The 72,089-nt window shown below is 36.5% G+C and overlaps 2 protein-coding genes and 1 long non-coding RNA gene across 3 annotated transcripts; all 3 read left to right on the top strand.

Annotated features, from left to right (window-relative positions):
* Window positions 1-3,633: 3,633 nt before the first annotated feature.
* On the top strand, window positions 3,634-12,360 carry btbd17a (BTB (POZ) domain containing 17a). The gene is made up of 3 exons (XM_048170454.1): window positions 3,634-4,150; window positions 6,245-6,527; window positions 9,904-12,360. Exons 1-3 carry the CDS (start codon window positions 4,057-4,059, stop codon window positions 10,988-10,990), a joined length of 1,464 nt encoding a protein of 487 aa, XP_048026411.1. The 5' UTR covers window positions 3,634-4,056; the 3' UTR covers window positions 10,991-12,360.
* Window positions 12,361-13,476: 1,116 nt separating this feature from the next.
* Window positions 13,477-45,727, top strand: map2k6 (mitogen-activated protein kinase kinase 6). The gene is made up of 12 exons (XM_048170447.1): window positions 13,477-13,872; window positions 34,748-34,814; window positions 35,023-35,071; window positions 36,106-36,219; window positions 38,254-38,373; window positions 38,643-38,759; window positions 40,808-40,859; window positions 40,947-41,074; window positions 42,212-42,289; window positions 43,148-43,287; window positions 44,895-44,940; window positions 45,591-45,727. Exons 1-12 carry the CDS (start codon window positions 13,785-13,787, stop codon window positions 45,666-45,668), a joined length of 1,077 nt encoding a protein of 358 aa, XP_048026404.1. The 5' UTR covers window positions 13,477-13,784; the 3' UTR covers window positions 45,669-45,727.
* A 2,259-nt stretch (window positions 45,728-47,986) lies between these two features.
* LOC125254937 lies at window positions 47,987-58,670 on the top strand. The gene is made up of 3 exons (XR_007181797.1): window positions 47,987-50,010; window positions 50,733-50,788; window positions 57,890-58,670. It is a non-coding gene; the product is annotated as an uncharacterized LOC125254937 (long non-coding RNA).
* Window positions 58,671-72,089: the final 13,419 nt, after the last annotated feature.

Here is a 72,089-nt window from a genome sequence, read left to right on the forward strand (position 1 = left end):
AGTCGTCATTATAGAAAAATATTTTACTGCAGGATGCCACGATTAGCCAATCAGATTAGAGATATGTAATGTTCTAAATTTATAGTTAAGAAATTAAGTTTTATTCAGCAAAGGTGCATTAAATTGTATAAATAATTTAATATAGAATAAGTCTAGAAAATATGAAATACATTTTATATTAAGAGCTGAAGAGGTATTTGAAATGAAGCACATGGATATAAATGCTCTCTGTATTAACATTGAATTGCAGCCTTTTTTTATCAGGTCTGTTAAACTTTGACAGTACATTGTCCTAGTTAAAATCAAATCAATTTTTTTTATTCACCCAACCGAATGCTGTATGATGTAGCCTTAAGAGGAATCCATTCATCACTATCAGTTTAGATCAGGGTCACAATCGGCCTGATAGTAGCTTTAGGGTTTCTCCTAAGTAAATGATTTACTCAAATTTTCCTCGGAAGTTCATCTCACACACGCACAGCACACATCCGTACACTTACACAAACACACACATATCTGTTCCCTCTGTTGCCTTGTCACACAGCCAAGGTTCAGACGCTCTCAGCACATTTCTCCCGCTCCTTTGACTGGCAGTAAACAAGTGACATAACCTCTAACTAGAGGACTAAGGGGTGGATGTCCTTACATACAGAGAGAGAAATAGACTCCAATCCTTCTTTTGATCCTAAGTGTGGACAGCATGTAATAGGACCAACATGTTCAGTCTGGCTGAGTGACTGGCTGAATGCTTAACAGAAAAATACAGTGTACAAGGGTGTCACATACTTCTGGGTGCCATGTTTAGACAGTCCTGTTACCTCTTCTCATACAAATCCTTAACCCTAAGAATTAAATTTACACATGTAACTTCTTTTTTATGCTACGGGCATGAATGATTTCTCAAATTGAGCAGTTTGTTGTGCTATTCAAGTTATGCAATTTTAAAGCAAAAACTCACCAAAAATGTTAAAAATCTGTCATTTACTCACTCTCAAACCTGTCTCTAACCTGTTTGAGTTCCTTTCATCTGCAGAATACAACATTCATTTTAATGAATATTTCAACAGTTTTCATCCATACAATATGGAAGCTTGTTTCAGCTGCAGAATAAAAAATAAAAAACGCAAACTGCGACTTTTTATATCAATTTTGTTTTATGCAAGTGTGAGTTATGAATCACAGTTTGGACTTTATAACTTGCTATTCTCAATTTATATCTCACAATTTAGAGAAAAAAAGTCAGAATTGCGTGTTTATATTCCGAGTATGTAACACAATTTACTCAATTGCAAGCTTATATCTCGCAATTCTGACTTCTTGCGATTCTGAGTGTATAACTCGCAATTCTGACCTTTTTTTGTAGAATTGCGGAAAAAACAAAAAAAATAAATTGCAAGATCAGTAGTGGCCTTTGCTATGTTTCACTTAAAATGGGCCTTGCATCAGAAGGGTTTGTAAGTTTGTACTTGAAAAAAACAGCCCTGCCATCACATAGCACACAGGGTCAGAAATTAATGGGGGCTTGGGGCAAAAATGCCACCAAAATTAATAAAAAAAAAAAACAAGATATGATGCAAAATTAAGTCTCTATATAAGTTCTTGTTTTTAATATTTATAAGCAATATCACATAAGCCAAAGTGCTGTTTTCCCGAATATCAGCACATTTGCAAATGTGATATTGATTTTATATAACAATTCAATAAACAATACGTTTATAGTATATTAGGTGACTTACATTTTAGACATAATATTGTCAATATTTTCCTCTTTTTTGCCAACAAAAATAGTTCCAAACAGTAGAGCCAATGTAGTTTCCGAGCATCACAGTTTCAGTTTTGTTACTGAATTAATCTGCGTTTTTGAACGAATGGCTCACTTAAGCCCTATTCGGACGGGACTAGTTTCACAGGGGGACGTTAGAGAAATTTCTGTTTCACAGACGTACTTTGAGATTTTAATCCTGTCCGAATCTGCCATGTCTGTCTTTTTCTCACACGACCTCTGTAAAAATTCCAGAGCAAATTACCTACTGTTTTTCGTCAAACTCGGCGGTCCTCAGAGAAATCTAATCCCGTCCGAATGTGAATGTCTGTGATTTCCGAAAATGTTTTTTCCAAAACGCTTTTTCTTGTGTGTTTTGGTCAACGTGATCTACCGTACAATCTCTTGCTATCGCGCCGGTATTCAAGTTTCTGCTTTTTGCGCACGATAATGGATGTAGATGTGTTTGGTACACTGCGAAGAAATAAAAAAAATAAATCAACAAGAAGAGCCAAATCACGTAAACTGTTAAGGCTACTGTAATATCAGTTTCAGGTAAGAGTACTTTCATTTCTGCACTTAATTACATAACGTGTAAATTATATAAGTTAAAACTTTTTATTCCAGTGGGTTTATTATAAGAACCCAGTTCTATTAAATCATGATGATAAATGTATGTTTAGTTCATATGACCATACGCAATCCATGCATTCTGAACACGTGATCTTCTGAAATGCCCACATGTAAAACACAGACACTCCTACCTCGGTAATAAACACGGAGATGTTAGTCCCGTCCGAATCCGTACATAAAATCACAGACGTAGGTTGATAAGAATTGTTACTCAAACGTCGTTTGGAAAACTAGTCCCGTCCGAATAGGGCTTTAGTCACTTCTGCTGTGTCCCTGAATGAATCAGGCATTTTGAATGAATCTTGTGACTGAATGATTCAATGACTAACTCGTTGAGACATTGATTTGCCACCACCTACTGGTGGTTTTCTGACTGTTTCTTTGAAATGGGTATCCGAATTGCAAAGGCCGCCTCTAACTTTCAGTTACAAGAAATAAAGTCAGAATTTTGAGATATAAACTAACTTTTTTCTCAGAATTGTGAGGTATAAACTTACAATTGTGAGAAAATGTCGCAATTAGCTTTTATATTTCTTATTCCGTGACAGAAACAAGCTTCCATAATACAACAAAAGTCTTTCATTGTAAGGACAAAAACAACAACAACAACAAAAATATATTTTTCAAAATATGGTCTTTTGTGTTTCACAGAAGAAAGAAATACATACAAAAATGATATGGGGATGGGTAAATGATGACAGAATTCTCATTTTGGGGCAAACTATCCCTTTAACTTATATTTTTATGTTCTATATTAGAATATATGGTTCCATGAAGAACCTTTAATAGCCATTTAAACTTTTCAATGAACAAAAGGTTCTTTATTCTTTTTTTCCCTCAGCTGGGATCGCGTAGAGCCCTTTGAAGCTGCATTGAAACTGTTATTTGGACCTTCAACCCGTTGTACCCTGGTGAAGTCCACTATATGGAGAAAAATCCTAGAATGTTTTCCTCGAAATTTCTTTTCGACTGAAGAAAGAAAGACATAAACATCTTGGATGACATAAGGGTGAGTAAATTATCAGGAAATTTTAATTCTGAAGTGTTTTTTTGTTTTTTTTTTGCAAAAAGAAATGCCACAACCTGTTTTCTATAGCCATGTAGCAAACAAATTTGTGTTTATACTGCATAGAAAGCCACGTTTTATTAAAATATATAAAGAGCCCATGCATTCATTTATGCATGCAGATTTGCATAAACAGACTTGAAACTATCAGTTACAATTACAGTTCAAGATTAGAATTCCACGCTTGCTGTGCCCGAACAGCTGAGGCCTCCTCTGGATGTATGTCATACAACATTGAAAAAGGGAAAAGTCAAAATCAAAGCCGTTGTCATGGCAACTGGCGTTCCTGCCCACCAAAACGAACTCCCCACCCCCCACAGGTTCCACTGATCGATAGGATACTGTGAGGGTGGAACTAACCCAAAACAACCAGTAACCTACATACTAGTTATGCACCATAGTCTATATGCCACATAAAGGGGGCCGACAGACTATCCATCATCTACTGAAGAGGAGGAGGAGGAGGAGGAAACAGAAGAAAGACAATTAAATCAAGGAAGAGTAGAGGGTTGAAAAGAGAAAGAAAACTGACGAAAATATAGAATAGAGACAGAAAAGAGAGTAGGAGATCAAATCCACAATCGGACAAGAAAAGATGGCTTATTTGTTGGGAAAAGGGTTGCTTGCCCATGTTTACCTGCTCTTCTTGCTGTTGGCCATCGGGTCGCATGTGCAACCTGTCCGTGGAGGTAAGGTGACTTGGACTTTCTCCCAGATGATAGATGCAATGTTTGGACATAATGTCAGAAATATTGGATTTGTGGATGGAGATATCCAGAACTCCGGGTTTCATCTGCTGGATGAAAAAAAAAAAATCTGCACTTTGCAAAGTTGCATGTTAAGAGACATTTTAACATATCAGTTGTGAAAAAGGTGATCTTCAATTTATCAAGATCATGCTTTTTTTTAATATGAAAGCATGTTCTAGCATGAAAAATAATGTCCAATTATTATCTATCAAATACAATGATGTACCTAATCACGTCTGGCTAGTAAAAGACCATTACAATGTTTTAATTTGATGAAAAACAATTAACCCATCATCAGCAATTAAGACTTTCCTTTGATTTCTGTTGTATTTCATTACGAACCTGTTGTATGATTCATAACGGCTTGTACTTTATGTGGAAACAAGTAATAGGAAACCAGGGCGCTATAAGTGGTTTGTTCACGCACACACAACACCAACACAAACAAATGCATGATGGTATTTCTGAGAACTCTGCAATGACACCCGGACCAGCATTCAAGGAAATGCACAACGGAAGTTGGATGATCATTTTGAGGGTGCAGAGCCATGAAAACACATTCTGTTTAAAAACACTTGTTCCCTTATGGAAAAACAAGACGGTTAAGACAGTTCTACTGTATGTGTAATATGAACAATGGAAAAGAGGAAACACTGCAAATTAACATCGAAACATGCAAGTTCAAATTCTTTGGTGAGAAATAATCTAATTTAAACCTGGAAGAAAGTTCTGAAAATCTAAAACATAAAAATTATGACATAAAATGAAGAAGAAATGTTTAAGATAATCATATCTATATTTATAAGATTATAATTCATAATAAAATATATAATAAATTATATTTAGTATGTGATTTTATCTTGTAAATGCTGTTCTTTTGTGTTCTCTATTCATAAAATATTTAAAAAAATTGTCATGTTTCCAAAAAAAAAAATATTATTATTATTATTATTATTATTATTAATATAACTATTATAAGTATTATTTAAGTATTATTATTATAATATCAATGCTGAAAACAGTTGTGAAGCTTAATATATATATATATATATATATATATATATATATATATATATATATATATATATATATATATATATATATATATATATATATATATATATATATATATATATAATTAAGCTTCACAACTGTTTTCAACATTGATATTATAATAATAAAATGCCTGTCTAGCAGCAAATCATCATATTAGAATGATTTCTGAAGGATCATGTGACACTAAAGACTGGAATAATGATGCTGAAAATTCAGCTTTGTCATCAAAGGAATTACATTTTATTTAATGGAGTTATTTTAAATTGTAATAATATTTAACAATATTATAATTTTACTGTATTTTTGATCAAATATATGCAGCCTTGGTGAGCATAAAAAACTTGCTGATCATTATCTTTTGTATATATATATGAATGGATTGAACTACAGTACAATCAATACAACAACTGCAAAACATAATGGATTGAATTACTTACTCGTTGCACTTTCTATTCAACAAATCAAACTAAACCTAGATTATTAGTCAGTTTGTAGCTACAGTTTGGGGTTTGGTCCTCATTGTAACGGTTATGTTTAGGGTAGGTTTACACGACAACGATGTGCTAAAAACGGAAAAACGCATTTCTTTTTTTTTGCGTACAGACGACAACGTTCCCCGTTCACACAGATCCGCGTAAACTATTAAAAACGCTGTATTATGCTGCCAGGCCAGTAGTTGATGATGTCACTTTGTAAAGAAAAACTACGCACCTATAGAATGAACACATTATGCACATGCACATTGTTAACTGAGTTACACCTGTTCCCTGTTCTGTTAATGATCTCCCTTCTGTATTTAAGCCCTTAGTTTGCCTGTGTTCTTTGTCTTGTGATGACGTTATGTTGTAAGTGTGTAATGCTTCTGTGTTTTTATTCGAGATCTCTTTCCCTTGGATTATCTACAAACGCACATACTGTGACACCCATCACCAGTCACTGGACATGAATAATTACACCTCTTTCCCTGTCGCTCTGCAGGTTTGAGGGCAGAGAGACTGGAAGAAGGCACCACAGAAGTCATCAGTCACTCGCAGGGGCTGGTGGCACGGCTGGAGGGCCTTCTAATGCTGGGGAATAACAGTGACATTTCCCTACGTGTGGAAACAGTGAATGCGGATGAGGTCAAGGTGATCCAAGCCCACACGCTGGTGCTTTCGCTGCAGAGCCGAGTGTTTGAAGAGATGCTGAGAAACCGCAATAGTAGCACGCTAGTGCTGCGAGAAATAGCAGAATGCACTGCTGTGTTTGATAAATTTATCAGGTGAGAAGCATTGAGTTGGGAAATGTTGACATCTATCTATCTATCTATCTATCTATCTGTGTCTGTCTGTCTGTCTATACATATATAAATAAATAAATATATATATATATGCCAAGCTTGAAAATGGATAAAAAATATTACACTTCACTGCGGTTGTCACTATTAATCAATCTTATATGGAAAAGAGCATTAAAATGGCTCTTTTTGTGTTAAAATAAAATAACAAAAGAAAACAAACTAAAAGAAAAAATAAAGCAACGAGCACATTTTATTATTATTATTATTATTATTATTATTTAGGTCAAACCAAGACAAGAACTGTAAAGCATCATAAGTATTTTCTTTAAAAGAAAAGCATGTGAGTTGGGTAGGACTGATGCACTTTATAAAACTGAGTTTATAGAACTGCAAAATTTACATTTAAGGAAAAAGTCTGCAGTGTTGTACCATCCCAAAACATGTCATGACAAGTAATGGGAACATTCCCATCCCACACATATCCAAGACTCTCTCTAATGGCCAATGGTGGAACTGCAACCTTCCTGCTGTCAGCTGCTTAGACCCAACAGGAGATAATATCAATGAAACACAACAGCAATATTTAAAAATGAACTCTCTGCACTTTTGTAAAGCACCTTTACAATGAGAACGGCCAAACAGGGCAAAGTTACAATGGTGAAGTGAAGCTAGCGTGAGAAGATGTTTTGGTTACAAGAGCACATGCCGCCTACTCATTTATTTTGAATGAGCTGAAGTTTTTTGTTTGGGGTATTATTTCCTTTATAGTGATCCAAAGGATAAGACAACAAAGATACAATCAGCAGCAAAAGAGGAAAACAAGGCAAATTTATGTTGGAGACGGAGTGACAGCATTAAACTACAATGGTAGAGAACAAAAAGTTCACTCAGCCAAGAGAAATGGATTATTATTAAACAGATTTATATTTTTATTGTAGAAAATGATATTATTTTATCAGTTAACAATCCAGTTTGGCTCACAGAACCAATAGACGCCTCAAATGACAAAATGTTGGCTCCCTTTCAGTTCATGACATTAAATATGAATTGAATTGGACACACCCCAAAGGAAGCTGTATTGGAATTCAAATAGGAATGACAGGAAGAGGAATTGCAAGTTCAGAGACAAAACATAAATACTTACATCATTAATTTTGAATAATCATGTAGTAGACTTTTTTTTTTTTTTTTTTAACAACCAATTAGAAACATTTCTCAAAACTACTTCCAAAACCATTAATACAACCACAGTGTTGTCAGCTAGCTTTATAAAAATAAATCTTTAATAAAGGTAATTTATTTATTAAATATGAATGTATTAAATATTCTGCTATGCATATCTCCTTTTGTTTTCTATGAAGGAAATAAAAGCTTTGTAAATTATGACATATATTCCTTAAACCTACAGCCTAAACAACTAATACAGCCAGAATGTTCACTACAATGTAAATAAATCGTTAATAAAGTTGATTTATTAAACAATAATTTACTAAATATTCTGCTATGTATATCTCCTCCTGTGTTCTGTGAATAAAAGGAAATACAAGTTTTGTAAATAATGACAAATATTTTTAATGCTACAGCCAAAACAACTAATACAGCCAAAATGTTCACCACAGCTAAGTTTATAAAATAAATTAGTTATTAAATATGAAATAAAATTAAGGTTTAAAAAGTAAGTAATATATATACAAATAGCAAATGCTACTACTACTACTAATAATAATTATAATTATAATCAGTGTTGGGAAAAGTTACTTTTAAAAGTAATGTGTTGCAATATTGTTATTTCCTAAAAAAGTAACTAAATGCATTACTTTAAAAAAAAAAGTAACGTGTTGTTACTTTTGCGTTACGTTTTCTCACACATAGGCTAAGCTTGCTTGCTTGTTTTTTAATAACAAAAAATGTTTTATTTTTGGCAAAAATAATACAAAAAGTGAATAATCCTGAGGCTAAAAGAAATGCAAAATCACGCCTGCACAGCAGAGGGCGCAGCTCAAATAAACCTTTCAGCTGTGCTGCCATTCTGGATCGCAGGAGAAGAAAGTTCAACGCTCCTCAGCAATACAAAAAAAAAAAAATGAAACACAAATGTGATGTTTAACTAAAGTCATTTTTGCTTATTGGTATGCTTACATTTGATCATCGAAGGTCAGCAGCAAAGACACTGTTAATATTGTATTATTTAACATATATAATTATTGCAGGAGAGGCATCAGTCAATAAATGGGAAAACAAAGTAACCTGCATTACTTATATGAAAAAGTAACAAGATATTTTGTAGTAAATTTAAAAGTAATGTGTTAATTTACTTGTTGCTTTAAAAAAGTAATCTGATTACATAACTCATGTAACTTGTAATGCGTTACCCCAAACACTGATTATAATATAATAAAATGATAAATTACAGTTCTGTTTCTTGTTCAATTCAAGCTCAGACACTGAACTGAAATTTAAAATTCCTAGAGCTGGTACAATTCATCGAATCTCGATTCGCAATATGAAGAATCTGGAGCGATTCTGATATTTTCAGATGTATCACGATTCTCTCTCGAATCGTTTCTAGTTTTTAAGGCAGGAACACACCAAGCTGATGGTCGGCCGTCGGGCAGTTTTTGTCCGTCGGCCGACTAAGTTTCCACACCGTTCCACACCGTTGGCTGAAGTTGGTCCTCGTCCGCTTTCTTTTGGGAGCTCGTCGGTCCCTCGGGCCATCTGATCATTCTGATTGGCTGTTCAGATACCGCCACCTACTGGTACGAAAAGGCATTTCATCTTGCGCAGGCGCAGAACGGACGTGCTACTTGGCCGTCGGCTGTCAAGCGTCGGTTTGGTGTGTCAGGCCAACTTTGGACCCAGACGCTGCCGACGTGAGCCAACCCTGCAGCCTGCTTTCATCGCCACTTGTTAGTTGGCGTGTTCCTGCCTTTAAACAGCAGATGGCACTACTAAACGTGCTTTAGAAACACTCTGTGTCACGCTGTCTGCTTCCAATTCTTTTACACACACCACTTAAACCTAAAATAATCATTCATAAAGTTTGAAAAGGTTGAAGCGAATTACAAATCTCGCATCATAAAAGCATTCTGAGCCGAGGTGCAAGTATATTTAACCACTTATATGACTCGACGAGCGCTGTCCAGCAGTCTTCTTCGTGAGCGTTTGAGAGTGTGCGGTTGAAAACTAGCCTAGAGCGCCATCTGCTGTTAAAACTAAGCTCGCAATCGATTACAGAGAGAAAGTATCAGGATTGATCCAGATTCATTGTATCGACCGAGAATCGATGTATCGTACCAGCCCTAAAAATTCCTATAAGATACACTATTTGATGAACGAATTTTCTTCTGTTTTGCAGATATCTGTATTGTGGTGAACTCTCATTGCAGTTGGACCAGGCCACACCACTGCACAGACTGGCAACCAAGTACGGCATCTCCAGCCTCCAGCAAGGACTAACCCAGTACATGAGCCAGAACCTGGCCAGCGATTCTCTTGGCGGTCATGTGGTGAGTTGGTACCAGTACGCCGTGACGGTTGGCGACACGGCACTGAGAGACAGCTGCCTTCAGTTTTTATCGTGGAATCTGACATCGGTGCTTCAGAGTGCAGAATGGCCGTCGGTTAGTGCTGAATTGCTAATGACCCTCCTGCAGCGCTCTGATTTAGTATTGAAGAGCGAGCTGGAACTGTTTGAGGCGCTTGAAATCTGGATCACCCAGAATGACCCGGACAGCCTGACAGCAGAGAATGCCCTTCAACTGGTGCGCTACACCATGATCCCTCCACGTGAACTGTTTCGCTTGCAGCGACAGTCGCCGATCATGACGCGCTACCACGAGTCGGTGCGCAATCTTCTCTACCTGTCGTATCAGTTCCATTCAGCTTCACCCCTTCAGCTGGCCAAGTTCTTCGACGTGAACTGCAGCCTCTTCGTGCCCCGCAACTATCTCTCATCCATGTGGGGGTCTCAGTGGATCATAAGCAACCCGGCACGGGATGACCGTAGCACCAGTTTCCAGACCCAGTTGGGTCCGAGCGGATTTGACTCCAGTAAGCGGGTGACGTGGAACGCCCTGTTCTCACCCCGCTGGCTCCCTCTCAGCATGCGGCCCATGTACACCGAGCAGGGCGCCATGCAGCCACCGCGGCCCGATGGAGGAAGTGGAATTGCCCGGCCTCGTATCATCATCACACCTGCTACTTCCAGTGCAGATTTTGCAGGTGTAAGCTTCCAAAAGACTCTGCTCATCTTGACAAAGCAGAAGGGCAAGCTTGTGGTGCGGCATATCTTCGGTTTCCACCAAAGCACAGAGGAGGTGGGGGACTTCCTGGCTGACGTGGACCTGCAGTATCGCACATCCGAGTACCTGGTGGATGGATCGCTGTACTTGCACATCATTGTGAAGCCTATTTACCAGACTCTCATAGCAACCAAAAAATAATGTAACAGGCACATTGAAGTAGGATACACATGCATGATTTAGAAGGTCTATACTTTTTTTGATACAGGGAAGAAAACTTTTAGTGCGTCTAGTGTGATTAAGACTAATGAAGTGCATCTCCACTGTCCTTATAATGTATTGTAAGTTAGAGGTTTACTCTGGGGAAAAAAGTGTCAAAAAAATGAAACGTCTTACTGTGCGTTCACACTGCCACCGGCGAGAGTGTCAAAATTCGCCTTGGCTGCCCTGCCAACAATGCTGTACTGTGCGTTCAAAACGCCGCCGGCAGGAGGGTCAAAGTAAATGACAAGTTGTGGCAACCAATCGGAATCCTCTCAAGCGAGGACCTCTACATTCCGATTGGTTGCTGCTAAACCGCGTCATAGCTCATTACCATAAAGTTGACCTGACTTCAACTCTCCTCGACGTTCTCACCATCCAAGACGCGCCTCGTCGCCGGCTCATATTGAAAATGAATGACTTCCTGTCACTTTGACGCTCTCGCTGGCGGCGGTGTGAACGCATGGTTAGTCCACATGTATGAAATTAAAGGGTTAGTTCCCACAAAAAAGAAAATTCTGTCATTATTTACTCACCCTCTTGTCATTCCAAATTTGTATGACTCTTTCTCCCATGGAATACAAAAGGAAATGTTTTGAAGAATGTTAACACTGCTCTCTTACAATGAAAGTGGAATGGGACCAGGAGCTGTCAAGCTCTAAAAAGGACAAAAACACCATAAAAAGTTGAAAATTGTTAGCTGTGGTCTCCATCCACTGGCATTGTAGAGAGAAGAGCAGCTTGTACATTCTTATAAATATCTTCTTTTGCGTTCCACGTAAGAAAGGAAAGTTTAGTCAATTATGACAGTATTTTGATTTTTGACCAAATTTTTACTTTAATATTGGGTGTGACATACACTTTGTGTGCCAAATATTACTCATATCACAGGTATTTTTCAACTCAATTAGGCAGAAGCCCTAAATCATGCATGTATAATCATGCATGTATAATCAACACAACATCATGTCCAAACTGGAGAAAGAGAAAAGACTGTTTTATTCAGCATAACATACTGTAAATCATATTATTATGACTGCTTTAAAACAAAAAATAGAATTTTGCCATAATAACAACATAGTTCTTAACATTTAAAGTTCCATGGTGCTACTGTAAATATAATGAAAATATCACATCTCTTTCAAACCTGTAATGTCTTGAAATGTCACAGTTGTGCAAGTTATTTAATATATAAAATTCTTAGTTAGTTTTTTTCTTATCTTTATGCCCACACTAATATTTTTTTTTTTTAGTCAAGTTTCCTTGCATGTCGAGATCACGAGTAGCCTATATTTATTCACTCTCCTTTGAAGACCACACAATAAAATGATGCTTACACAAAGTTTGAGTCCATCATTGATTATGAGTGTAAAAGAAAGAAGACAAAGACTTAAGACACTTCAGTTCTTAAGAGGTCACACTTTATATTGAAGTGCCCTTAGCAGAGATGTAGGGAAACTGTCAAGTACCAGCGACCAGTGTTGTTCTATTCAGAATGAAACGGTTCTTTTTACTGAATCAACAATTAAAGCGATAGTTCACCCAAAATTGAAAATTTTGTCATCATTTGTTCACCCTCAAGTTGTTTCAAACCTGTATAAATGTCTTTGTTCTACTGTACATGAAGGAAGATATTTGGGAGAATGTTTGTAACCAAGCAGATCTCGCCCCTCATTGACTACCATAGTATTTTTTTTCCCTACTATGGTAGTCAATGGTGGGCGAGATCTGCTTGACAAAGAAAACAAAGAAATGTATACAGGGTTCGAATTACTTGAGGGTGAGTAAATGATGACAAAAATGTCATTTTTGGGTGATCTATCCCTTTAATGTAGTTCGATTAACAAAAGAATGACTCTTAATGAGTCGGTTCATTTAAGTGAATCAAAAACACTTATAAATCAAGAAGGGTTATAAATTAATCTGTCAAAAGAACGTCATGTCCAACTGGAAATTAACCAATATTTTTCGTTAAATCGCACGAATCTTATATAGCCAACTTAAATAGTTCTAATATTGACTGGTTGTTCATAGTTTTTGTTTAGTTGTAGCTAATCAGTGATATTTTAATTTATATAAATATGGGATGAATTAATAATTAAAATGTGTAACCTCAATTAATGACAAAAGAAATTGATTTCTAATTGTAACATCCAAGTTTCCCCCCAAAAAAGTGTTTCTTGTAGCGATTCTTCTAGTACATAAAGTACTAAAATAGTTCAAAACAATGAGAATTGGAACAATAACTATAAATAATAAGATTCTGAACTAGAACAAATTAGCATAACAAAGTAATTCATCATTCATCAAGTACTTCACACCCTGTTTATCTGTCTGAAATACCGTATCTGCCTGTTAGCCTGAAAAGAATCACATTAGCATTAGGCCTACTCCTCCTTTTTCCCCGGCGCACAGCAATTACGTGTAAACTACCAGTCCCATGATCCCCGGCGTCGTCAGGCAGGAAGAACGTGTGTTAGCAGGGGCTCACACTGATCCAAGTTAGGAGCTTTCAGCTGCTGGCCTTGGCCCATCATGTAAGTGCCTGCCGAGGTTTCTTTGCAGAGCGGTTGCAGAAATCTCCCCGTTTTCGTTGCGTGCAATTGAAAGGCCAGCCTTTGCACGGAGAACAAGTTACCCGACGCCCAAAGGCTCCGAGTGCATGAAGATCGGGGCTTGTATTTTGCACCTTTGTTGCAAGCAAGCCCGCTTGAAGCCTCACTGCGAGGGATAGATGGAAGGAGGGAGCGACAAGGAAGGCAAAGTCTTTTGTGCTTCCCCTTCCCCCAACCCAAAAGGGGAGATGTCCGTGCCAAGAGGAGGTAGGTACTTTTTTTACTCAACCGATCCGTGCAAAACCTCGGAAATGCAGCCAGCGTTGCATGGCTTGCAAAGTGCACGGCTGCAGCTTCATCGTGGCCAATGCATTAAAAGTTTGATCAGTTGCAATGCATGTTTTAATGATCTGCCCTTTTGCAGATTTTCTGGTAAGGCGATGCTCTCCTTAGACACTCGCACAGGCGCTATTTGCATTCTTGTTCTACCGCGATTATTAAAAGAAACGCCTTCTTTCCGCGTTGAGGAACTGCCTAGCCAGCAATGCAAAAGTGATTGTGCAATGGCAACACTGTCCGCACCCGATTTATTCACGCGCACGAGGCGATTTTCTCTCGAACAATGTTCGATTGTGACGTCATGACGGCCTCGGCTTCGGTCTGCAGATTAAATTCGGCCGTACAACTTCTGTCGTTGATGCATGCGAGGTGCATTAGGTAACACGAAACTTTGGCCGACGGTTGTTGAGTGTGCAAGTGCAATGGGGAAACAGGGACCTGACAGCCTGCTTGCATGCCATGTTGAGCATGCAACAATTTTTATTAGTTGCGCGCAATGGAAAATTATTCGGACGCTCTGTCATGCAAGCTTTGTTCCAGCAGTAATGCATAGGTAGAGGCTGCAAAAATAAGGAGCTAAATATAGTTTTGTTGCTGCAATCAGTTTAAGGAACAGGGTTCAGATGTGCTACACAAGTCTCCATGCAAAAATAATCACAAACCCTCGAGCGAAAAGCTGCTTCCTATCTCATATATGCAAGATTACTGTTCATTTGCTTATTATTGGTATTCAGTGTTGCAAATAAGTTCACAAAATTGTCCGTATTCTAAAACCACTGTTGTCTTTTTATTGCCATTTGTTAGCACCAGTTCATGCACAACCATTATATTCACTGTATGCAAATTTGTTGCATGCATTTTCATGTTTTTCACTTATAGTGCCATACTGCATGAAGCTTTGCATGTTGCATCAGACTAAGCTCTTAAAATGACCCACAAAGTTTTGTGGCAGTCAACCATTGTTAAAGGGGTTAGTTCACCCAAAATTACTCCCCCTCATGTCGTTCCAAACCTGTAAGACCTTCCCTTGTCTTCGGAACACCAATTAAGATATTTTTGATGAAATCCACGTTTTTTTTTATTTTTTTTTATCCCTCATAGAAAGCAACACAATTACCTTAATTTAAGGTCCAGAAAGGTAGTAAAGACATCGTTAAATAGTCAACGTGACTACAGTGGTTCAACCTTGATGTTACGAATCGACGAGAATACTTTTTGTGCGCAAAAAACAAACTTTATTCAACAATTTCTTCTCTTCCATGTCAGACTCGTACGCAGTGAATGCAGTGCAGCGCTTCCATGTTTATGTCCGAATGCCAGCTCAGTATAGGTTGTTTGCACATGACCTCATTGCAGCGTGAAATGCGGCTGGAGGGCAGGGAGTGCCCTCTTTTCTATATAGGAATCCTATTACAAACTCTAAATTCCTACGTTTTGCGACGTTTATGGTTGCTCAAATCGAGAAACCACATGGAGCTTTTAACGTTTATGTAACTTTTATCGTTTTTTTTTTTTTACTTTAAAAGTTGAAACCTTTTTATAGCGTTTTGAGTCTGCTGATACTGAAATGAATATGGATACCTGCTTACCCTTTTTTGTTTTTGACTTGGTTAAATATCCAAATTCTTCAAGGTATCGTTTGCAGGAAAGAGAAGATATTTTATCATGATCATTTGGTGTTTTCACTTAAGTTTTGTATAATTGCGTTCACACTGTTGAACTGGTTACCATGAAAACAGTGTCACGCGCTGCTGCTTCAGCCATCATGTGGTAGAAAAATAAATAAAAATAAATGTTCAACAAACTGACAGAAGTCGATCAATTTCTTTGTTGAAAGGGTGTAAATGTAGTTTTAATCTTTGCAAATAATATTCACTTTCCCATATGGCCACGGAGGAGAATTGGAGGGTCACATTCAGCGGACAGACACCCTTTTTTACAGTCTATGACAGACACGGACACACTGTATTTTTTTGTATTTATTTCAACAAATGTTAACCAAAATCAAACCCATAGAAGCTTGTGAACAGTTTTGAAGTGGTTGCGTACAAGTTATACTCATGACACTCACTCGGCTTGTAAATACTCGCAAATAATGTTATTTATTAAACCATGACATTATTCGTTTTGCTATACGGCGTCTTCCCATCACCTCTTCAACCTGCTTCCCTTAGTGTTTTTACACGTAGAAAAGGCGAAAATTGTATTACAAAGTCCAGTTTTTTTTCCCTTAACGATGATGTGAGCTCCTGTTGCAATTCTTGATTCAGCATGAATGAATTACAATTGCGACATTTTTCACAATCACCACAGAAAATCAAAAATACTGCCCTAAACTCACTAACTTTAGCAGACAGATTCACATTCTTCATATTCTTAAAATCTAGTGCCTCGAAGGCAGTCTAGTCTTTCAATTCAGTAGAAAAATCGTTCCTCTTCATAACATAAGGATCTCATTCAACATATGTGGTGATTTTCTGTTTATATCTTACTAAACCAGGGGTCTCATTTATAAAACTGTGCGTAGGATCCCTACTAAAATTGTACGTACGCGCAAAAGCTAGATTTATAAATCCATGCGTACGCCAGAACCTGCGCACAAATCCCTTTATAAATCCCAGTCAGCGGAAGATTGTGCGTACGTGCATCTGAACCCTGTCTTCTCCCTGAAATCACCATATATGGAGCTTACGACGCCGAGTTTTACTATGCATAACCTCATCTGCATATAATTTCCATACATATTCCCATCCACGTGACACCACGGTTAACACCGTCAAAGGTACAAGACATTGGAAAATATTAGATATGGACTATAAATGCAATTTGTGCCACACATTATATTGATAAAGATCATCCAATATTAGGGGTGTGACGAGACGGGTTTCTCACGAGACGAGACGAGATGAGAGATTGAGTTCACGAGACGAGACAAGATTTTTACACACTATTTTTAAGAAATCCTCAATGGCGAAATACACGACTAGAAAAAATATTCTGCAGGTGTATTTGAAATGTTTTAACTAATCATCTTGTAATGAATGTCATTTCAAACTGTTATTAATTTTTTATATTCGCATTCATCAGAGAGCTGCTTTCAAAATGCGGGGTATTGACATCGCGTTTGAATGCGCGCTCGCGTTTACTTTCACTTTTAGCGATAGCGCGTAACTCTGTAAATATGGAGCGGTGGCAACCATTATCCAACTGAATTAAATGTTTTTTTTATTTAAATATAAAGCAAAACGACAGTGGAGGCGTAATGTAAACGTAGCGGTGGCATATTCTATCCTAATCATCCTAACACTCTGTCATGGCAACAACATCACGAGACTACTTTTCGCCTCGACGAGAAATCTCGTCACATTAGTCTCGTGGGATCTCGTGCCACGAGATCTTGTCACACCCCTATCCAATATCCTATTTATGTTTTAGAATAAATATATCAAAATATCCATAAAAACAAAATTGTATAAAATACTTCAGATAAAGGTTTTAGAATAGAGTTGATTCATTCATTTCCACTGGCCAGTTAGTATTTTAATAGTTTTAAACAATTCAAATCAAAATTATGCAGTTTTGCTGATAAGGTGAACATATCTTTTAGGAAGTTTATAGGCTATTTTTAGTGGAAACAGATCGGCCTACTTATTTATTGCAGTGTAAAAACAATTGTCTGACTCGGCGCGTCACTGACAAAGTATTTTAAAAAGAAAACATGCAAATCTTACCGTTTTCCTCAAATTATATCCTTCAAATGGTAATTGTTTGAAGATCCTTCACACGACATCAACACCTCCTGCAGCTGTGGTTGTACAGTAAGATATTAATGGACCTATTCAAACTGGTCAACGGACCGGTCGACCACCGAATCCAGCAGTGTCTTCCATAATATCGAAGTTAAGTGTGCATCACTGATCATCATTCTCGAAAAAATATTTTGTCATAACATCTGCAGTTTAGTTTAAAGAGGAATTATTGTGCTCCCAGCGCTCCTCGCTTTCATTAAAGCAGCATGTCACTGGAAAAGTGATCGAAAGTAGCACATCTACTATCTCAATTCATATCACTTTTGTCTCCAGAATGTGCGTACGCACGGCTCAAAGTTTGCTTAAAGGTGCGCACATTCTCCCGTCAAGTTTGTTTTTATAGATCACAACCTTTGCACGCTTTATAAATGAGACCCCAGCACAGTACGGACTTTACTAGATCTCTTCCATTCTAATTTTCACTGCTTGCCCTCCACCTGAATTTCACGTGTCACCAGAACCACGGCTCCTGTGTCAGCATCACACACATGCGTCGTGCCGATACTGAGTCGGCATTCTGATGTAGAACCTGGAAGCTCTTCAATGAAAGTAGCATAGGGGAATGTTTGGTTTTTGTGCACAAAAAGTATTCTCGTCGCTTCATAACATTAAGGTTGGACCACTGTAGTCAGTAGTCACATGGACTATTTTAACGATGTCTTTACTACTTTTCTGGACCTCGAATGTGGTAATTTCATTGCGGATTTATCATTGCGGATAAAAAAAAACCTCTTGGATTTCATCAAAAATATCTTAATTTGTGTTCCGAAGATGAACCAAGGTCTAATGGGTTTGGAACGACATGAGGCTGAGTAATTAATGACAGAAATGGATGTATAACAAAAACCTATAGTATATTGAGCTCTGTAATACTGGTGCATGTTTCATACTCTTCTATCTTTTACATTTTGGAATGAACTCTCTGTTTTTTTGTTTTTTTTTTTAGGCAGAAAAAAGTATAATAATAATAATTCAGTCAAAAACACAGGGTTCTCAGCACTGCATGCTTAGACCCCTTAATTACACTCCATGGAGCCTTTGCAACATATCTAATGTCCTTGCTCTTTCACAGAAGAACTGTATAGAGCCCGTGTGTGAGGTTTCTCGCACCTTGGGCTGAATTGACACACATGCACAAGCTCAAATTAAAGCTACGGTCAGCAGCTGTTATACCGGGTCCATTCCGATCCATGCAGTGACCGCAGCGCAGGAGCATTTAAACTCTGAGAACAGAACACTCATGGATCATATATTAGTAGGCGTGGTTCAAGAATGTGTGATTCCGACGCCCTAATGAGGTGATTTTGCAGAGTTGAAAGAGCAGTAATTGTGTTGTTGTGTAACAGTGACACACCTGAGGAACATTTGAGGAACTAAATCCTTATGAACCAACCCTTGCGTCATGCAAACAAACACAGCTTTACCTGTGCACGAGGAGCAGGAAGGGTTCAGGTAGTGGATTGTGAAGGGTAATGTTTAAGGAATGCTTGTTATAGTCCGACTATAGTTTAAACTTAAATAGAAATATATTGTATAGGGACTCTTTAAAGGGATATTTCAGTTACATTTTATTTTAATGTGTCCCTGTTACAGTGTAATTATACATTTAAGTACTGAGTGATAATAATGTACTTACTATAGGGTTAGGATAGGATTAGGGTCAGTTGCATGTAATTATGCCTAATTTATAGTTAATAACATAGTAAATACATGTAATTTGTGTAACAGGGACACATTAAAATAAAGTGATACCATTATTTCACCCAAAAATAATTTACTCACCCTCATGCCGTTCCAAACCTGTATGCATTTCTTTCTTTTGTGTTCCAGAATATATTTCAAAATGTGTGGACAAATTTTTTTTTTTTGTCCTTTTGTGTTCCAAGAATTCTCAGCTTTTTGGTGAACTATCCCTTCAAGTGCAATTCATGTTTCTTTTTCTTAAAATGTGCGGATTATAAAGAATTTATGCTTGTCAGTTTCCTTCCATGCATATGCATGCTTTAAAATGATGTTGTTATGAAGCATATGTGACACTGTAGATTGCATTTTTTTTGTGTGTGCAAATACCTTAAAGGTGCATAGCTCAGAAGGAAAACTGAAAGTCTGATTGCAAAGCTGATTTGAAGCAAACAGTACTTTTGAGGAGATGCACATAGACCATTTTAAAAGTTGGCCTCTGTTTTTTTGGGTGGAAGCGATTATGTCAGTGGGGGTCTATCTTGTGCTTGTTGGACCCTGGTTCATTGAGTTTGCGCTGGCACCAGTGGCGCACACAGCGAATCGATGTCCCCGCCATGCAACCCGGCCTGCTGCTATGCAGCATGTTGCCGCCATGCGCAATTGTCACGTTTGTCATGCTAATAGACCACAGAGATACTAAATCCCCTATTTGTGACAGCTCAATTGTTGGTGACCGTCCAGCCTTGCTGTGTTGTTTTGATGCAATACTATGAGGATTGTTTCAAGCATTGTGTAGCTGATCCCCCCTAGACCTTTCACCTTTCTGCTGTGTGTGTGGAGAATACGGCCATGCCGCCCTGTCTCTCTCCAGAATGCTTTTGCGTGAATGCATGCATGCTTGCTGCAATTCAGGGCATGGAATCCACACTAGATAGATACTTGCATGCAAATCACAGTCTGCAAGTTGGCAGGTTTCCATCCCAGTCTCCAATACATTGCATGCATTTTAGAAGCAGTATGTTTTAAAGGGGTAATGTCAAGCTTGGGAGTGTCCTCCTGCTGAATCGCTTGGGAGTGACCAGTATGATGATTCTATTGGCTCTCTGGGAGGCCCTGTCTAGAGGCCCCTCTCTGTCTGTCGTTTTGTTTTTGTTTTTTTCACCTCTCTCTCTCTCTCTCTCTCTCTCTCTCTCTCTCTCTCTCTCTCTCTCTCTCTCTCTCTCTCTCTCTCTCTCTCTCTCTCTCTCTCTCTCTTTTCTGTGGGATGTGAGCTATGCTGGGTCGCAAGAACTGCATTCTGACATTGATCCATCTTATTGCAGACTTCTGAATAATTGACCATGTTTAGAGTTTTCTCTTGAAGGCAGCCAGGGTGTCTCTTACCATAGCATAACCAACAGTGTTGCTTTCCAAGAAAGGACTGCATTTAGCTTATTGTGCTTAGTGTGAAATACATTTCTAAAAAAGACGCCGTCTATCTCCTTGAATGACTCATATGGGGGGAATAGTGTACTTGCATTTTAAAGCAATCCAAAATTGATTTAATTCTTATTTAGATGGATGTCTTTTTCCCAGCAGATGTTTACAAATTCTTATTTACATAAAATATATAAGAATATGCTACTGTTCAAAATGAAGAGGATGCATAAAATTGATCACATGTGAAAGTAAAAACATTTATAATGTTGCAAAAGATTTCTATTTCAAATAAATGCTGTTCTTAAAAACTTTCTGTACATCAAAGAATCCTGAAAGACATGTTACAGTTTCCACAGAAATATTAATCAGCACAACTGTTTTTAACATTGATAATAATAAGAAATGTTTCTTGAGTACCAAATCAGCATATTAGAATGATTTCTGAATGATCATGTGACACTGAAGACTGCAGTAATGATGCTGAAAGCTTTACATTTTACAATATTAGTGTATTTTTTACTGTGTTTTTGATCATCCATCTCTCTATCTCTCTATCTATCTCTCTATCTATCTCTCTATCTATCTCTCTATCTATCTCTCTATCTATCTATCTATCTATCTATCTATCTATCTATCTATCTATCTATTTATCTATCTATCTATCTATCAAATCTAAAAACCTATTTTAATTTTTCATTGTTTAAAAATCTCGTTCTCGCTATGAATATAGCCGTTGTAGCTGGCATGGCATTAAATCATAAACAAACAAAATTATCAAAAATAAATAATATATATTATTACACTTATTCCTGCTATTCGTTATTTGTATGATTTAGAGTTTTGTAAACTTCTTTATTTAAATTTGTTTGGAATTTGAGTTCTTGTCTATATTTTATAGAGAATGTGCAGAAATTTCTTGCACTTTGAATTAATAAATCGTGTACAATACCCACTGAAATTAAGGTCCTGGTGATTTATGCTATTGTAGAGAGTGATTACATCATGTATCCTTCTTTAAAAAAAAGATTTAGTATTTACAGCACCCAAGGGAGGTCCCTTCTCTGCAGGGGGCAGTAAATTGCTTTCTCTTGTCGTCCAATGAAGCCAAAATGTGTTCGATATTAAGGCAGCCCTTACTTGACCCCACAAACTCTCTCACATGCAGAAAATAAAAATCAAATGAAATTCTGTGGTGCAAAATTCTCCTTATGCAGATCTCTGGACTCTTATGAAAATTATGCTTTTATTAAAGCCTTTCAGATTTCATAACAAAGCTTGTAATACTCAATATGCGTTTCTTTATTTTGTGGAGTGATTTGCCGTAAGCTACAGCCTGCTTGTTGAATTTAAAATGGTGGCATCATTAAAAGAAATGGTGAGATGAACACCTATAGTTTTGTGCTGGTTTCTTATGCCCACATTTGTTGTGGTTTTCTGTTTGGTTTTCAAAATGATGTGTCATAATCAATTATGCTAAGTGCTGAATAAAAGACTTTACATCACATAGAGAGCACTGCGTGTGACTGCGGCAGTGTTTCGTGGAAGATGTCAGGGTAGATATTGAGTAACAGGTTGAGGACTCCACCCTCTGGTAGTCCTTTGCCTTGCTCTAATTCTGCCAACCAGATCATGCATTATGGAACTGAGACGCCTCTTCCTATGCTTGGAGAAGAATATCATCAAAAAACGTAATCAACTTCATTCTAGAGTTTAAAGAGGACCTGTTATGCACTTTTACAAAGTCTTGATTTTGTTTTTGGGGTCTACTAGAAAAGGTTTTCATGCTTGAATGTTCAGAAAAACAAAATTTTTCACATATTTACATTGTTGCAGCACCTTTCTTCTCAGTCTGTCAGTAACACTCTGTTTAGTTCCTGCCTTTCTGAAGCCCCTCCTTCCGAAAAGTGCAATGTGCTCTGATTGGTCAGCTGGATCAGTCTGTTGTGAAGTTTGCAACCGCTTCGAGCGTGTTTGGGAAATGTCATGCCCCTTACTATTAATGAATGTTTTAACACTTATAACGCAACTCAACCAGGCTTCACCCCCTTTTTTTGTGTATACCTTGGGCGGGAATTTTTAAAATGAGGAATATTGTGACGTGTACGTTCCCTGAACTAAACTCAAGACTGTAATCAAGGCGTTTCATGAAGTTTATAAACTCTGCTGCTTATTGATATAGAGAATAACTCCCTTTGGATTGGATGTTATGCTTTGTAACATTTTCAACATTACTTACTCCAGAAAGTAAAAAATGTAAAAAAGCATAAAGATCCACTTTAACTTTCATTTGCTTTTCATACATCTGTACACTCAGAATATGTATGCAAAAAATATATAAATAAAAAAAATATATGTGATTACATTGCAGTTAAAGGTAAATTTATGCTGCATTGACATCAACAAATGGACCTGCAAAAATAACTCTTTTCAAACAGGTTGGTTTATTAAGCCAATTTTGCTCTGATGAACTGGTCTTCTCTCACAAGCTGCATCCATCGCATATGCACACTTTTATTCAGACAAACTGTTTTGTTAAATGGAATTATCTGCTTGACTTTGAATTTATAACATTTGCAGTTACAGTAATATATTAGTAAAAAGTTATGTACTGTGGAAAACATTTCTCAACAAGCAGACTAGAGCTCACACAGCAACCACACAAAGCTGTATGATCTACGTTAAAGCGTTTAGTAGTGCTCCCAATTTAGCTTGTGCACGTTCCGCTCTCGCAGCTCACACTGGGTCCCTGCATTCAAATGCATGCTTTACAAAGAAATGTGTTTTTATTAATGTGTGTTTCTGTACTGTGAAGTCACTCTTTGTGGTTTTCAGTGCTGCAGCACGCATCCAAAAAATCTTTGAAATTGATTGAATGAAATTCTTCGATTTTATTTTCTTTTTTAACAGCTTTTTTTTTCTCCATTTAGTAGTTTCAGCACTAATGTTGTCATTTAAAGGCATGTATATACACACAACCGCTCAGAAGAATTTTTAAAATGTTTTTGAAAAGTCTCTTATGCTTACTAATGCTGTTTATTTGATTAAAAATACAATATACAAAAACTTAATTTAGAATTTAAAATATCTATTTTAATATATTTTATTTAATTTGTTTTACAATTTAATAGAAACTTAAAAACAACAGCAATTATTTAAAATAATTTAACATTATAAATATCTTTTGTCACTTTTGATCAATTTAATGCACCTTAGCTGAATAAAATTTCTTTAAAAAAAAAATCTTACTGACCCATAACTTTTGAATGGCAGTTTACATATAATTTTTTATACATTTTAGGGTTATCAAAAGTACTACAGTACCAAGTTGGTACTGGAATATTTTAAAAATGTGATGATACCAACATTTTTACAGTCCGGTAGTACAGAGTACCGGGTATATTCTGCTCTAAAGTGTTCTCGTGTGTATCTGTGTAAGCACTTTGTGAATAGCATCAAAGGTTTCTATTTACAATGTGTTTTGAAGCGTTGATAATTGTAGCCAATCACAGACATATCTGTTGAGGCCTTGAACGCAATGGCCAATCAGAGGTTTATAAGTTAGAGTCTACTCAAAGCACTGTAGTTGTTCATTATTACCAACAAAGTGAAAACATGATTTAAATAAGAGATTCATTGTTCAGTGTGACAGCTTTTTTTTCATAGTTTTCAGAGGAGTGTAGTAGATCTCCGTGAGCAGGCGCTGAACATAGCCTAAATGATTGACAGTTTCAGTAATTTATAAAGGGAGTGCTCTTTGCTCACTTTGTTTATAACTTGAATACAATTTGAATAAATTTTGTTTTTCATGCTACTCTGTAAACTGCAGAGTTTCTGTATTTACAATTAACTTCCAGTTAATTGATTCCCCTCATCTATTCGGCCACACTGCATCAAAGACCTTGTGTGTTTTTCCGTACTGCCGCAATTTAAATGCATGATTGAATCAGAAACTGCAATGATTGATAGTGATATAACCATAGCAACAGACAGGACAAAACAATCTGATACTGTATGTCAAAATATATGTGCATTAAGTCTAAGAGTGTAAATGCAAACTAATAGACCTGCCACTTGGGCCATCCTTAAAAATATTTTGGTTTGCCGTAACAGTAAAAAAAAAAAAAAAAAAAAAAAAGGGTCGGTGGGTAGGTCTATATATATATATATATATATATATATATATATATATATATATATATATATATATATATATATATATATATATATATATATATATATATATATTTTTTTTATATATATATATATATATATATATATATATATATATATATATATATTTTTTTTTTCAAGTTTCAATGTAAAAAAAAAAAAAGTACAATTTTGGTGATGGTGATTACGTAGGTATGAATTTAAACAAATTAGCATATCGTGACGTCACTGACTGGGTCTTCAACCCGTGCCTTTGGGCGCATCATTATTGCAAACCTCATTTTGATGCAGGCTATATAGACCACAAACAAATTGAAATCTTTGTCAAAAACATGTTTATTGCATGAATTTCAGGTGCATTCATTTGAAGAAAAAAAAATGAGATAGAATCAAGAAATAAAGAAGCCACTAGATTTCAATTAAAGTGGATTTTCAGAGGAAAACAAATAAATTAAAATGTCAGACTAGAATTTACAAAATAACAGTTAATTGCATGAACATACAATCTAATATGAGAAAACGGATGCGCTCCGAGAGAAGGCCGTTAAAATCAATTTCCTATTTTCGTTTTCGAAACTTGTGTTGGTTGGTTGATTCGTGCAATAGATTTTCGAACATAAAGTGACAGCTCCATAAGAAAAGGTTCCAACCAGCAGCTAGCTGTCATTGTAAGCCTATAGCACAACTCCTACTCCTTGGTAATGACCATTCATTTCGAATAATGCGCGCCTAAATGTAGGCTCATACAGACGTATTTCACAAGCATATCTCAAAATTCTCCATCTCATACACTATTGAAGTTAGCTTCCAACGTTAACAGGAAGGCTAGTATGTTATGCATACTAGCTTTAAATAAAAAAACCCTTCTCTGCTACTCAAGAATGCAAACTCACCATTATTGCAGGAACGAAACATCGGGTCCTTCGGGGTCTTCGCCTGGCCCATCATGATGGAAAATGCATTCCTCGTGTTTTTTAGATGTATTATGGTGCCCGAACCCGTATGACTTTGAACGGTGACCGCGAACATTTTGTTTACTGCAGCCGCAGCCATCAGTACCAAGCGCAAACCGTTGACTCTGACAGTGAATGAGAGTATGAGACGAAGCGAACGCACAGGCCATAGCGTGACATCCGTTAACCAATAGTGTAAACATAGATGACGTCACGGGTTTTTATTTAAAAGAAAGAACGTAGCCTTCGTTTGTATGTAGGCCTAGGCAATTTATATATTTACAGTACTTACTAGAATATAATTAATATCATTTTATTGCTTTTGTATTAGTTGTTTGAAGAGTAAAAAAAACAAAAAAAAGGTCGGTCTTAACGCAAATTTACAACCGGCAAGTCTGTCGGACTTAAAGCAAAAAAAAAAAAAAAAAAAAAACAATTTGAGTCGGTCCTAAATTGACAGGGTCGGTCAGGTTACGGCAAACAAGAATATTTTTAAGGATGGCCTTGTTCTGTGTAATAATGTGTATGCGTTTCTTTGTTACTTTTATTACTAGTTTTTCAGTTGATCTTTTTATAAGAATTTGAAGGCTACATGCTGTTTAAATGTGTCATTTACTTATTATAAACTAATTGAATTAAATGTTTTATTTTCAAATGGTAAAATAAAATGGTAAAATAGTTTTTACTATTTTAACCAACAGTTTTTGCTATGGTACCAAAATTGGTACAGAGGATCATTTTTACTGGTATTGGTACCAGCTACTGGAATTTTGTTTCTGTGACAACCCCATTACATTTTATTTTACCTTTTATGCGGCCTTAAGGCCTGTACACACCGGAACGAATATCGCCAATGAATATTGCCAACGTTTTTCAAGACGTTCTTTGTGTTCATACCCAAGCGATTTTCACTGGCGATGCGCAGAGTGAACGTGCAGTTAAACTCCCTGACAGTATGTGGCGCTTGTGCTTAACGGTAGCATAAATAAACCTATTTATGATATTAATAAAGTTAAAGAAGATAAAAATGCAGATATATGAGAGATGGTAGTCAGAAACGGTAATGCAAATAAGTCACAATGACGGTAGTGCAATAAACATTTATGAAATAGACATTCTCAACTATATTTCTTGAATGTAAAAGAAAAAAAACAAACACTAAAAATACAGAAATAATACACATCTATTGGTGTGGCCAAGAACTGGCAGAGCACCCATAGCGTGCATCTCAATCAGCTCCCTAGTTCACTAGTCAGGGCACTGATCAGGGAGTCTTTCACATTAATTTACATGGTATACTGATACACGACCTAGGAAGTTAGGGAGCTGTTTGAGACGCAGGGATAGTTTGTAGGGATCTTCCTTGTCTACTTACTTTCTCTTCGTCGTCTTGGTATCAATGTGTGCTCAGCAAGACATGTTTTGTGTTTGAGCGCCACCAAGTCGTGTTTTACTGTAACTTCAGCAGCTCCAGGCACGTGAACAAAAGCGCCACTCTCATTATTTGGCCAGTTTTTAACGTGGCGCGTCAAACCAAAAAAAACGAATCCGAGGCGTTTTAAAAAAAATTACGCATTTACGCCTCACGTTTTTCGCGTCGGTGTGCACACTCACATTGGCGCCCTTTGTTTAGTCACGAGGCGTTAAAAGTCGGCGATAAATCACAATATTCGTCCCTTTGTGTACAGGCCTTTATTGGTAGAATTCAGAAACCCTTGTTATTAGCGACACCGGTGGCTGTTAAGTGAACTGCAGCCAGCAACTCACTGCTCGCACTCATGTACACGTAACATACAAGAGACCGATCGTGATTTAAGAGCGACGTTTAGATGAATATCATAGACGACCTAGGAAGTCAGGGAAAGTTGCAAGTTATTGCCAATAAAAAAAGCAAATCCATAAATTCTTACAAATTAGCCTCTTTAACAAGCATATCCCTTTTAAGCCACTGGCCGTCATCTATCTCTGAAGATGACATGTCATTCCTGGACTGTCTCTGTCAGTGGACAGCAGTAGAGGATGCAGTGACGACATTGGTTCTAAAGCAGTGTCCCCAGCTGCCTTGACCCAAAGGGTCTGCCATCTTTGGAAGTATAGAGTGTCTTACAAACTGCCAGTGCGGTCAGAGGGTCCAAACAGCCGGCAGCCCAAGAGAAGTTATTTTCATCTCTCTTTCTAATTCACCGGCCCTCCTCCGGGTCCCTGAAATTCCAGTAAAACCCTTGGGATTGTTGGAATTCTGTGTGTGAGTGGGACAGTGAAGGACTAGAACTGGTCGACTTGGGTTTTGTGGACTGCAGACACAGTCCCGGGCAGATGATAACCAGTCAAGCGAGCTACATCAAGGGGGTCTCAGGGGCCAGTCAAGTTCATGTTACACCATAGTAGGGAAACATGGCGGCAATTGTCCCCATTCTCATTGCTAACAGTCACCTGAGGCCAAACCCTAAAGGACTTGTCAGACATTGGCAATGAATGCTCTGTGCCAAACCCTCTGTGTTGCAAATGAAACAATGTATTAGGCATTTGATTTATTCAAACGTGTTTCTCTGCAGGCATATCTGACATACCTGGACACCGTGTGCTTTTCATTACATTAGAAGGCTAAGTTCAGCAGAAAGGGAATTGGTGTGCTTCTACATAACGTTAAGTCAACATTAGTTGTGTTATTCAAACAGTATAAAAATATAACTGTTGCAAAACTAGGTGTGCAAAAATTGCCTTATGAACTTAATTTACTTTCTGTACTCTTTGAACAATACCTTTGTTTCTTGCCAATACAGCATGATTATATAATCTATTGATCTTTTTTTTTTTTGCCTCTTCTCACTATCTTGTTTTCCCAATGCAAGCACTTGTACATGTACTGATATTGTGTGCTGTCAGTCCTGTGTGTGTGTGTCATTTTAGTCTTGTTTACTGCTATGGGTACAGTGGTTTTTAGGTCAACCTTGGGATTGGACTAGGGCTGGTCGTAGCTAAAAAATTAATTAAAACAATGTTAGCCTTTTTATATCATTTTTGTTATTGTAAAATAAGCTTTAAGTGAAGTGCTAAAAGTACTAAAAATAAAACTAAAATAAAAATCATTAATGAAAAATAGAAGTATTTAAAAGAAAATCAATAAAAATGACGAGCACATAACAAAATTAATACAATTTTTAAACTAAAATGAAAATCAAATTAATAAATACTAGAATAATATATAAAATAGATATGACAAAAGATATGACATCCAAAGTATGTAAGGTAGTACAACTAGATCTCTTTTCTTGAATCCAAAAGGTTTTAATTACATTTTGCTACATATAAATGTATTTTAAAGATTTTGCAGTGTCAAAGTAATTCGGTTTAACCGTCCAAAGGTCAGTACAGCCATTTCATTTGTGATTAAATGATCTTAAAATTAAATAAATGTATATATTTTATATATATATTATGTATATTATTTTTTTTTATTCTGGGATGATTTTATAACATTATATATCAACATAGTGCAAAATGGTATTAAAATTATGTATAGAAGTCGTTGCTTTGTTATGAGAAAGAATGTCTGGAAAAATGAATGTCTTTGTCATTCGGAGTAACCAGTCAATGTGGTCAATATCATGTGACAAGATGTGACATCATTCAGACACCTGCAAAGGACTACATGGTTGTGTAGCAAATTAACTAACTCTCTTTTAACTATTTGAAAAATTCATGTTTTCACTTGCTCATACGCATGTCCCGAAACATCAGGTCATTCGGTACAACCGCTATAAAACATGGAAAATGTTGTACTAAATATAAAATGTTTGATTGTCCTTTTGCAAGCTAGCTAGATATCAGCCTGTTAGCATTGTTTGAAAACATCGTCATTCGGTATAACCAAAAGTGTCATTTGGTAAAACTGAAATTTTGTTTAAACCGAATGACTTTCTTGTAAAAATGACAAATGCAGTGTTAATTGATTATAAAAACACATAATCTCATTGTTAACACTTAATAAAACTTCAAAATTAATTATATCTCCATTTGTTTTTTTTTTGTTTTTTTTTTTACACTTTTAAAAACCTTATTCGTCAATGACACCGGAACAAACGACAATGTTCGTTTTATATATATTTTTAATAATATCTGAAAAAAATGTAAGTATTGTTCAGAATTTTAATTAAATTCAATGAATCCAGCTTTTGTTTTGCATTTTGCTGCACAATAAGCAATAAATACTTTATGCACAATAACATAATTGCAATTTGCTTGCTTAATTTAATATTGCTAGCAAAATCATTGCAATTATGTAGTGAATATTCAATGTGTTGCCCAGCCCTAGTTTGTACTTCATGGTCTTTTAGTTGTGCAATTTGTACGATGGTTCTGTCAAATAAGAAACAGTATTTCTCTCTGTTATGCAAGCAATAATAGCCACTTCAAGAGCAGAATTTATTTACAAACCAAGATTGTTTATGTGACCAAAAATAAATGCAATATGTGTTTATCTGCATGCATGTGTTTAGTTCTTCTTCTGGTAATTTTCATGGTGGCTTCAGCATGGATGAAAGAGCTTCTGCAGTCTGCTGAACACGTAGGTACATGTTCCAGCAGATAGAGACGCCTCTGCATCTCCCTTTAGGTTCTCTCTGTACATTGACACATTAAATTGCTGTAGGTTGTCGAATCGCTATAGTGCTAGACTGCTTGCCATTTTGCTCTCCTCAAATTTGTCACGTCGCCAACGTTTGCTTAAGCTGCCTCCCTCATTAATTGCCAACTCTTGATAAAAACGAATGACTTCCGGTTGCTTTATGGCTTTAATTTCAGTAGTTGATACCAGAACTGGAAACATTTCACTGGGAGCATTGTGACATGGAAGGGCACTTGTTATATTTCAAGTGCTTGAAGTGGCTGTTTTTAATGCTTATGCAACAGTTTTCACAAAGTTACCAAGTCACACGGAGGTCCAGTAACTAGGAACAGCCTTTTCCCTACATCACTGATGTGATCAGTCTGAAGAAAGCTATCGGGTGTCGGCCTGTGATGTGTCAGCATGTGTGATTTTAAGGATTAGGGCTTTCAACATGGAGCATTGCTTGAGTTGGTTGCTAGGGAGTGATTTCCAGTTGGGGCATAGTTATTTTGGCAGCCGTGATCAGTGATGTACTTTCTGCAGGAGCTACATGATCATTTTGTGGTTTTGTTACCCTCACTTTAAAAGGGATCGGAGTCCTTGGTGAGGTATTTTTTTTTTTTTTTTTTTTGGAGTGTCAGCTTTCTGTTGCTATTGTTGTGCATGTAAAAGCAGGTGGGAGAGGTTCAGAACAACTTTTCTGTCGTTAACAATGGTGTAACAGGCATACAAGAGGACTATGGGTGAATGTTGACAATGCACAACCCCCTTCTCACGCTGCAGTGGCAAATAGCTGCTCATTTTTGTGTATAATTGTGACAATATGGGAAGTGTCTCTGCGTTTGTTTCCTGTCTGTGGGCTTATGGTGTGGTCGGGACTATTCTGAAGCCACGCCTTCTCGTGTAATAATCTATGATTTCGATTATTTTTTTTAATTTTTTATTTTTTTTTATTTTTTTTTGTGGTGTTAAAATAGTGGCATATTTCTGGATTAAAACTTAGTTTTAGTCACACTGTGGCTTTGTCATGCTATCGAAACATTACTGTTTGTTTGAGCAGCCTGACACAGCAACATTATATTGACTCAAATGACTGAAATTATATTATATTATATTATATTATATTATATTATATTATATTATATTATATTATATATATTATATTATATTATATTATATTATATTATATTATATTATATTATATTATATTATATTATTATATTTTGCTATTTTTAGCAATACCTTTTAGTAGTGGCACAGTAATTGCATATTTCTGCTTTACTTCAATGTCTGTAGTACTGTTGTCACAAAACCAAAATTTCAGTCAATGCCAGTATCAGTATTAGTGTCAAATTTCTCAATACCAATTTTGATACAAAAGCAGAATGCTATTAAACTAATATGCTATTGAACTTTATTTACAAAGCTAAATATTAATATAAATATTCCATAAATAAAACCAATGGAATGTATCCTTCATTTATTGATTAATTTTAAATAGACATGATAAGAAAATTTTGGCCGATACTGAGAACCGTTAATTCTTTATATTTGAAAGCCAATAACGATATTTTGGCCGATAAATCGAAGTCAAAATTTTTAGATAATTTTTGAGAGGCTGATTACAAAAACAAAAGTCTCACCATTAAACACCGTGTCCCAAGCACACAATTCTAATGTTCTCATTATAATATTATCAAAGACTATAGAATAACACAAGACGTGTCACTCGTATTGTTTTGAATGGGAGAAAGTGTAACGCGTAATATGGCGGAATAAGTCCCGCCTTCTAAATAAGAGCCAATCGCCGACTGGTAAAGTCATCACGTCACTGCAGCGGCCGTTAGAATCACCGGTTTCTATAGAAACAGTCAGACGAGCGCCTCCGAAATGAGGCACGAGATGCGCATTTAGGTCTGCGCATGCGCATTAGCTTGATCCAGCCTAAAAAATAGTTGTTGTTTTTTTGTCATGATTCGAGCGTTTGGGAAAAAAAAATATGAGACCGTTGTTGTCAAAATTCATTGGTGATTTCAAATATGAAATATTTATATTTTGTATATATACAAAATATGATTGACAAGCGATCTAACCAATCAGAACGCCGAATCCGCCATTTTGTCCGACAAAGCAGTCAAGATTAACCTCGGTGGACTTAAACTTGAAAAATGGTGGGTATTGACGTCTTTCCTTGTTTGAAACAACATTCCTTCTCATGTTCATTCATGTTTATTTGATGCTATAAATGGACTAGTAGGAAGAGATGATCGGTTTACGAGCCTCTTGAGCTGAGGCGCTACAGAAATCTGTCACGACACATTAAAGAGCCACAAAACGGTTTTTATTGTTTGAATTTCTTAAACTACACAGTTTGAAAGCTGGGACTTTGTTTAATATAATAAGTAACCTGCTCTGTCTTGTCTGTCGACGTGTTGTCAGTGTCCTCTTTGCTCCACGATGTATTTTTCACTGCGTGTGGTTTCACGGTTTGTCGGACAACGCAACAGTAACGAAGGGGGATGGGTCTTTGCGAAGGGTCAATTAAAATTAAAATTAAATTAAATGAAGCTTTAAAGGTGCCCAAGAATGCTTTTTCACAAGATGTAATATAAGTCTAAGGTGTCTCCTGAATGTGTCTGTGAAGTTTCAGCTCAAAATACCCCATAGATTTTTTTTAATAAATTTTTTTAACTACCTATTTTGGGGCATCATTAACAATGCACTGATGTAGACAGCGCGCCGCCCCCTTCAATCGCGTGCTCCCTGCCACACGAGCTGTCGACTATATTACAGCGCATTTACAAAGTTCACACAGCTAATATAACCCTCAAATGGATCTTTACAAGATGTTCGTCATGCATGCTATATGCATGCTTCGAATTATGTGAGTAAAGTATTTATTTGGATGTTAACGTTTTATTCTGAGTGTATTTGAGGCTGTCCTCCGTGGCTAACGGCTAATGCTACACTGTTGGAGAGATTTATAAAGAATGAAGTTGTGTTTATGAATTATACAGACTGCAAGTGTTTAAAAATGAAAATAGCGACGGCTCTTGTATCCGTGAATACAGTAAGAAACGATGGTAACTTTAACCACATTTAACAGTACATTAGCAACATGCTAATGAAACATTTAGAAAGACAATTTACAAATATCAGTAAAAATATCATGCTATCATGGATTATGTCAGTTATTATTGCTCCATCTGCCATTTTTCGCTGTTGTTCTTGCTTGCTTACCTAATCTGTGCACAGATCCAGACGTTACTGGCTTGTGTAATCCCTTGAACATGGGCTGGCATTATGCAAATATTGGGGGCGTACACCCCGACTGTTACGTAACAGTCGGTGTTATGTTGAGATTCGCCTGTTCTTCGGAGGTCGTTTAAACAAATGAGATTTATATAAGGAGGAGGAAACAATGGAGTTTGAGACTCAATGTATGTCTTTTCCATGTACTGAACTCTTGTTATTTAACTATGCCAAGGTAAATTCAATTTTTGAATCTAGGGCACCTTTAAGTTTTCAAATAGCTAATCAGAAGTAGTTTTGAAATGGTGCATTTTAACTTTTTCACGGTGTGCGCAGTGTATATTCTTATACTGTTGATATGTATTGTAGTAACTGCTTCAGTGCAAGTTATACCTATTATTTGCATTTAGCAGACTGGAATCGGTCAGTCAGGTGGGTGTGGACAGTTCACGTGCCATCAGGTATGTGGATTGCCCCACTCTCGTGTCACTCACGATGGGTTACACCCGTGGCGGTAGCGCCTCTGATCCGCTCCAGATGGAGAGAATGCACCTGACCCTGCCATCTCACCTCCCTCTTTCACACTTGCACTCTCTCTCCTCGCACTCTCTCGCTCTTTCGCATTTACTCAGCCAGGATCTGGAGCTGCTTGCGCTGTCTGACCGTAAGTGCTCATCCGATAGGGAATCTCGGAATTCCATGGGGAGCAGAAATAAAGGAAAGGGCTCTATATCCCTCGGGACAGTTTCAGAATGCCTCTTTTGTTTAGACAGGCCTTTTGAGTTTTTTTTCTTTTTTCTCACATAAAGCTTTTTTTTCCCTCTCCTCTTTTTCCTGACCAATGCAATTCTGAAGATCTTTACTGACTTGGGCATAATAATGATGTTTTTTTTTTTTTCTTCCCTCAGCAGGTAAAAAGAAGCCACCACTCAAGCTTCCAAAAGAGGTGTTTGAGAAAACCCCACCTGCTCCTACGTAAGATTTTCTGCAGATTTCAGTGCACTGATTAAATTTAAAGATAATTACACTTGATGTCACATTTATATTCATTAACTGTGCAGTGTTTTTGAGGTTCAGTCTGGGTGTGCAAGTAGAATAGATTTTTTAATTAAGGCTGGCTTTAGTTAGTGAGTCATTTACCGTGTCAGACAAGGACACTCAATGGGATTTCTTTGTTGCACAGACCCCCGAGAGACCTGGACTCAAAAGCCTGTGTTACTATTGGAGATAAGGTGCGTTTCATCATCCTTTCTTTAATTAAGAAGGATAATCTTATGTATTTAACTGTATCTTCATCTTTATATATTTCTTTGTAATTTAATTAACCCTGTTTGTCTACTGTCTTTTATTTCTGATGTTTTTCCCTTTTCATTTTGGTGAATTTTTTCAGAAAAAGCAAAAACACTCAATCTGTGCATTGCACAAACTAACCTCTATGGGAAATTATATGTAATGCTGCGAGGTTTCACTTCACCTTCATCTCTTCCTCATCTGTAATATAAAGCACTATGAGAGGAACTGTCCTTTGGTCACCTGTATGCAAAGCACTGCGACTTGTAATTTGCATTCCTGTGCTAAGGTGATAGACTTATCTTTTCAAATGTCATATTTTTCATTGCTTTTATGGTGATGTAACTCCATGTCCCGGGCTTGATACGAAAGCTTGGCTTGGTGAAAGACCGGCGGGTTGTAAAGAATGGCCCAGTGCACATTACAGCCCTTTTGAATACATCTGATTGTAGGCAGCCTGGAATGCACTTTACTGCCTCTCGGGCTGTAAAAATATTTATTTTAAACTCATCAAATAAGTGGAATTTTCCATTGGCAAAGATTGAGGCTTTTTGTCTTACAACCGAAGAGTAAGTAACATCAGTTTTTTGATAAAGTCGGGTTGGCACGTACAAGCTTTTGTAAAGAATTTCTGAAAAGCCAAGTTTGTTGCCTCCAGGTTTAAGGCGTTTGTTGTGATTGCTAGTGATAGAGAGCCGAAACGGGGATAGGAAAATCTTATCTCCAGGAATAGCATGCTTCCATTCTTCATACCTCATAGGAAACAATCAGCTTATGCTCATTAGTGCCATTTTCTTTTTTCAGACTGTCTGTTTGGAATATAGGCTTCAGTCTGTTAGTGTTACTATCTGTCTCCTTGTTTGTCCCTCTTTTTTCTTTGTTTCCTTTTATCTGCTATTCTGTGTGCATCCATTTCAGCATTCACTAAAAATACAGTTTGTTTAATACCTTTAACACACGTTTGTGTTCTGAGCAGAACTTTGTGGTGAAGGCAGATGATTTGGAGCAGATTGGAGAGTTGGGGCGAGGGGCGTATGGAGTGGTGGACAAGATGAGACACGTCCCCAGTGGCGTAATAATGGCAGTAAAGGTGAGTTCATACAGGCCTATGCTAGCTAAACCCATGTGAGGAATATTTTTGTCAGTAAATGTCCAGTTTAAGTTTCTTAAACGATTAAACTGCTCTATGTGTAGCATTTTTTTAGCATTGCCTGAAGTTATTAAAATATTTAATACTTAAAGTATTTTTCTGGTTCTAGTGCTAACCAACCTGGCATCTTGCCCCATTCAGATGTGCATTTATTAGCCTTTACAACACTTTACCTTGGAACCAGCTTTGAATGCCTCACCCATTCCATCAGAATATTATTTTTTTTTAAATATTTTATATAAAATACAGGTTAAACACTATATTAAGGCCCTGTTTCACCTGGTATGCATTTTGGTCAATCGGATCAAGTGGACAACGCTAAATATAGGTTTAAACAAGGTCTAAAACGTTCTGAGTTTTTCCACTTTCGACCACTTCCAGAGGTAGTCAAAAACACATTAGATCGGATTGCTTTCGTAGTGGAAACGCTCATGAGGTCGAATGCATTTGAACCGCCACAAAAGACCACCTACTCTCCACCTACTGACCTGATGCGTAAAGGCTCCGGTATACTTCAAACGAAAGAACGAACTGATGTGACGTCATTTCGAACAAAATCAGGCCAAAACGAAGTTCGTTTTGTGTTCTTTTTGGAATTTCGAAACGGCTTGCCAAAGCGAACTTTCAGGAAAAGTTCACTCCAGCTGCAAAACACCTTCGTGCTACCATTGGTCAGTGACGATAACGTAACAGGAGGTGTGCGCTGAGGTTCCGCCTTCACTCGCGTGGGCGCGTCTCTGATTCATTTCGTGTATTTGAATTCGTCGAGGTAAGATCTCCGCGGGTGAAAACATGAACACACTGGACAGCCGCTTTAGTACAAAATGTGTTGTGCTTGTAAAAAAAAAGAGGCAGTAACACTGTTTTTCATGTTTGATACTGTAAAGCTGCTTGATTTTAAGCAATCTATTTAATAAAGTGCTATATGAAGACGTGACGTGACTGGAGTGCTAATTTGCATTCCCATGCTGTTATGATCAGACACTTTTCTTATGCTTTCTATAATAAATGCTTACTGTTTTCTCATTTTTGTTGTTTATTTTGTTACTGAGAAGAAAGTGCATGGCACATATTTAAATATTCATCTAAACGTCGATCTCAGCAGTGTGGGCGGTGTCAGATGTTTGTTTACAGTATATCGCTGGTCACGCATTTCGAACTTCGTTTTACCCCTAAACGAAGAACGAAAAAGAACTTCGTTTGAAGTATACCGGAGCCTTAAACACAGACGGGATTTAAACTTTGTCGGCTGAAGACTCAAATTTGGTTTGAAGATGATAAATGTACCAAGCACAATGTTCTCTCGCCAGTCCTGCTTTCTAACACAAACTCACTGCGTTTGGCATGGTCTTGCGGCTGTCAGAGCTGAAACGAAAGCTGATGTATGTTTTTCCGTCTTCTCCGGCCGTGTTCATATGTAGGTCACTTGAACTTATTTCATCCATTAGATCAAAAGATCTGAAAAAGCCCATACTTTAACCTCCCATAGACCCTCCCCTCAAAGAAATCAGGACAGAAGTGGTCGTAAAACTGAAGTGGTGTAAATGGAAATGTCTCCCTCGTCTACTTGTGATCCGATCGACCAAAACGCATTTTAATACCAGGTGTAAACAGGGCCTAAGTTAAAAAAAATTAAGTCCTTAAGTGCACTTCTGCTAGAAAAGTGATTTTTGTGAGAAGTCCGATATGCTCATCAAGGCATTTATTTGATAAAAAATAGCAAAAACATTAGTAATGTTAAATATTATTACAATTTCAATTAATTTATTATAGTAATATATAATATATTTATAGTTTTCAGCAGCCATTACTCCAGTCTTCAATGTCATGATCCTTCAGAAATTATTCTAATATGCTGTTTTGATGATAAAAAATACATTTGATAAATAGAAATTTCAAAAGGATGGCATTAATTTGAAATAGAAACCTTTTTTAACTTAATAAATGTTAACATTACCCACTTGTTTCCTGCAGCGGATTCGAGCCACAGTAAACACGCAGGAGCAGAAACGGCTGCTAATGGATCTGGATATCTCGATGAGAACAGTCGACTGCTTTTACACTGTTACCTTCTATGGAGCCCTGTTCAGAGAGGTACAATAAACCCTGAACATACCAAATGCACTGAGCAGTCATCTCATTTACCTGTTAGCATTTGTAGCTGTTTTAATACTACAGGACAAAGTGGTAATTGTATAGAATGTTGTATAAACCTTGACCCTCCAAAAAAAAAAAAAAAAAGTCCCACAGGAAGTCCTACAATGGGAATGTGTTTAGTCATTTCCTGCTGTCTCATTTTTATGTAAGGTTTTTGTTATGTCTCAAACCTCAGCTCTAACCTGATTTGCTTGTTGTGTTGTCAGGGTGATGTGTGGATCTGCATGGAGCTGATGGACACCTCTCTGGATAAGTTCTATAAGCAGGTGCATGAGAAGGGCATGACCATCCCAGAAGACATCCTGGGCAAGATCACCGTCTCTGTAAGTACCACCTGAAGCAGTTGCTCTTTGGTCTACAGATTTGAATTTGTGTCTACTGTATTTTCTGGCCTTTTTTTTTTTTTTAATCATCTGAAATGTATTGCGGCTTATATTCCAAAGTGACCCATAATGCTATTATTGTCAAGCATGCAAAATGGAGTACACGTAAATGCACACAAATCCATTCTAGCATAGGTTCCACTGGTGTCACAGGACCTGCATACTTCATCTTTAATGAAATGAAGGCTAAAGGAGCTAATCGTAGACACAAGGCCTGTTGGCCTGAGCTAGAGAAGAAATTTTACAGAGCCGCACACTTCAACTGTACGGTTGCGTCTCCACTAGGGCATCAATCGATTTAAAATTTTAATCTAATTAATTAAATGATGTGCTGAGAAATTACCCTCAAATGATAATTTAAAGTCATTGTGTTAAATGAGATCAAATAGTCATTTTTAGAAAGAATTTTCTTTTTTTTTTTCTTCGATTCAATAAATAATTTATTACACATAAATTACACTTTTAGGCTACAAAAGCCATGATATTTTTTTTGCAATCAAAAACAAAGCTTTTAAATTGGTATTTAGATATATTTACAGACCAAAACAGTTTGTTTACCAACATTCTTCAAAATATCCTCTTATGTTCTGCAAAAGAAAGAAAGTCAGACAAGTTCGAAATGACACGAGGATGAGTAAAAGTAAATAAACATAATTTTAATTTCTGGGCAAATTATTCCCAAAATTTTATTATTATTATTATTTTATTTTTTTTTGATGAAATTATACTCTAAATAAGAAACTAATAAACTGCCAGTAGGTGGTGGTAAATGTCTAAATGATTGATTGATTGATTGATTGATTGATTCATTCATTCATTGATTCATTCATTCATTCATTCATTCATTCATTCAAGCGGATGATTCATTCAGAAATGCAGTAAACGTCTCTTTATGAATGGGTCATTGAATCATTGGTTCACCCGATTGATTCATTCAAAATGCTGATTCATTCAGGAATGAAACGCCACTGTGTTTACAGCTAATATTACAGATAATATTTGCAAAACTGAACAAAAACAGACTATATTGTGTTGTTTATTGAACTGTTGTATAAAATCGATATCACGATTGCACTCATACTATTCGGGATAAAAACAGCACTCGTGTTGTGTGATATTTTGCACACGTTACTCGTGTGATATTGAATTATCTCATATATAAATATGAGATGATTCATACTGGGCATTTTTACCCTGATATATTGAAATTTAGGTGCATGAAACTGCATTTTATAGGCTCCATCACGAGTTGTTGCCCTGCATCATGTTCTTCACCTTCAACTGTATGAAATGTAAGATGACCTATGTAGGTCTGGGGCGGGTGTGTTAAATGCGTTAAATAATTGTAACATTATTATTATTATTATTATCATCATTTTTTATATATATATATATATATATATATATATATATATATATATATATATATATATATATATATATATATATATATATTATATATATATATATATATCATTATATATGGTGATAAATATAATCATATTTTTTTATATATATATATATATATATAATATATATATAATTTTTTAACTGATTAATTAAATTAACACATTAAATTGACAGACCTGGTCTCCACACACACTTTCACTTTTATTTCGTAAATTCGTATAGGCTTAGCATTTATAATAAATATTGTTTATATGAACATCACTATAAATTATGCACTGCTCTTTTTTACATTTATTAATATAATAATAAAATGCGACTTATACACCAATGCGACTTGTCTGTGTTTTTTCTCAACAACGCAGTTTTGCCCTGGTGCGACTAATTTTCTGGAAAATACAGTATATTGGGTGAAAGCGTGCCATGTGATGTCTTTTATATTGATGTAATGGTTAATGTTTTTTTTTTTTTTTTTTTTTTTTGTATGCCCACTTTTTACAGTTAAGTTCATTTTAACGCCATGTAATTCCTGAACCTCTGCAGTTGTGTAATGAGCCTGTTGTTTCATATTCCCATTGCAGATCGTAAAAGCATTGGAGCATCTCCACAGCAACCTGTCAGTGATACACAGAGGTGAGCTGGGACTAAAAGTACAATATCATATATTTGCTTTTTTAATGATGCCAGCAACTGATTTTCCTGTTTTCTGTCTTTCTGCAGATGTGAAACCCTCTAACGTCCTGATAAACATGCAGGGTCAGGTGAAAATGTGTGATTTTGGCATCAGCGGGTACCTTGTGGATTCAGTGGCAAAGACAATGGATGCCGGCTGCAAGCCATACATGGCGGTAAGCAAAACAAAAGAAGAGATACATATTTTATTTTATTATATGTTGTAACTTTTTTTTTAATGCTTATCTTTATAGTCAATTAACGACAGTATACAAAAAATTTGAATCTGAATATTCAAGGTTAAAATATATATATATATATATATATATTTTTTATTTTATTTTTTTTTATTATATATTAGTTTATATTATATATATATATTCATACATATATTTATATTTTATTATTTTGTCTGTGTGAAAAAAAATAAATAAATAGAAAATATATATTTAAATGTACATTTGTTATTATATTCATTATATATTTATAAATATTTGTTAAATAATTTTAAGAAAGTTAAATGGTCAATTGAAGTCTTTTAAATATGAACATGTATGGCCAGTGAAACTGCAGAAAATGTTTTTTTTTTTTTTTTTATTGATATGTGAAGCGGTTTGACTGTTTGCCATAAATATTGAAACAGTCTACTTCCACCTCAAAATAAAAAATAAAAAAAAGGTAACTGACTTTTTGTCTCAGAATTCGGACTTTGTAGTTCGCATTTGCAAGTTTATACCTGACAATTCTGAGAAAAAAGTCAGAATTGTAAGTTATAAAGTCCAAATTATGAGATAAAAAGCCGCAATTATCTTTTATTAATTGTGAGTTTATCTGCCAATTCTGACTGTTTTTCTTAGAATTGTGAAGTATAAACTTCATAATTCAGAATTGTGAGGAAAAAGTTGCAATTACTTTTTTTAATTGTGAAACAGGGATGGAAACTGTTAATTATGGAAACAAGCTTCCATACAGTAATGAGTTAAACATGAGCTGTTCAATAACAGAAAAAAAAAAAAAGCACACATTGAGACACTGATGTGCTCAGAGCATGAGAGAGACTGCAGATCTAGAGAGTTCTTCACACACTTCAGACTTCAGCTCGCAGTCTGTGTTCATTAAAGATGTGAATGTTATGTGTCTAAAAAAAGAGAGACGTGTCATAAAGAGGTGAATATAGTGCAAGCAAAATTGATAAGTATATTTTATAACTCTTTTTCTCAGGCTTGCTTATCTCTCCACCTCTTCTTATCAAACCATACTTCCTCTTTTGCCCACAATCAGCATGATCAGTCATTATTCTTTTTCATTCACAGCCTGAGAGAATCAACCCAGAGACCAATCAGAAAGGCTACAATGTCAAGTCTGATATCTGGAGTTTAGGAATCACAATGGTAGGTCTGAGTGACCCTTGTATACTTTTAACACTTGTTGCTTAATTAGCAACACTTCTTAACTTTTTTTTATTAATGATATTATGCAATGTTATAATGTTTATTAATGTTTACAGATCAAATGTTATGTATGAATATTAGGGCTGTCAGATGTTAAAATATTTACTCGCGTATAATCACATAATTGTTTTGTACTTGACATGTTAACTTACTAAATTTTAATTTAAAAATTAATAATAGGCCGATGTGTAATGATTGGGTAATAAAACAACTTTCCTCAGACTTTATGGACATAATCATAAACTACATGTAAAATATATTAATATTTATATGAATGACAATGTTTTTCTTGAGCTTTAAAGTCACCATGAAATCTGAGGTATATTGTAGTATTTATTATGAATGATTTATCTGATTTATCACCTTTTTTATTATTATTATTCATGTGCCCTCAGAATCTTTAATCTAAATAACTTACCTTCCTCTTGCAACATCTTTTCTTCTCTGTTGTTTTTCTGTGAGAAGGCGGGACAACCTGTCACTCATATGAGCAAACAACAACCATCCAATCAATTCCTGTAGGACAAAATCAAGTCCCGCCCTACTTTTTTTTTTTTTTTTTTTCTTGATATTCGTCAAACAAGGAAAAATTGACATCGTTTCATGCTGACTTTGATCAAATTTCACCTTACAAAAAAAGACCCATAAAAAGGGTCTTTCTCTATTATTTACTGATTGTTACATTAAAAGGAAAAAAAACAAATAATTAAAAAAAAGTGTCGCTGTCTCTGTGTGAAGCATGGCTTGTTGTGGTTTGTGATGGTCGTGTTGTGATGTCTGTTTTTTTCATCCTCTTAGATCGAGCTGGCCATTCTGCGGTTTCCCTATGACTCATGGGGAACGCCGTTTCAGCAGCTCAAGCAGGTGGTGGAAGAGCCGTCGCCCCAGCTGCCTGCTGACCGCTTCTCAGCTGAGTTTGTGGACTTCACGTCACAATGGTGGGCGAGCTGTTACACACGTTTGCACAATTGCACATCAGAACCCCACAATAAATGATGTCAACTTTCACTGGCCCAACCACAAATATGAAAGTAGCTAAAAAGAAAAAAAATATAAATATGTTTGTTTCTGAATGTTACTATTAAATGGCTCCAGGCCATCCTTATTGTTGAGAACCATGCATTTCAAAAAGAATCATTTCAACTAAAAACGTAAAATGTATACGTTTTGGCCATTCATTTACACGACAAAGACGTTTTAGGCAACAAACTTTTGACAACAAATTTTAAAGTGCACGTTATTGAAAACAATATATTTATCATCTCTGTGTAAACTACAAAAATGCGAATTTGTGAAAACGGTGACATCGTGCACATGCGTATTACGTGTTCGGTCTATAGGCGTGTAGTGTTTCTTTACAAAGTGACATCGCCATCTACTGGCCTGGTATGCATAATACAGCATTTTGTAGTTTCCGCAGATCTGTGTGAATGGGGATCGTTTTGACACCGTTGTCGCCTGTACATGAAACTTTTCAAAAAACGCAAAGTTAAAACTATTGTCATGTAAACGTACCCTGTAAGTGTTAAGACTTTGCACAGTTCGGATAACATTTTCCTTTTTTTTTTTTTTAAAGACATTATTAGCAAAGCAGACTTATTAAATTGACCAAAAGTGCCATAAAGATATTTATAAATGTTACAAAAGATCTCTATTTAAAAGAAATGCTGTTCTTTTGAGCTTTGTTAAAAATTGATTCTCTCCACAAAAATATTAAGCAGCACAATAATGTGGATAAAAAAAAAAAAAAAAAAAGGATTTCTGAAGGATCATGTGACATTTAAAGACTGGAGTAATGGCTGCTGAAAATTGAGCTTTGCCATCACAGGACTAAATTTCACAGAACTAAATTACATTTTAAAATATATTAAAATAGAAAGGAGGCAGGAATATTCACAGTATTACTGTTTTAATGCCTTTTTTTAAGCATAAAAAAACTTCTTTCAAAAACAAAAATCTTAGCAACCCCTTTGTACCATATCATCACCCTGACATTTTCAAAGCACTAAACCATGTCCAAACTTGTGCGTTTATAATAAATGCCATATATAGTTTCATTAAGTGATTGAATCACTGAACTGTTAGATCTGTATACAATTCTGGTTATATCATCTGAGATGGATATTGATACTATATGTATATGATGTGTATAAGTTCACACAGGATGTTTTCTTTGTGACTCGTGTTTGTGGGATGATCATGACTCGAGATTCTGTAGAATTGCAATTCTCCAGAACAATGCTGACACCACATAGTTTCGTGAAAGTGAAAACAGTAAACCTGTAGCATAGATAGACAGTCAGACACACACACACACACACACACACACACACTCTCTATACATACCTTGACTTTGCATTGTGAAGTAGGAAAGCGAACAGGATGTAGAAACCTTGATTGCATCCTCTCTTTCACATTGTGAGGGGAAGTACTGGAGGCCACAGCGTGCTGCATTGAGGTTTTTGCGTTCTCCTGCTGCAGTTGTGATAATTCGTTGCGCATTTCTAACATGCACGTGCTTTGCTTTTCTCTGGTTGTGTTTCAGCTTAAGGAAGAATTCCAAAGAGCGGCCAACTTACACAGAACTAATGGTGAGTTTGATGCTGACAGTTTTTCTTGTTTTTATAACAAGCACTTCCCTGGATTGTCCTTTAGATGTCAGACTTGTGCTTTCAAAGCAAAGTTGTACCTTCTTCTCCCTATTAGCTTGTAGTGATTTATATCGTGAAGTAGTTATATGCTGCTGTTTGGCAGTTGACAGCAGTTTAACTTGCTGTAATTGATCTAAAATCACTGTAATCATTTTCTAATACCTTTATATATTTAAATTAAACATTTGTATTCAAATTCAGGGCTTTTGAAAACCTGAAAAATGGTTGAAATGGTGATAAAACAATTGCAGTACATTAAGTGTAGTGTATATTTATTTTCCTTCTAACATATAGTGGGGTCCAAAGGTTTGGAGGTTTATATATATATATATATATATATATATATATATATATATATATATATATATATATATATATATATATATATATATATATATATATATATATATATATATATATATATATATATATATGCACACTTTTTATTACTGTTTTTATGATGTCAGACATTTATATGTTTTAATTGTCCTTGTTATTTGTGTAAACTTGAAATACTCAATGTTATTTTCTTTGTTCGTGAGCACAACATTTGGCTCAATATTAACATTTAAAATCTTTTCCACACCCAGCAACATCCCTTTTTCACCCTCCATGACTCCAAAGACACCGACGTCGCTAGCTTTGTGAAGAGCATCCTTGGGGACTGAGACTGTCCCTCTCGGCAAAACTGACGTGTTGCCGCAGGGGGGGAGACGGGACTATTTCAGAAAAAGCACCAATAGCAAGACTAACACCTGTAAGACACGCCCACCTCAGCAGCCAGCAGTGCACAGGCACTCAGGAGGATCTGGGGGGGGGAGGGGGAACAACACCAAAACTGAGGGTGGGCGGGGCGTTTCCTAGCAACACACACGGAGTAGGGCATGGGACAGGAATCTCAGCGCGCGTGTGTGTGCATGCATGTGTGTGTGTGGGTGGGTGGGTGGGTGGGTGGGTGTGTGTGTGTGTGTGTGTGAGAGAACGAGAGCGTTTGTGTGTGTGTGTGTGTGTGTGTGTGTGTGTGTGTGTGTGTGTGTGTGTGTGTGTGTGTGTGTGTGTGTGTGTGTGTGTGTGAATTCTTTGCCTGCATGTATGTGCATACATGTGCATTAAAAGGTTTTACAGTCCCAAGTCAAACTTCATCTATTGTTCAATCCCAGTCCTCCTCCAGCTTTACCTCTCAATCCAAAAAGAAAAAGCAGTTTTAGCATCAGGTGAGTCTGTTATAGATGTATGTTGAGTTTCCCCAGTGGCACTTCAATGTAATTCTCAAAGTATTCAGCAATGTTATCCACCCCCACGACATCCGGTTCTTCAAAAAAATATATTAAAAAAATTAAAATGAAAAAAAGAGAGAGTGGTATAGATATATTTATCTATTATCTAGATATGTATATATACTCAAAAATATTTCTTGAATTTGTTAAATGAGTACATGAGGATAATATTGTGTTGGCTGTAAGGAGTGATGGTTATTAAAGTGTATGAATGGAGCATCTTTCTTTTTTTCCTGGATTTGCACAGACTTGTTGGTGCATCTGTCACTGAAGGCTAATCTCGTATCAGTTTATGAATGCTGTCTCAGACGTTAATGGCCAGAAGTGAAAAGCCTGCAGTGGTTGGTAGCAAACACTGCTTTTCACATACCCTCCATGAACTGTGTGTGTGTGTGACTAAATGGGTGTACGCTTGTGTGTGTGCTTTATATGCTATTCGTCTATACCAAGGTAATTTTGGGCAAAAGGTATCTAAGTCTGTTGGCTACATCTAGACCTCTCTGTTCTGAGCCAATCAAATAATTCTCACTCGTTTCAATTGCAATCCAACTGGAAATTATATTATTATTTTTATTATTATTATTATTATTATTATTATTATACACAATGCATATGTATTAACAGTAATGAGGTGTTCTGCAGTTTCTCTATGTGTTGTAACTGCTGTTTTTCTCATTGGAAACTTGACAATTTCTTTTTAATTTTAAGGTGGTGTGCAGCGTGTGGTCATTAAAGTGAGAGAGAGAGAGAGTGTGTGTGTGTGTACATGTGAGCGTTATATAAAAGTCTGAACACACGTAGCTGACACTTCTTTCAAAGCCTCACTGTGACTCGGAAGCCTGATTTTGTGCCTCTCTATAGATAAAATGCAAAAACAAACAAAAACACACCTACATTAAGACAAACTACAAAACCCACGCTGCTTTGTCACTAAGACGTGCTTTGCTTTCCACATGCTTCAGATAGTGGAGGGAGTCTGTTGCTTTGCTTTCTGGGCTTCTGGTTTTATTCTCATATAATTTCTGTAAGGTGGAGATGATGATGAATGTGTGAGAGTTTGTGTGTGTGTGCGCGTGTGTGTGTGGTTTTTTTTTTTTTTTTTGGGGTTTGTTTTTTGTCTTGTGACCACTGTATACAGAATGGATAACACTGCTGATTTGCCTGTAATCGTTATATTGTTTGATTCAAACATAAAAGTTCTCTTATATCTTCGCTGCTTCTTTTTAATATACTACATTAAAATGGTCAGGATTTAATTTCTGAAGAAAATAACCTTTTTTTTTTTTTTTTACCTTGGTTTATAATTTGATTAATCTGTATGCATAATTTTTGTGTACTATAGAATTATGTCGTAAACGTGGATGTGGTCTTGACAGGTTACACGCACATATATAAATAAATTTTATATATATATTGTATGTGTGTATATATGTACTATAGAATTGTCATAACTTTTGCCATAATATTGTCATAACTTAGTTTTGATATAATTCTCTAGTACATAATTTATGTACATGCATACATATTCATACATGCATGCATGCATACATATATATACATGCGCATACACAAATATAGACCCATACATATACATTTTGTACCATACATACATAAATATGCATAAATAAATGCATGCATACATACTCATACACACACACACACACACACACACACACACACACACACACACACACACACACACACACACACACACACACACACACACACACACACACACACACACACACACACACACACACACACACACACACACACACACACACACACACACACACACACACACACACACACACGTGAGGTTATGAAACCTGTTAAGACCATGTCATATTCACCCCCCCCCCCAAAAAAAAAAAATAGGCAATAAGAAACTGTTTTTGTTTTTTTTGCATTGTGACATTTTCATTTTACACGTTTATCATGCGAACAAAATAAATGCTCATTTAAATAATTACAGCATTTTTACTGTAATACAAGAAAATATAGATTGCAGTAATGAAATTCACCGTGCTGAGAATGTGAATGATCAAATAAATAAATAAACAGCCAAGACTCATTCCTCTGGTATTGATAATGTGGAGTTAATTGTCATGAAAATATCACAGTGCAAAAAATATCCTAAAATTAATTAAATATTTTTGTGAAATATAATTTTACTGTTTTGTACTAAAATGTGACCTGGAAATGTTTCTTTAAAATTCACCCACCAAAAATGCAAAAACAAGCATGTTAATGAACTCCTGAAACGTGAGAACTGACTTTACAGTTTATAGACTTTTCTAGTTTCTGGAAGATTCTGTCCTCAAGTGTTCTTCCTCAAAAAGATGACCGCTGGATACCACCCAGATTTCTCCACTCCGTCTGCCTCATTCATCCAAATGAATGTTCCCAGCCATCATATGTTATAACATTCGACATTAGAGAGTGGACATGACCATGAGATGACAGTACAAGTGATGACATTCAGCACAAGCCCTTTGAAGAAGATATTTTTCATAGCTGGTGGAATAAGAGATGTCTTTCTTCTACACCATTCTATTCATTTCTCATTTTATCCTAATTTCTTTTACCTTCGAGTGCTATTTTATCAGTTTCTTGTCACTTTATTATCTTTTGTTCAGTTGATGATGGTCTGTCTATTAAACAGGTGCCATTTGTGTCCTTCATATACATGTGTTAAAAAAGGAAGCACTTTAAAAGTAATGCCAACTGTTTGTGTTAATATACACCTTTTTAATGCAACAAATATAATGTAACTTAAAAAGTTTCTTATGTTCTCAAAGGCTGCATTTAATAAGAAATATTACAATTTTAATTTAACTTTTTCAAATTTAATGCATTTAAAAATAATTTATTTCTGTGATGGCAAAGTCAAATTTTCAGCATCATTACTCCAGTGTCACATGATCCTTCAGAAATCATTCTAATATGCTGATTTGGTGTTCAAAAAACATTTCTTCTTATTATATATATTTGAAACAGTTTTGCTCTCTCTCATCATCTCTATCCCAGTCTTATGACTTGCCAGCCCAGAATGCCCTGTGTTGTCACACCAATATCTTTTCCATTCGTTAAGTTGATGTGACAAGAAGTTGGACTGAGAACCCATCCCATGATGTCCTGCAAAGAACACCTCACTCTCTTCTTTCGGGCAATTCCCATCTTCACAGGTTGTCCATTCCCATCCAAGTATTTTTCATAGGTGGGAAATACAAAATATATGGCTTTTGAGATTTGCTTAAAGGTGCTGTAAGCGTTTTCAGCTGTTTCAACCGTACACACCATCCTGAACATGCAGAATGACTGACAGATTATCTTTTCTGATTGGCTGGGTAGGCTATCTGTAATATAGGGACGTTATATAATAAAAAAAAATTGCATGCAGCACTTTTAATGCAAACCGTTGTTTAATACGACGGTGTTATACGGAAGATTTAAGGCCTATGAAAAGTAGGCCTATCTGAGTTTACACTGAATTTACTGACTAAAACTATACTGTAAAATATAGTTTCACAAATTAATGATATTATCAGCTTAAAAGTAAATATGTAATGTAGCCATTTTAATAATTTTTGAATTGTTATTTTGTAAGTAAAGTAATAGGTCCAATCAAATTTACCAACGTCTTCCCTATTGCGTTAGAAGTTGTCCCGTGATGAAGCTGTTATTTTGGCCGATAACAGCCCAACAGATTTTAACTGTTTTAAAGCAGAGGGTGAGTACTTTTTCACTCATTTATTTGATCAATAAAGCCCTACTTTAAAATATCGTGTTTATAGTTCATTTTCAACATGTTTATTATTGCTAAGTTTAGCGCGGCATAACCTTACAAGTAATCCGCGTGCGATTTATCTGGTTGCCATCATGCCATGGGAACTTAACGCGATTTTTGCTCTCTGTAGTCATAGTAAAATCTCTTCAATATTATTATATGTGGAGTTACATGGATTTTGAATATGTAGGCTTATAGAAAAGCTAAAATGTGACTGACCAAAGCGACTGACTCGGTCTGGACACCCCTGGCTCAGGGGTTTCAAAACTAGGTTTTCACAGTGATGCCAAAGAACCTTTTTTTTTTTTTTTTTTTGCTTCCTCAAAGAACCTTTCAGTGATTTTAAAAATATAAAGAACTTTTTTTTCACTGTAAAGAAGCTTTAGTTTTGTAGAACATCCATGGATGTTAAAGTTCTTCATGGAACCTAGATGCCAGTAGCAATACCTTTATTTTTAAGATGCTCTCATTGCATTATATTGCTTCTGTTGTCAAGGGCCGGTTGTATATCCTTTATTAATCAGTGCATCATCAAAAGAGATGCAGAAAATAGTTATTTCATGAGATATCCACAGTAGGAGGTCATATAAGTTAATTATTATGCTTTGTGTTTGACCCTTTATTCTGTGGTTTGTCTATTCTTTCTCTCCTCTGGTCTATGGCAGGAAAATGGCGAGCCACAGATCACACCGTAGGCGTCAAAAAATTGCGTCTCAAGGAGGTGTGTATTCATCTGATTGTTAATTAAATGGTTACAGCTTTCCATGTGAGTATTCTCTATTTGCCAGCTCTATCATGATACCCACATGCTGACTAAACTCAAGTTTTATGAATATGTCACCTGTACAATGCAATGAAAAACGTGCCCTGGGAGCCGTTGCTGACGTTTCGCTCTGTTGGGTTTTGCTTTAACCAAGTGCTCTCAGAAAGAATGAATCGGATGATTCAATCTCCTCTTACTAGAATATGGCTTTAATTAACCACAAAACTTTATATGCACGTTGATGTGACTGTTCCAATGAATCTCCACAGATAAAGAATTCAAGGAAATGTGAGGACATGTCTGTTCCTGTTCCGATGCCGTAAAAACCTGATGGGGAAAATCCACTCATCTATATAAATGACATGTCATGAAACGTCATATGTATATAGCCTAGATCAGTGGGAAAATCTTAACTTGTGGGGTGGTGGGCGGTGCGTCTTGTAGGTTTCTGTTTTATCCAAATCTGAAAAGGCTTCAGGTCTTTAAAGTTCAAATATGTAGTCAAATCTGTCTTAACTGTCATAGAGTGTTGGGGAGCCCCTTTGACATTCCCAATATACAAGCTGCTCCTAATTTAAAGTAAAATTAAAAAAGTTCAATTACAGTCAAACAGTAGCTACAATTACTACATTGAAGTTTAAGGATGTAGTATAATTCTTAATATTTTTATCTGTTGATATAATTTATTTACTTTTTAATTAGAGCAGTATTTATGTTGTATAAAAACAATGGGCATCTCAAATATAGTAAACTTAAAGCTGCAGTCTGTAACTTTTTTTGGTTAAAAATGATCCAAAATCAATTTTAGAGCAAGTACATAACCAGCAAGTGTTCAAAACTATCTCCTTACCTTAGCCCGATTCACAACGGTAAGCTTGTACTGTTTTCTAATTCGAGTGGTACTGGTAGGTTCGTCTTTGCATCATTACGTCATGTCTGTTTACATAAAGAACAAGTCCAAGCTAGTAGGCTATATTGCATATGAGGATGCTGCAGGTGGCGGATCATTTATATCCTTTTTTCACAGCAAGCTGGAATAATTAAATTGATCATTTTGATGGCAGATTGTATGGTATGACAAATGGACAATTAGAGATTAGACTGTACAGAAATTGAAATCTACAGGTAACGCTAATACACACTAAATATACATAGTCACGCAATGCTGATGTTGTTAACATTAACAATTTGAGAACAAAGTATAACAATAGTAATAATTTGCACGGTTTGATTTGATGCGAGCTAAGCGATCGTTAGATTTAATCACCATTGGCAGCGGGATTTATTGTAATGTTTTTTTTTTTTTCTCAGTTGGTCAGAACAAAAGTGTTACTCACTTGTTCAGATGACATTTTCCGGTGAAAATTATTATTTTGGTCATACTTCCAAGACTACAATCTGTCTTTGCGAAGTACAGTATCCACCGGTGCGGTCTGCGGTGACTGACAGCCACACATTCTCCTCAAAGCATTAGATTCATCTGTGCTGAGGAGACATGTCGATGCACAACCCATGTAAAGATGATAATAATTTGCAAATAACTACAGTTGCAAGTTTCGAACAGAGATGGCGACGAAGAGTCAAAACTTACGGGCTGCAGCTTTAAAATACCAAAAATAATGTAATATTTTTAAGGAAGCATTCAATTCTTTAATGAATTGCAAACAGTGATAAGCAACGTAAAACGCCGGGACTGTTATTTTAGTATTATTTGAATAGAATTATTGATTGATATTTTGAATACTTTTATTTATATATATATATATATATATATATATATATATATATATATATATATATATATACAGTGGGTACGGAAAGTATTCAGACCCCTTCAATTTTTCACTCTTTGTTATATTGCAGCCATTTGCTAAAATCATTTAAGTTTCCTCATTAATGTACACACAGCACCCCATATTGACAGAAAAACACAGATTTGTTGACATTTTTGCAGATTTATTAAAAAAGAAAAACTGAAATATCACATGGTCCTAAGTATTCAGACCCTTTGCTCAGTATTTATTAGAAGACCCTTTTGATCTAATACAGCCATGAGTCTTTTTGGGAAAGATGCAACAAGTTTTTCACACCTGGATTTGGGGATCCTCTGCCATTCCTCCTTGCAGATCCTCTCCAGTTCTGTCAGATTGGATGGTAAACGTTGGTGGACAGCCATTTTTTAGGTCTCTCCAGAAATACTCAATTGGGTTTAAGTCAGGGCTCTGGCTGGGCCATTCAAGAACAGTCATGGAGTTGTTGTGAAGCCACTCCTTCGTTATTTTAGCTGTGTGCTTGTTTGTCTTGAATGGAAGGTAAACCTTCGACCCAGTCTGAGGTCCTGAGCACTCTGGAGAAGGTTTTCGTCCAGGATATCCCTGTACTTGGCCGCATTCATCTTTCCCTCGTCGTCCTGTCCCTGCAGCTGGAAAACACCCCCACAGCATTATGCTGCCACCACCATGCTTCACTGTTGGGACTGTATTGGACAGGTGATGAGCAGTGCCTGGTTTTCTCCACACATACCGCTTAGAATTAAGGCCAAAAAGTTCTATCTTGTTCTCATCAGACCAGAGAATCTTATTTCTCACCATCTTGAAGTCCTTCAGGTGTTTTTTAGCAAACTCCATGCGGGCTTTCATGTGTCTTGCACTGAGGAGAGGCTTCCGTTGGGCCTCTCTGCCATAAAGCCCCGACTGGTGGAGGGCTGCAGTGATGGTTGACTTTCTACAACTTTCTCCCATCTCCTGACTGCATCTCTGGAGCTCAGCCACAGTGATCTTTGGGTTCTTCTTTACCTCTCACCAAGGCTCTTCTCCCCCGATAGCTCAGTTTGGTCGGACGGCCAGCTCTAGGAAGGGTTCTGGTCATCCCAAACGTCTTCCATTTAAGGATTATGGAGGCCACTGTGCTCTTAGGAACCTTAAGTGCAGCAGAAATTTATTTGTGACCTTGGCCAGATCTGTGCCTTGCCACAATTCTGTCTCTGAGCTCTTCAGGCAGTTCCTTTGACCTCATGATTCTCATTTGCTCTGACATGCACTGTGAGCTGTAAGGTCTTATATAGACAGGTGTGTGGCTTTCCTAATCAAGTCCAATCAGTATAATCAAACACAGCTGGACTCAAATGAAGGTGTAGAACCATCTCAAGGATGATCAGAAGAAATGGACAGCACCTGAGTTAAATATATGAGTGTCACAGCAAAGGGTCTGAATACTTAGGACCATGTGATATTTCAGTTTTTCTTTTTTAATAAATCTGCAAAAATGTCAACAATTCTGTGTTTTTCTGTCAATATGGGGTGCTGTGTGTACATTAATGAGTAAAAAATGAACTTAAATGATTTTAGCAAATGGTGCAATATAAAAAAGAGTGAAAAATTTAAGGGGGTCTGAATACTTTCCGTACCCACTGTATATATATATATATATATATATATATATATATATATATATATATATATATCTTCTGCTTATTCTATTTCAGTTAGTTTCCCAGGCAAAATTTTTTTTAAGTCTACGTTTTCATCTAGTATTTATATATATTTTTTTTCAACTTTACTTTAATTAACATATAGATATATTTTTAGTTAATAACAACACTGTTTACGTAGGGCCTGAATCATTGGATGAACTGGACTTCTCAAATTAAAGGGATAGTCAAACAAAAAAATGAAAATTCTGTGACCATTTACTCACCCTTGTGTCGTTCATGAACCTGGATGGCTTTCTTACTTCAACGGAACGCAAAAAAAGATATTTTGAAAAAGGTTTTTTTTTATATATATATATATATTTTTTTTATCCATACAGTGGAAGTCAGTGGAGTCCGATGTTGTTTAGGCAATTTTCTTTAAAGTGTCTTCCTTTGTGTTCTGCAGAACAAAGGAAGTCTTACAGTTTTGGAATGACATGAGGGTGAATAAGTGATATTTTGGGTGAACTATCCCTTTAACTTGAATTTATTAGCTTTGCTGGTTTTGGTTAGTTACAGTTCAGTGCTCTTCTACTTTTGTTTAGAAAATGTTTGTTTACGGTGTGTTGAACTCGGCAGTAAATGCACAGCGAGTTTGTTTTTTAACAGCTTTTTCTTTGTAAAAAGAGAATAAAAAGAGAAGTGAGTTTTTTGCTTGAGGACTTTGGGGCCTTTTTGTCAGCCTTTTTATCCTCATTTTACCCATGTTTATTTATTTATCTATTTTTGCAATGCTCCTCTGCAGCTGAGGACAGTTGCCATTAATTCAGCAGGTTCTGGGAATGAAATGGAAGCTTTGACTTAATTTTACTCATGAATAAGAGTGTAGTGCAGCAATGAGAAATAAGGCATGCAGCATAACATTTGAAGTGTTTTACATCTCTAAAGAACTGGTGTTGACATAACGATTTTACGGATGTGTGTTTTTGCTTGTCTGCACTGCTTAATGGATTTGTGTGAATATTTTAGATAGCCGTGACTGATTTTGTGAACTTAATGAAAGGGCTCAATAAAGAAGGATTTTACACTTTTTTGTTCTCATCCTATAAAGAAAAACACTTTGAGAGACGTGGGCTTCAATAGGGGACATTTGACACATGGCTGGGCTCCAGTGTTTAATCAAAAGCTTGGGCTTTGACAGACTTTATTTTAGCAGAATGGGGTTTAGGCTGTAGTCACGTAGCATTGTGCACTAGTGTATACGGTAAGGCAGCCACATGAACTCATTGAACTTGAGCATATTACACATAATATAGACAGCCAAAAACAGCAGAGACGACAGACAAAACATGCCAAAATTAAAGCCTGTCTGTCCAGAAACCCAGAAGGGAAGCGAGGGGAGTGAGAAAAGATGAATTCCTGTGGCCTTTGTGTGTGTGACATGACATAACGGGACTCCATTTACAGACACCTGCTTTGATGAACTGTGTTTGTTTTGACACAGATCCCCATAATCCCCTTGTCTATGATCTCAAGCTAAATAATGCCCCGTTTGGATAAAGGAGGTATTTGTAGCATACAACCCAAATTCTGGAAAAGTTGGGACGTTTTTTAAATTTGAATAAAATGAAAACTAAAAGACTTTCATATCAGCCAATATTTTATTCACAATAGAACATAGATAACATCACAAATGTTTAAACTGAGAAATTTTACAATTTTATGCACAAAATGAGCTCATTTCAAATTTGATGCCTGCTACAAGTCTAAAAATAGTTGGGACGGGGGCATGTTACCATGGTGTAGCATCTCCTCTTCTTTTTCAAAACAGTTTGAAGACATCTGGGCATCGAGGTCATGAGTTCCTGGAGTTTTGGTGTTGGAATTTGGTCCCATTCTTGCCTGATATAGGTTTCCAGCTGCTGAAGAGTTCGTGGTCGTCTTTGACATTTTTTTTTTTTAATGATGCGCCAAATGTTTTCTATTGTTGAAAGATCTGGACTGCGGGCAGGCCAATTCAGCATCCGGACTCTTCTACGACGAAGCCATGCTGTTGTAATAGCTGCAGTATTTGGTTTTGTATTGTCCTGCTGAAATACACAAGGCCTTCCCTGAAATAGACGTCGTCTGGAAACTTTTATATACCTTTCAGCATTCATAGTGCCTTCCAAAACATGCAAGCTGCCCATACCGTATGCACTTATGCACCCCCATACCATCAGAGATGCTGTCTTTTGAACTAAATGCTGATAACATGCTGGAAGGTCTCCCTCCCCCTTTAGCCCGGAGGACACGGAGTACGTGATTTCCAACAACAATGTCAAATTTGGACTCGTCTGACCATAGAACACTTTTCCACTTTGAAACAGTCCATTTTAAATTAGCCTTGGCCCACAGGACACGACGGCGCTTCTGGACCATGTTCACATATGGCTTCCTTTTTGCATGATAGAGCTTCAGTTGGCATCTGCAGATGGCACGGCGGATTGTGTTTACTGACAGTGGTTTCTGGAAGTATTCCTGGGCCCATTTAGTAATGTCATTGACACAATCATGCAGATGAGTGATGCAGTGTCGTCTGAGGGCCTGAAGACCATGGGCATCCAATAAAGGTCTTCGGCCTTGTCCCTTACGCACAGAGATTTCTCCAGTTTCTCTGAATCTTTTGATGATGTTATGCACTGGAGATGATGAGATTTGCAATTTGACATTGAGGAACATTGTTTTTAAAGTATTCCACAATCTTTCACACTTTCAGAGATTGGAGAGCCTCTGCCCATCTTTACTTCTGAGAGAATCTGCCTCTCTAAGACATCCCTTTTATAGCTAATCATGTTACAGACCTGAATCAATTAACTTAATTAGTTGCTAGATGTTCTCCTGGCTAAATCTTTTAAAAATTTCTTGCTTTTTCAGTCATTTGTTGCCCCCGTGCCAACTTTTTTTGAGACCTGTAGCAGGCATCAAATTTGAAATGATCTCATTTAGTGGATAAAAGTGTAAAATTTCTCAGTTTAAACATTTGTTATGTTATCTATGTTCTATTGTGAATAAAATATTGGCTCATGTGATTTGAAAGTCTTTAGTTTCCATTTTATTAAAATTAAAAAAAACAAAAAACCTTCCGGAATTCGAGTTGTACTTCAGTGGCCCTTCAAGATCTCATCAGATGTTTCTTCACACACTTTCTCAATTAAATCCAGTTAAAGGTCAAAGGAGAACCATTCAGTGATGGAGACCTTCATCTCTGTTTAAGTGTAAACAAAATTAGAGTATGTCCTTTAAAGTACTATTCACTGAAAGGTTCTTTTGGGAACCCAAAATGGTTATTTTATGGCATCACTGATGGATCCCCCCTTTTGGAACCTCCAGTGTTTGATGGAGTTAAAGAGGAAAAGATGAGTGTTTGTATGAATGATTGTAATTATCATGTTGTCGATTCAGATTTCCATGTTGCTCATGTCTGTTCTATTGAATTCTGATCATTAGACTTTTGTTTATAAAAGTAAGAAATTAACAAAGCTGAGCGGGTCTCACAAACATTGAGAAACCAATTAAAGGCCTTGAAGCTTGAAGATAATGAGAAGCAAATTCAGCCAAGTGTGTTTAAAAAAGTTTTTTTTGTTCTGTTTACCCACTTGGCACAGAAACATCAACTTGTTTCCTCTTACTTATGAGAATTCACGGATTTGAGGGGTCATAAACACAAGACGTCCAGAGGAAGTGTTAAAATATGCTGTGGACACCAGTTCTGTGGATGAAAGGTGAAATTTATGAATATGCATGTAGAAATTTCAATTCTGCAAGCAGTTTTCAATTTTACAGCACAATTATAACTCAGAACTCTTTGACGAAGACATCTTATAGGAAAAATTAATGGGGAAAAAAGAGAACCAAGGCTGCTGAAAAATAGTCAGTGTGATGATATACTATAGATTCTGCTTATATTGTGGTATATATTTGACAGATTTTTTACACAAGTGTCTGCAATAGTTCCCCTTTTCAACAATGCTTTAGTTCTGACACAACACACCATGCTATGTGCATTAAACTAATCTTAATTTACTGTGTTTATCCAATTGATTTGTTCGATGTATTTGAATTGACAAAATAAAAAAAAGTTGTCTCAACTTTTAAGATTATGTGCAACTCAAAAATAAATAAATAAATAAATAAATAAAAAAATTAAAAAAACATGCAAAAAAAAAAAAAAAACCTAAATATATTGAGTTTAAAATTTACAAGTGTAAAAAAAGAGAACCAAGGCTGCTGAAAAATAGTCAGTGTGATGATATACTATAGATTCTGCTTATATTGTGGTATATATTTGACAGATTTTTTACACAAGTGTTTGCAATAGTTCCCCTTTTCAACAATGCTTTAGTTCTGACACAACACACCATGCTATGTGCATTAAACTAATCTTAATTTACTGTGTTTATCCAATTTATTTGTTCGATGTATTTGAATTGACAAAATAAAAAAAAGTTGTCTCAACTTTTAAGATTATGTGCAACTCAAAAATAAATAAATAAAATAAAAATAAAAAAACCATGCAAAAAAAAAAAAAAAAACCCTAAATATATTGTTTAGATTTTTTTTTTTTTTACAGTACATGGGCTTCCATACAATACAGTAGGTTATGTACAGTTACCAAGAAACATCGCTGTTTGGCGTATTAATATACCACAAATAATGTGTATATAGGCTATATGCTATTTTATGGCTTATCTGGCTATAGGAAGCAGTTTTGCACTAATATGAGACTTATTATTTATTTGTCATGATTAGTCTTACGTTTTGGTTTGTGTCTGTTCCAATTTTTTCCAAATGTCTATGTTCCAATTTTTCTCCAAATTTTAGAAAAAGTCCCATTTTTAAATTATTTAAGTCACCGAAGTATGGAAATGTAGACATTACTACATAGTTATGTAATATATAAAACATTTCCTGTAAAAAGAACTATATTGTGTGATATATTTTTATCGTGTCAGGAAATTTTGGTTATGCCGTCTCCCCAGACGGTTGTTGCAATGTATGTGGTGACCTGTGAGTGGCCATGTTTGAATTTTCATAATTATTAATGCTATTCCACGGCTTTGCGCATACACTCACACCTTTACACACATGTGTAACATTCATCATTGTGAGTGTGTTTCTCAGTGGGACTTCTCGTTGCGTGAGGGGGCTGGTTTCCTCTCTGTGCCCTGGTTTGGGTTTCACAATATAAAGGACCGGCTTCCCATACTGACAGCTGATGATGTCATGGAAACTGTTATGATTGCACTTAAAAACGGGAGAATGATTTGTAATGAAGTGCAGCCTCACTCGCTTTTTTTCCTCCCCTCGTTTTCATGAGGAAATGGGGGGAGGTGGTCTTCTTTAAACTTTTTGTTCATTAAAGCCATCTACCTGAGCTGAACTTGTACTTTTTTTCAGATATTTATGTCTTTACGCTTTACGTAATCCAGAGCAGGGTGCTTTGTGTGACCGGTTTTAATGCACATTTTACATCCATTGCTGCTTTTCAGGCAAGACACTATAAATTGATTGCAGTATAAAAGACCCGTCGACCCGAGACACAAGGTCTCTGCAGACCTTTATATCAAACTGTCCGGTTCTCATGCCAGACCGCTCAAACAGAAAAGCATGTTGAGAGAGGCCAGGGGGCTTATGGGACTTATGCTTTTGGGACATTGTTAAAGAAAAACTCAGCGGCTATTCTTAATATATTTACAAAAGATATATGACATAAGGACTTTACATAAGGTAGCAGCCAGTCACGGAAAAACTTGCATGACTAATATACATGTTAGACATACGTAAAAGCATGCACAACCTAATAAAGTGCAACAGTCAGACTAAATATCCCATTCATTTTTCTCCATCTAACAATATTGTATAAACCTTTTATAATAGACCTTCCATGAGCTTTGAGATTAAGTGATGATATGCTTTTTTTGTTGTTGTTTTTAATAGCAAATAATTGTAAAGTACCAAACCAAAGCTCAGCAGAAACCACTCACTCTTAAGAAGCACTGACACGTCGTTCCCCTTACACTCTCAAACTACTTCCCCCATTTTCACACACAAGGCTTAAGCCTAGTCCCACACTAAATTGCATGTTTGAGCTGTCTTAACTGAAAGCAACATGCACTGACATATCTTAAAATATGTCAGTGCCATTGTTTTGTCTTAAGATGCAATGTTTTTTATAAGGTATGTTTATAAAAGCTACTTAAATGAAAAATTATACCATGATTTACTTACCCTCAAGCAATCCTAGGTGTATATGACTATCTTCTTTCAGACAAACACAATTGGAGATATATTTAAAAATATCCTGGCTCTTCCAAGCTTTATAATGGCAGTGAGTGAATGGGGGGGCCCAATTTTGAAATAAAAATAATTGCATTCATCCATCGAAAAAGTACACCGCATGGCTCCGGGGGGGTTAATAAAGGCCTTCTGAAGCAAAATTTCTTCAACCCTTCTCATCTGAAGAAGCTCCTGTCGAGATGTTAACTTCCATGGACGACCTGGACGTCTCTGTGAGATGGTTGCAGTTCCATCTTTTTTAAATTTTTGTACAGTATTCTGACTGATAAGTAAAGCTTTGCTGATCTTCTTGTAGCCTTCACCTTTCTGGTGTAAAGAAATTATTTTTTTTCTCAGGTCTTGTGACATTTCTCTTCCATGTGGTGCCATTGCTGACAGCATGAAATGGGAAGGGTTTTTAACACCCTTTTATAGTCAACTGTCTGCTGGACTAATGTAATGAATAGTAAGACTCACTTGTGGTTGAATTCTTGTGTGTATACAGTGGGTATGGAAAGTATTCAGACCCCCTTAAATTTCTCACTCTTTGTTATATTGCAGCCATTTGCTGAAATCATTTAAGTTCATTTTTTTCCTCATTAATGTACACACAGCACCCCATATTGACAGAAAAACACAGAATTGTTGACATTTTTGCAGATTTATTAAAAAAGAAAAACTGAAATATCACATGGTCCTAAGTATTCAGACCCTTTGCTCAGTATTTAGTAGAAGCACCCTTTTGATCTAATACAGTCATGAGTCTTTTTGGGAAAGATGCAACAAGTTTTTCACACCTGGATTTGGGGACCCTCTGCCATTCCTCCTTGCAGATCCTCTCCAGTTCTGTCAGGTTGGATGGTAAACGTTGGTGGACAACCATTTTTAGGTCTCTCCAGAGATGCTCAATTGGGTTTAAGTCAGGGCTCTGGCTGGGCCATTCAAGAACAGTCACGGAGTTGTTGTGAAGCCACTCCTTCGTTATTTTAGCTGTGTGCTTAGGGTCATTGTCTTGTTGGAAGGTAAACCTTCGGCCCAGTCTGAGGTCCTGAGCACTCTGGAGAAGGTTTTCATCCTGTACTTGGCCGCATTCATCTTTCCCTCGATTGCAACCAGTCGTCCTGTCCCTGCAGCTGAAAAACACCCCCACAGCATGATGCTGCCACCACCATGCTTCACTGTTGGGACTGTATTGGACAGGTGATGAGCAGTGTCTGGTTTTCTCTACACATACCGCTTAGAATTAAGGCCATAAAGTTCTATCTTGATCTCATCAGACCAGAGAATCTTATTTCTCACCATCTTGAAGTCCTTCAGGTGTTTTTTAGCAAACTCCATGCGGGCTTTCATGTGTCTTGCACTGAGGAGAGGCTTCCGTTGGGCCTCTCTGCCATAAAGCCCCGACTGGTGGAGGGCTGCAGTGATGGTTGACTTTCTACAACTTTCTCCCATCTCCCGACTGCATCTCTGGAGCTCAGCCACAGTGATCTTTGGGTTCTTCTTTACCTCTCTCACCAAGGCTCTTCTCCCCCGATAGCTCAGTTTGGCCGGACGGCCAGCTCTAGGAAGGGTTCTGGTCATCCCAAACGTCTTCCATTTAAGGATTATGGAGGCCACTGTGCTCTTAGGAACCTTAAGTGCAGCAGAAATTTGTAACCTTGGCCAGATCTGTGCCTTGCCACAATTCTGTCTCTGAGCTCTTCAGGCAGTTCCTTTGACCTCATGATTCTCAATTGCTCTGACATGCACTGTGAGCTGTACGGTCTTATATAGACAGGTGTGTGGCTTTCCTAATCAAGTCCAATCAGTATAATCAAACACAGCTGGACTCAAATGAAGGTGTAGAACCATCTCAAGGATGATCAGAAGAAATGGACAGCACCTGAGTTAAATATATGAGTGTCACAGCAAAGGGTCTGAATACTTAGGACCATGTGATATTTCAGTTTTTCTTTTTTAATAAATATTATTTATTTATTTAATTTATTTATATATATATATATTTAGGTATATTATAATCAAAGTTTATAATGTTTTGATTCATCTCACGGCTGTTTGATCGCACTGTTCTTTGAAGATTTTTTTAAAAAACTGTATGAAGCAGAGTTATTGTTATTTTGTAATTCTAGTTGCATTCTAGTTGCAAAAAAATAAAATATATACAATGCATGAAAAATTAAAATTATTTATTTATTTCAGTTAAATAAATTAAATAATTACATTTTTAGTTTTAGTTTTTCTTAACAATAACAACACTGCCATTGACAAAATAAATGTGATAAAATACTTCCAGAACAAAGGCTACTTATGGGTATTCACTGTCAAATTCATATGAAGACCTTTTGTACAGATTCGGTGTGAGTTTGTGCTAGAAATAGCAGAAGATTTATGTGTTTTGTCGATAAAGAGCGTTCACATGGTGGAGGGAGATGAGTTCGGAAGAGGGAAAAAAGGAGGGGGCTGAAGCAGTGGGGTGATCACCATGTTGCACCTGCAGTGTCGTTGCTCGTTGGGAAAAGGGAAAAAACAGGATATGGCGCTCAAACAACATCCTGTTACAACACCCCCCTCCCTTTGGGGTGTTTTTGTGTATATGTGTGTGTGTGTGTGTGTGGATCTGTGTGTTTGATAATTCATGCCTCCTGAGAAAAAAGTGCGAATGACCTGAATTAGGATACGGTGGGGACGATGGTGAAAGGAGAGTGGGTGGTCTTGTCTCCTCAGATTGAGTTTCATCAATTCTCTCCCATTCACCTCGTATTTCATTCATTCTACCTTAGGGGAAAGACAATGAATAGAGTGTGTGTTTGTTTGTGTGTGTGAGAGAGAGGGAAAGAGAAAAAAGCCATCAGAGAGATAAATAGTGAGTGAGTGTGTGTGCATATCCTTTGCTCTTAATGATAGTCTGAGTAAGTGGCCTTTTTACTGGAATCAAAGCCCTTCCTTTTGTGGAAAAAACGCTTCATGCTGTAAAACTGCTGTCTAAAATTGGCAAAAAAGGTGAAAGAATAGCACCATCATTTCCTTGTGGCGATAAAGTGAGGCATTACTGCACGTTTACATGGACTTCCTACTAGGTTCTTACTGCAAGAGACTTCCTTCTGTCTGTGTTCAAAGAGAAAGCGGGATGTAGCATCAGTCATCATAACAGTACGTGGTAATGATATAGTCTACAGCTGACTTACATGTCGTTACGCGTTCTATTTTTACCAAATCCAGTGATTCAGGACCTGAACCAATAGAGTTTGGGTTAATTGTGTCTAAACACATGGGGGCTTTTCCTATACCTTTGCCTTTTTTTCTGCATAGGAAAGGCCCGTGTGAAGGGAAGTGTGCGTGGTGGTTGTGTTTGGCTACGGGAAGGCAAAGTGTTAAAGTTATTTGCTGAGAGGGAGCGTGGTGTTTAGGGGGCATCCTGTTCACAAAAACTGTTTCCTGTCTCAGCTTAGGATGCCATAAACAACAACGTGAGGGAGAGAGGCATAAAATAATCTATTTGAAAGATATAACAGGTTCACTAGTCACAAATGACAACTGAGAATAATTCGAGAGATACTATCATCTCCATAGGGTTTTTTTTTTTTTGAGCCAATCACATGAGCATTTTTAATGTCACTTTTTTAATGACCCATGCAGATGATTTTTTTTTAATGGAAAAACTTGTTACTAGTTATTTTTAAGATATTTTATTACTTCTTTTTGAAACACTAATAGCTGTGGTAAATAATCATTAGACTACATATGCATTATGAATGTTTTATTAATAATATTTTACTAATAATTACAATTACTATTGTTTTTATGCCATTTTTTAAAAATAAATTAATACTTTTAATACTTTCTATTGCAAGGAAGCATTAAATTGATCAAAAGTGACTGTAAAGACTTTTACATTGTTACAAAAATATATATATTAAATATCAGTTTGCACACACACACACAAAATATTAAGCAGCACATCTGTTTTCAACATTGATAATAATAAGAAATGTTTCTTGAGCACCAAATCAGCATATTAGAATGATTTCTGAAGGATCATGTGACACTGAAGACACTAATGATGCTGAAAATTCAGCTTTGCCATCACAGGCATAAATTATTTTTTTAAATAAATTAAAATGGAAAACTGGCTGTTTTTAAGTGGAGAAAAAATGCCTTTTTGTTTCAGGTTCTGTAGTTACAACACCTTAATATGGTCTAGACTCTTTATTCTGCTGGTCTTTCTGCTGTGGCCGATGCAGTCTTGATGAACAGGACCGGCAGATCTTTTTTGCAGCAGCTGCAGCAGGTGCATTGCTGAAATACACACACACAGACGCGTACATTTATGAATGTTTTTTGGCTTGCTCACACAGTCAAACCACAACGCTTGATCCTCGTCATTTTGAGCAGTTTGGCCACCGATTACAGCTCGTAAAACACGTGATATCATTACACAATTATTAGCTGAAATAAGCCAGCTGATGTAACAGAGCAAAATGAAAGCTTGTTCTTGGATCAGCCCCAAACCGTTTCCTTTGGGAGCTTTCAATGTGCCCTACTGCACTTCTTGATGAAAGGATTGATCTATAATTGGGATAATGAAGGAAATAAGCCTTGGGACCATCAAGGCCCTAGTTAGGCCTTGACGTCTATCCATGCCAACTCTTTCCCTCTCTTCCCGTCCCTTTCTGCAACTGCCCTCATATTGACTTAGGACGCCACTGATGGATATTTTCTGGCACAGAGGTTGGTGTATCTACCCATCAGATTCTTTTGTCCAGCCTTGGCATACGCCCTGTTTCTCTCTCTCATAACGGTGTCCACTCTGATGACTAGGTGTACGTGATGATGCATGCGTGCCAAATCATTGTGCCATTCAATGCGTGTGTATGCCATCCTGGTAGTGCAGCTGTCCATGTCTGTCTAAATACACGCCCCTTCAAGCAGACGAACTGGACTGCACATGATGGTTTGGGGCAGGTTTATGACGGAAGAGCTTTGTGGCTTTGTGCGCCTCTACAGAGGATCGTGCATTACCACTAAGTGTTATTAATATAAATGAGTTATTTGTTTTCATTCTCATTGGCTGTCTGATGACTCACTGTTTGAACACATAAGTTGGGTTATATAAAGTCAGCATGAAACAGAAGATGCAATAGTCTTTTCTTCTTGTGATGTATATCCAAGTGAAATGGATTCTTGAGCAAGAAAAATGTAGGGCGGGACTTGATGTTGCCCTTTGGGATTCGATTGGATCGTTGTCGTTTGCTATTGCTGAGATCTCATGTGAGTGACAGGTTGTCCCAGGTTGTGTTTGATGAATTGTGATATATTTTAGTGTAAAACAGGATATTCAATGAGAAAAACAGTTAAATTTAAGTAATTGTTTACTGAAAATCTTCTTGACGTCCACTCTATCTTGCAGTGATGTGTTTTTTAGAGAGTTTATGATAGCTATAGCAATGTCTAAAGAATGAACAAATTATTTTCAGCCTGATTTTTTTCACTGAATCAGTTCATTCAGAATTAGGGCTGCTCAATTATGGCAAAAATCATAATCACAATTATTTTGTTTTAAAATTGAAATCACGATTATCTGAAGGGTTAGTTAACCAAAAAATGAAATGAAATTTCTGTTATTATTTACTCACCCACATGTCGTAAGACCTTTGTTCATCTTCGGAAAACAAATTAAGGTGTTTTTGATGAAATCCGTAAGGTAGAAAGCAATGAAAGCAACGAAATTACCACATTCAAGGTCTAGAAAAGCGACGAGAATACACTAAAAAACAACGACTTTATTCAACAAATTCGTCTTTCCCTGTCATTCTCCTACGCTATTTAACATGGGAGAGATGAATTTGTTGAATAAAGTCGTTATTTTTGTTTTGTTTTTGCACGCAAAAAGTATTCTCATTGCTTTATAACATTAAGGTTGAAACACAGTAGTCACGTTTTACTACTTTTCTAGACCTTGAATGTGGTAATTTCGTTGCTTTCTATGGAGGATAAAAAAAACCTCTCGGATTTCATCAAAAATATCTTCATTTGTGTTCTGAAGATGAACGAAGGTCTTACGGGTGTGAAACGACATGAGGGTGAGTACTTAATGACATAAAATTTAATGGTGGGTGATATGATCAAAGTCTTATTTCATGATATGAGTAGTTTTAAATGTCAGTGAAATTTCACAATTATCAATACTTCAGCAAAAACTAATGCTAGGTTAATTAATGTAAGTAAAAGTCCTCAAAACAGTTACAGTTAGTCAAATGTAAAATAACACTACTGTATACATTGCAGTACATTACAAAAATGCACTAATCCTTATTAAAACTTCAGTGTATTCATTCAAGAGCAGTGAGGGATTTTATCTTTGTCGTTTGTTGTTTGATTAACAATAATGACAGCAACAGATTTATTAGGCTGCTGTCACTTTAGGAGCTAATGCACAGATCCAATATACTGTTACACACACGCTCTTTCTCAGTGTTTACATTCACTTAAGACATAACCAACAGTGATTATGAGGATACTTACCAAAACGGCATTTTGACATATTTGTGTTTAGGCTATTTGACTGTTTAGGCATGTATCTTATTCCCAAAGTGTGCTTTGCTTATGCTGCGGCCCGTCTTGGAGTGCGCACAGAAGGCCACCTAGGGAACAGTATCTCTTTCACAGCTTTATACACTTTTAATAACACTGTTTAATAACAAGCAAAGCGAAAGCATGAATGAAAGCACACTGCTGTGAAGGAAAGAAAGGTGCGCAATGATTGTTTTACCTCAATTATCTTGTTTTCATAATCGTTGGAAGCCAAAATCGAAACCGACAATCAATTACGATTAATTGCATATCCCTATTTAGAATGATTCTTTCACAAATCAAATTGATCTGGTTCTCAAGTTCTACTCACTGCCTCAGTGATCCAGTCAAAGTAACAGCTGAAGTGGGGGGTATATATTTGGAGACTTGGTATATAAGTGGAATAAACACTTGATCAATGCAATTGATTTTTGTTGCTTGTACAGTTTACTAGATAAAATGAACTAATGCAACACAATTCCTAATCATTTTGCAAATTAATTTCATCCACTTAATTTTATAAAATGGAAGTTTACCTTATCCACTTGTGTGTTCAAATTGAATTTATAAGGCTGAATTGTGCATTCATCCACTATATGTACAGATGTGTTGTCCCAAATTTTCTAGCTAGTATGGTTTTAAACTCTTGTTTGTTTTAGAGGGAACAGGTCAAGGAGAGGTTTCAAGAAGAGTGCAAAAGTTGACACGGAAAGGATCCAAATGTCTTGGATATTCATGTAGTCTGTCTGCTGTTAACTTCCTCCTTGATGCAGTATCACGTAACAGGTTTCTCCGATCACGAAGCTAAGATTTTCTAACCATCCTGGTGGATTTAAAACCCACAAGGCATGGATCCAAATCCAAATGTGTTGTTGTTATATTCCCTCAACCCATTACGAAATATTTGGAGGCTTTATGAACGTATCAGTTGTGCTGTGGTTGTTAAGTGCTTTGGCTTTCAGGCAATGGCTCTTATTACAGAGATACTTACAAACTGCAACACTACTCTGTGACAACAATTTCTCATCTAGTACCAAAAACAACAACAACAACTTGTCCTTAATGTTATCATGCCTGTTCTTTCTCATGCATCAAGCCTCAATTGGGTCAGAAGTCTTGACACCAACACAGTAATAGTGCTTCATCAGAGAGTAAGTAAACAAAGAGGGCAAACTAGAACAACGGAACGAGAAGTTATTATTACGATATATAGACAAAGGTGGACGGAGTGTGGGAAGGATATGCATCTAATGACAAAATAAGGGAAGGAATGAGAGTGAGAGAGTCACCAAGAACCTGAACTCTCAGTCCAGTACCTATAATCAAGGGCGTTCTTCCTCTTCAAGTGTCTGTGTGCTGAAAAAAATGACAAGACTTTCCATGAATGGGGTGTAAAACACACACACATATGTCAGTTCAACAGATTATGTTCAAATTATGTTGTTTTATGACTTTAATTGCTGCATAGTGTTGAGATGGTTATGAGGTTGCACAGGCCAAAATCACCATTTTATGGTGTGATACAGGCATTCGATGTGTTTAAAACTAGTATAATAGATTAATCCTGTTAGATAAATGTTTATCTGTTATGTAAACCAAATGAGATTTCTGCCTCTGTTGCTTAAAATATTACAAAATGAATGCGACCACAACTTGTACCCTGTTACAAAATGAACGTGACCACAACTTGTACCCTATTCGAGGAAAGTGCCTTATAATGTTTCAATGAGATGGTCTTTATGTGTGTGCGCAGTGAAATGAATGAATGAATGAGAAGTGTGTTTACAAAGTGTGTGTGTCGAGAGGAAAAAGAGAGAGGATTTCATTTTATTGACTGGACGTGGTTAGGCCCCTGTATGGAGGGAAAAGGAGAGGAATTTCCCATGCGGTCTGCGGTGCTTTTAGGAAGCAAAAAGCTTTTAAAAAAAGACCTCTGCGGAAACTGGGAGAGGTGGGGGGAAGTCAGAAACGTCAGGCCAGGAGTTGGTGTGAAATTATTCCTGCCATGAGAATTCCACACACACACACACACACACACACACACACCGGATAAGAAATTTCTTTACGTCTTTAGTTAGTGGAGCTCACAGGTCCATTGGCATGATCGCAAGATTTCTTTCCGAGCGGCTCTTTTGTATCAAATGTCTTCATCTCGTATTCTTTCCATCGACTTGTGCTCCATGTAACTCAAGACAACGCAACACAATTTGCTGAGGCATGTGCTAAAACCCAAGCTGTACAGTGAAGAGATAGAAGAGAGGCCTAGTTTGAAATAGAGAGTAACGAGGGTTAGTAATGCTTGTATGAGATCATGTTCATTTCCATTTGTTTGTGTCTTTGTAGTTTCCATTTTATGGGCCAAGGCGATCGTATTCCGTGAATATGTCCCATTTTAGCTGAACGCTCATGAAGTGTTTAGCTGTCGTCACTTGCATTTCTAGCTCCACCTCTAAGTAAAGATAGTAACTGTTCATTTTAATTCTACAAATTATACAAATACATTAACTGATGTTATTTTACACAACTTGGTATGTCAAACATGTATTAGTAGGCCTATACACTACTATTTTTATTTTAAATGAATGAATGCTTTTTTATTCTGCAAGGATCCATTAATTTAAAAAAATATGACAGCAAAGACATTTATAATGTTACAAAAAATTCAATTTCAAATAAATGCTGTTCTTTTGAACTTTCTACAAACCCAATTCCAAAAATGTTGTGACACTGTACAAATTGTGAATTAAAAAAGGAATGCAATAATTTACAAATCTCATAAACTTATATTTTATTCACAATAGAATATAGATAACATATCAAATGTTGAAAGTGAGACATTTTGAAATGTCATGCCAAATATTGGCTCATTTTGGATTTCATGAGAGCTACACGTTCCAAAAAAGTTGGGACAGGTAGCAATAAGAGGCCGGAAAAGTTAAATGTACATATAAGGAACAGCTGGAGGACAAATTTGCAACTTGTTAGATCAATTGGCAACATGATTGGGTATAAAAAGAGCCTCTCAGAGTGGCAGTGTCTCTCAGAAGTCAAGATGGGCAGAGGATCACCAATTCCCCCAATGCTGCGGCGAAAAATAGTGGAGCAATATCAGAAAGGAGTTTCTCAGAGAAAAATTGTTTGAAGTTATCATCATCTACAGTGCATAATATCATCCAAACATTCAGAGAATCTGGGACAATCTCTGTGCCTAAGGTTCAAGGCCGGAAAACCATACTGGATGCCCGTGATCTTCGGGCCCTTAGACGGCACTGCATCACATACAGGAATGCTACTATAATGGAAATCATAACATGGGCTCAGGAATACTTCCAGAAAACATTGTCGGTGAACACAATCCACCGTGCCATTCACCGTTGCCGGCTAAAACTCTATAGGTCAAAAAAGAAGCCAGATCTAAACATGATCCAGAAGCACAGGCGTTTTCTCTGGGCCAAGGCTCATTTAAAATGGACTGTGGCAAAGTGGAAAACTGTTCTGTGGTCAGACGAATCAAAATTTGAAGTTCTTTTTGGAAAACTGTGACGCCATGTCATCCGGACTAAAGAGGACAAGGACAACCCAAGTTGTTATCAGCGCTCAGTTCAGAAGCCTGCATCTCTGATGGTATGGGGTTGCATGATTGCGTGTAGCATGGGCAGCTTACACATCTGGAAAGGCACCATCAATGCTGAAAGGTATATCCAAGTTCTAGAACAACATATGCTCCCATCCAGACATTGTCTCTTTCAGGGAAGACCTTGCATTTTCCAACATGACAATGCCAGACCACATACTGCATCAATTACAACATCATGGCTGCGTAGAAGAAGGATCCGGGTACTGAAATGGCCAGCCTGCAGTCCAGATCTTTCACCCATAGAAAACATTTGGCGCATCATAAAGAGGAAGATGCGACAAAGAAGACCTAAGACAGTTGAGCAACTAGAAGCCTGTATTAGACAAGAATGGGACAACATTCCTATTCCTAAACTTGAGCAACTTGTCTCCTCAGTACCCAGACATTTGCAGACTGTTATAAAAAGAAGAGGGGATGCCACACAGTGGTAAACATGGCCTTGTCCCAACTTTTTTGAGATGTGTTGATGCCATGAAATTTAACATCAACTTATTTTTTCCCTTAAAATGATACATTTTCTCAGTTTAAACATTTGATATGTCATCTATGAATAAAATATTGAAATTTGAAACTTCCACATCATTGCATTCTGTTTTTATTCACAATTTGTACAGTGTCCCAACTTTTTTGGAATCGGGTTTGTATATTAAGAATCCTGAAAATAATGTATCATGGTCTACAAAAATATTAAGAAGCACAACTTTTTTTCAACATTAATAATACAAAACGTTACTTGAATACCAAATCATTTGACACTGAAGACTGTAATGATGCTGAAAATTCATAAGAAAAAACATAAAATATCTTACCCCAAATTTTGAATGGTAATGTCTGTACAAGTTGACTACAATTATTAAATACTCTAAAAAATGTTTTAATTGTTATTTCATTATTTATATTATATTTATTTATAAAAGTAGGCCTATATTATGGCATTAAACCTTAAACTCCTCTAATATGCACAACTTTAGTTTGATGACATTGCAAGTTGTTACAAATGAATGCAAGTGAAGTGAACTTCAACTGATATCCCGTGCTAAGGGAGTAGGGAGCAGTGAACACTTTGTAGGGACCCTGTCAATCTATCCCAGCAGAGACGGCTTTAAGTAAACCATTCTTAGTTTTATTCCACCACAAAGTGGCACTATCAAAATATATAGTTTGTTGGAGGCCAAAAGCACAGCAACATTGACTCAACCAATGGCATGAGTTTGGGGTGGTATCTATTTAGTCAGCCAAGGTTAGTCTTTGGGAAACCTGCTTGAACACAGTCATTATTTATGCATATCCATGAGTAGAAATTACACACTTTGCCTTTAACA

The sequence above is a fragment of the Megalobrama amblycephala genome, linkage group LG20 (assembly GCF_018812025.1).
Source record: "Megalobrama amblycephala isolate DHTTF-2021 linkage group LG20, ASM1881202v1, whole genome shotgun sequence".
In the NCBI taxonomy this organism is placed as follows: domain Eukaryota; kingdom Metazoa; phylum Chordata; class Actinopteri; order Cypriniformes; family Xenocyprididae; genus Megalobrama; species Megalobrama amblycephala.

What these genes read in the sequence shown, in the direction of transcription:
- btbd17a (XM_048170454.1), top strand. Translation starts at nt 4,057, where the DNA reads ATGGCTTATTTGTTGGGAAAAGGGTTGCTTGCCCATGTTTACCTGCTC. An exon ending in TGTGCAACCTGTCCGTGGAG is followed by an intron (nt 4,151 to 6,244) that starts GTAAGGTGACTT and finishes GTCGCTCTGCAG; the next exon opens with GTTTGAGGGCAGAGAGACTG. An exon ending in GTGTTTGATAAATTTATCAG is followed by an intron (nt 6,528 to 9,903) that starts GTGAGAAGCATT and finishes TCTGTTTTGCAG; the next exon opens with ATATCTGTATTGTGGTGAAC.
- map2k6 (XM_048170447.1), top strand. Translation starts at nt 13,785, where the DNA reads ATGGAAGGAGGGAGCGACAAGGAAGGCAAAGTCTTTTGTGCTTCCCCT. An exon ending in GTGGACTTCACGTCACAATG is followed by an intron (nt 43,288 to 44,894) that starts GTGGGCGAGCTG and finishes GTTGTGTTTCAG; the next exon opens with CTTAAGGAAGAATTCCAAAG. An exon ending in CAACTTACACAGAACTAATG is followed by an intron (nt 44,941 to 45,590) that starts GTGAGTTTGATG and finishes TTCCACACCCAG; the next exon opens with CAACATCCCTTTTTCACCCT.